The 72,089-nt window shown below is 36.8% G+C and overlaps 5 protein-coding genes and 1 non-coding gene across 6 annotated transcripts in view; 2 read left to right on the top strand and 4 right to left on the bottom strand.

Moving 5' to 3' along the window:
* Nucleotides 1–537, bottom strand: part of LOC104107719 (protein DMP6-like) — a 929-nt gene extending 392 nt beyond the window's left edge. Inside the window, exon 1 of the mRNA XM_018774657.3 lies at nt 1–537. This exon is cut by the window's left edge and continues 392 nt beyond it. Coding sequence (XP_018630173.1) covers nt 1–462 — 462 coding nt within the window. The 5' untranslated portion in view covers nt 463–537.
* A 24,117-nt stretch (nt 538–24,654) lies between these two features.
* On the bottom strand, nt 24,655–26,435 carry LOC138897095 (uncharacterized). The gene is made up of 3 exons (XM_070183051.1): nt 26,223–26,435; nt 25,656–26,180; nt 24,655–25,515 (listed from the first exon to the last, which is right to left on the bottom strand). The coding sequence occupies exons 1-3, from the start codon at nt 26,433–26,435 to the stop codon at nt 24,655–24,657; spliced, it is 1,599 nt and encodes a 532-aa protein (XP_070039152.1).
* A 13,641-nt stretch (nt 26,436–40,076) lies between these two features.
* LOC104102953 (proline-rich receptor-like protein kinase PERK3) lies at nt 40,077–42,398 on the top strand. Its single transcript, XM_070182099.1, has one exon. The coding sequence runs from the start codon at nt 40,249–40,251 to the stop codon at nt 41,266–41,268; it is 1,020 nt and encodes a 339-aa protein (XP_070038200.1). The 5' UTR covers nt 40,077–40,248; the 3' UTR covers nt 41,269–42,398.
* Nucleotides 42,399–56,581: 14,183 nt separating this feature from the next.
* On the bottom strand, nt 56,582–57,468 carry LOC138897094 (uncharacterized). The gene is made up of 2 exons (XM_070183050.1): nt 57,269–57,468; nt 56,582–57,215 (listed from the first exon to the last, which is right to left on the bottom strand). The coding sequence occupies exons 1-2, from the start codon at nt 57,466–57,468 to the stop codon at nt 56,582–56,584; spliced, it is 834 nt and encodes a 277-aa protein (XP_070039151.1).
* A 2,080-nt stretch (nt 57,469–59,548) lies between these two features.
* Nucleotides 59,549–60,247, bottom strand: LOC138897093 (uncharacterized). The gene is made up of 2 exons (XM_070183049.1): nt 60,055–60,247; nt 59,549–59,946 (listed from the first exon to the last, which is right to left on the bottom strand). Exons 1-2 carry the CDS (start codon nt 60,245–60,247, stop codon nt 59,549–59,551), a joined length of 591 nt encoding a protein of 196 aa, XP_070039150.1.
* An 813-nt stretch (nt 60,248–61,060) lies between these two features.
* On the top strand, nt 61,061–61,167 carry LOC117278426 (small nucleolar RNA R71). Its single transcript, XR_004508801.1, has one exon. It is a non-coding gene; the product is annotated as a small nucleolar RNA R71 (small nucleolar RNA).
* Nucleotides 61,168–72,089: the final 10,922 nt, after the last annotated feature.

Here is a 72,089-nt window from a genome sequence, read left to right as displayed (position 1 = left end):
TGCAAAAACCAATATTGACATAAAAGCATGCATAAAATCAATAAATCTCAGCCTGTATTTTCTTGCAATTTGATGTGGAATTTTTGCTGATCCATCAATTATCCACAAACCACGTATCGTCGCGAATCCATAGCAAATTTTCCCCTTCTTGTCTGTAAAACTATCAGTGAAACTTAATATGAAACAAGATAGTCCACATAGTGTTACAAGTGCAACAGTTAAGGATTTGCCAATTTTGTCACATTCACCTTGGTTTGTAAAAATAGGTGACAAAAGTTGAAAAGCAAGAACTGAGCCAGTAGGTAGAAGATTGGCTAAATGGGCTGTACTTTGAAATGTTTGAGTTATTGCTTTTTGTATAAGGTTTTTTTGTACTTCTGGTAAGGCTAAGTTTTCTAGGAGGGGAGATTTCTCTTCATTATCAAGATTTTGTGATGTCTCATTTTCCACCTTAATCTCCATATTCTCAAAGTCTTTACTTACGCTTTGATTTTTTCTCCAACTCTTCTAAGTTTGTGCTGAATGTTTGTTGTGTCAAGATGATTTATAAGTGAAGGAATGATTACTTAACTATAAGTTTTTTGTGCTAAAGTAATAAAACAAACTTTTGTAACAGAAAAATAACTTAATATATCTACAAAAAGAGAGCCTAAAAAGTAACTTGGCACTTCAGCAATTCACCTTACATAATATTCGCTTGGCACCATTTACAATAATTCATTTTTTAGCTCACTGAAAAAATAAATAAATAACTCATGAAATGCAGCATGGTGAAAGACATCGGATATTAGGTTAGCCGGAAAATTACTTCTCTTTTTAGTGGTTTTACGTGGGTATTATCTACAGTGAATTGCTGATGGGTTTATACTGACATGACAATTTTATACAAGTGGCAATTAGTAGCGGAAACGGAATTTTCACTAAGAGAATTCAAAAAATTAAAAAAAGCAAACACGCGAAGAAGTTAAGGGAAATCTACATTAAAAAAATTAAAATTATATGCATAGTTTAATTTTCGGACGAATGGAGTCGAATCACACCCACCTATCTCTGGTCCTCGTAGCAACCAATTTGCTCTTTTGGTGACCCAATATATCATTTTTCATTTTTATTTTTGTGATACGAATAGTTGAGTTAATTTTTCAAAAAAATAAGTAATTATTTTTGTGATTTTAGTGCAAAAAGCTGAAAATTAAATAATCATTCGCGAAATTATCCTCTAAAAGAAAAAGTTAAATTTAGATGAGAAAAAAATGGAGTAGAAGATGGTCCATGATGTCTTGCAAGGAACAAAATACATAAAGCAGCTTTCATCATAATTTTAGATTGGGAATTTTAGTTTCCATATTTGGTGCTTACAGTTATATAAAGTATGTTAAAAGTTAACCCTTTTAATGTGTGAAAGTTTCCTAGACTGTTATTTAATGAACTTAGTTTAGATATACAGTCACGCATCTCTATAACAACATCCCTATATAACAACACTTCACTATAAAAGCCAAGTTTTTCCGCAACCAATTTTCATGTTATGTTATAATATATGTTCTATATAACAACACTTCGCTATAACATTAAAAAATATACGGAACAAACGAAGCTGTTATAGAAATTTGACCGTATGATTACTACTTTAGCTGTTGTTAGCAAATTTAAACTTTTCTGAAATTTGTTATATTTGTTAACTGCAAACAGCGTTTAGGAATGGATTCGTTGTTTTTCTGGAAAGTTTATTGCTTTAGAAAGTAACAAACTTTGCTTTTTCTTGCTCTTCTTATTTTTCCAGCAACAATTTATGGAAATTAAAGATTTTCCCTTTAAAGTCATCTCTTTGTTTGAAAGCATCTTAACACAAGGTACTCGTGATATATAACAGATTTGCTTCTTCGGCCTAGGTCTGATTTAATATAATAGAAAAATTAACCCAAACCGCTTAAACTAAATATAATCAGCGAATGTATAATATATGAATAACTTATGTATTATATGTGTATAATCAATATATAATCTATGTATATGATTAGAATAAGTAAAAATAGTGAATATGGCCGGTTGTTTGTGTAAAGATCCAATATAATATGGCAAAAGAAATCCTAAAATTTTATTGTTTTTTGCTAATTGCTACTTCAGCAGATGATGTATATTGGACTAGAAGGCTTTATTGGGCTAGCCTACTTGAAGGCCCATAGACATGTGGGCTTTGAACATGAGTATGGGCCCATTGAAGTCCTTTTACGACTTCCGAGATTACGCTAGATGGACCTTTTTAGAACCTTCTACATTTTGACCCCGATAAGAAAATTTTGGTTAAATAGCTCCGCTGTCAGAATTTTGAAATTGCTGCCAGAAAATTTTCCATATGAAATATTCTGACGATTGCCATGTCTTGTGGCAGATCTTGGTGATTACGATACGGTTTTTTTTTTTTTTTTTTTTGGCAATTGTCATGTTTTTTTGCAAATCTTGATGATCCTCATATGAAAATTTCTGGCAATTGCCACATCAGCATATAAAAATTTCTTGCAATTGCTATATTTTGTGACAAATTCTTATGACCACCATATGAAAATTTCTGGTGGTTGCCATATTTTTATGGCAAATATCAAAAATTTTGGCCAAGAGCATTTCCCAAAATTCTGGTGGAGGCTAGTTTCTCAAGGCTTTTTTAACCGAGGTGATGAAATCAATAGTGACACCAAAGTGTCCTATTTATGCAGTTTCTCCCTTACGAGTTTATTGGGAAGAAATGACACCATGTAACCACCTTTAGTTTTTCTCTTCACAACACAGCCACACTTCACAAAGTATTTCAAAATTTAGCCATTTCGCTGTTATCTTCTTATATTGCGCTTTTTCTTCTTCTGCAACAATTCTGCTTCTTTGTTCGAACAAACCAATTTACCAATCTCACAATGTCACTTATCTATTCTTCAGTTAGTTCCACAAAGCATTTTTTTTTTTATCGTCCAAGATTATGACATGAAGTTTAACGATGTTTTTTTTTCTTTTTTGTATATTACATAGAGCACCAATTGGAGAATACCAAAGATAAATTAAGGGATTTTTTCCGTCCTATACAATATTTAAAATTTATTTACTAAAATTATCCAAGTTATGTATATTACCCGCCCTAAACATGTTTTTCTTATAATTTATATACAATATATTATTAGTACCTTAAATTAGGGGATTCTTTGCTTGAAAAATGGCGTAACTGAAGAGAACGAAGTTCAAATTGTCTTTCCATCTAAATAAGACTTCTTCCAGTTGTGTGTTACCTATTTTAAGCCATAATTAGCACAACTCTTCTCTCTTTTTGCCATAATTGCCTATTTTAAGAAAAGAATAATATATGACACAACAACATACAAATAAAAATAAATTTTATACAAATTTAATATAAAATTTGATATATCTACAACTACATACATACTAAAAATAAATTTCAAACAACTAATTATACACTATACAACTTATCTACAACTTTCATACATCATTCTTACCCAGTTAAATATAACTACAACATCATACAACTTAAATATAATTTTTATATAAATTTTATACAATATATCTTTTGTATGTATTTTGTATATAATTTGTATATATTTTGTATATGGTGTGTTCTTCTACTTCTTTTTCGAATTTCAATATGAAAATTCAGCCAAATCAAATCTAATCTTCACCAAATACCCTCAAAATCGAGATATAAACTCCATAAAATATGCCCAATCGTTTGCAATAACACCCAATCCAAACAAACAATATTTTTTGAAAAACCGAATTAAAATTCAAAGTTTCAAAACTTTTTAATGGTTGTCAATGGTGGAGAGTCAAACACCTTCAAAATTTATTGATTGACAATTTCAATTTGAACAATACAACCAAATAATTAATATACATCTACTGCTAGCCCGCCATCGGAATACCAACAAGAAAAGGGGAAGCCCGGAAAAGCTCCAAACTCCAGCCATGGCGAAATTCAAATCGACAAAATATTAATTTCGCAATTGTTATAGAAAATTATGAGCTTTAGAAGAAAAAATCTTGTAGAAATTGGTGTAGAAAGAGGGTTGATTTCAAAGAGAGAAAGAAGAAAATCCTTTAGAAAGATTGGGGTTTGTCTGGGTAATTAAGGAATTGTGAGGATTTTTAGGAATTTACTAAATTAAAATGCCACAATCAAGGGATACTAATTTAAAACTAATTTGTATATAATTGATAAATTGTATATAACTATGTAATTAAGTTAAAATTTGATTAGGGAGGATAATTAAGTTTCATATTTGGAGCCGATTATGCTTTTCTTCTTCGCAAAGCGAAGAAAATTGCTATTGCATTGTCTTTCATGGTTATCATAAAATTGCAGTTCGAACTTATAGTGGTCTTATTGGAGTCTGAACTTCAAGAACTGTCCGGAGAAAAAAAAACAAACAAATAACAAAAGTACGTTCTCCAAAGTTTTTTTTCCTAAGTCGCTTAAGAAGACTAAGGTTAAAACTTAAAATAAAAGTTTTTCAAGTTTATTAATATAAAAGCCACACACTTATACTATACATATTGTAATGCCCCATTTCGCTAGTTTTTAAATACATATTGCTTAATAATAACAAGTAGCAACTACAATGATTAAAAAGCAAAAAGAGAAAAAGAAAAAAAGACTTAGTGAGACCGAAGCCAAAGGAAATTAGAGGAGTAAAAGTTTTTGTTCGGGAGAAAGGTTGGTAAAGGTCTTTGTCTGAAAAAGTAAAGAGGGAAAAATGAGGTTTTAGCAAGAAAATCAAAGCAATTTAATTGCTTTAGGAGTTAGGCAACACAGAGAACGTATAAAGCCATAAAAAAAATTCAAGGTTTTGCAATTTGCCATTCTCGAAACCCAGGTATTCAATTCTTCCAAATTTCCTATGGTTATTATCGCTAGGTGAAAATTTAGTCGAAACCCTTAAGTTCTCATTCTATGAAATTATTTTTATACGTAAGTTTAAGTATTCATTGAAATAAATTGATAGAGCTTTTCAGGTTCATATTTTCTAGTCATGGCAGAGAAGTTTTCTTTGAATGCCCATATGATAAAAGTTTATAGTTTAGTTAGTGCCAAAGTTAAGTGAGAGATTCTTCTATATCTAGTATTTAATTGTAGAATACATAATTGATGTTATGGGTCTAGAACCAAGGATTTATAATGAGGTCACTTTATCTTTTTGTAAAATCAGTTTACTTGAATTCATGGCCTCGTCATCTATATGCCTTTGTGGAAGAATGAAAATATTTAGTTGAAAACTTTACTTGAATCAGTGAGGTGAGAGTTTCTAGATTTATAGCTAAGTAACAACAAGTAAAACTTAATAGCTTATGAATTGACATGGTTAAGCCTATTATTGTAGATTTCGCGTTGTCGAATACTCGAAAAACTTGAAAAGACGAATTGCAGCTAAAGTTTTAAAGTGAGTTGAGGTTTACTTTCCTAGTAGGGAATTTCATTATAACCCTTGAGCTCCATATGTTAGCTAAAGCTAAGTCATCTCTTCTCGTGATCCAATGCTCAGTTCACTTATTCTTATTCAGTACGACATTATATGTGACATGAATACATGCTTATGTGTATTACCAATTGTTATGTGCCTTTAATTATAATATTCAGTAGGGAGAAGTGGCCAACCTCCCCCAGTGTGAGTGCCATGATGTTAGGATTACCTACCCCACGCTCGCAGGTGCCAACTGTTTGTTGGGGAGATAGGCCGACACTCCCCCGTACATGTCCCTAGATGCTCACGTACGCATAGTCATTATGTGTAACAATTAACTATGCAAAGTTATATCTTAAAATATATATAACTCAGTTTCTATTTCAGATATCAGTTATGGGCTCAATTTTTACGTTAAGTTTTAGTTTTAGCTTACAGTTTAGCTTGCAGTTTCAGTTTTCAGATTATTACTTGGTTGTAATATTTTTTATGATTTATATGATTTTCCGTATATCCCTTTTCTTTCTTATATTTTCCAGAGGTCTCGCTCCGCTTTTTTAGGAGGTAGCCTATGAGACTTACTGGGTATCCTTTGGTGGTACTTAGCCCGTTTGGGCCTGTTACGTCGTGTGGAAGGTATTGAGGATGCAGGTAATGAGGCACGTGGCTAGAGGAGATATTCTAGATTCAGTTTACAGACTCCGTTCATTCATCCCAGTAGTAGCGGACCCTTTTGAGACTATTATTTATAACTTTTTTATGTTTATTTTATTTTCGGGGGATGCCCCCGTAGGCTATGTATTTTAAATTTTATTTTCAGATTCTAGAGGCTCATGACTTGTTAGTGGGTCAGTACTAAAATATTTTAGGATTTACCCTTTATTTATTATATTTTATCAGTCAGCTTAAAAGCTACAATTTGATTAGAATTAATATATAAGCATGTTAGTTTCTTTGCTATTGAACTTGAAGTTTGATACAAATAGTACAAGGTTCACTCAATGAGTGGTAAGGGTTCACTCAACGAGTGGTAAGGGTTGAATGCCAATCATATCCCACACCAGTTTGGGGGCGTGACAAGTTGGTATCAGAGCAGCCAGGTTTACGGAGTTCTAGGGAGTCATGAGCCGTGTCTAGCAGAGTCTCAAATATGCGTATGTATTGAACCATACTTATATTTGGGAGGCTGCAGGACATGTTAGGAACTGTTTTTTTCTTTATCTCCTTTTACTCTTATATCGTGCGTTAGAGCTAAACGTTTCAGAATTCTAACACTCATTTATCTCTCATTTCAGCACAAACAAGATGGATAGAATAAGATCAACTTCATCCTGTGCTGCTAATAATGTTGAGAAACTAGCTGCTAATCATCAAGAAGCAGCACCAAAGGTGCATGCCGCACTAATAGCACCAACTGCAGTTAGAGGACATGATAGAGGTAGAGGTATAGATCAAAATACTGGTGGTAGAGGTGAAAATGCCAGAGGTAATCAGGCTCGTGGTAGGGCCACAAGACAAGCACAAGCTCCACCTCAGCAGGTTGTTAATGATCGGGTACCACCACATCAACAAGATAATTGAATTGACAGAATTTTGGACTTTCTTGAGTCCCTAGCCCCTCCGACTGGTGGTCGGGCTGCACCTGTTCATGCTCCTCCTGAGGAGCCTCATGATTCAGATGAAGAGGTTATAGGAGATGATTTTCAAGCTCCACTCAAGGTACCACTACCAGTTGTCCCTGCAAATATTGTCCAGTGCAGTTACCAACAGGAAAAATTGATCCACATGCCTTTCTGGGATTAAACCCTCCTACTTATAATGGTACCAATAAACCAAATGAACTAATGTTATTTTTGGAAGAGATAGAGGAAATGTTTATTTATTTAGGTTGTCTTGAAACACAAGCCATAAAGTTGATTGGGTTTCGATTGAAGGGTGCAACAGGACAATGGTGGAGAGGTTACAAAAAGGCCAGAGATTCTACATTACCGCCACTTATATGGCCCCAGTTCAAAGAAGCTTTCAAGGCCGAGTTTTTGCCTAGCAGTCGGATGGATGAGCTCCGAAGTCAGTTCGAACATCTTAAACAGGGTACCATATCAGTGACTGAATATGAGATGGAATTTACAAAATTGGCATAGTATGCACCTAATTTGATACCGACAGAGAGAGAAAAGGTGAGAAGGTTCATTGAAGGTTTGAATCCACATATGGCAAAAGATATAATTTCATATCAGGATGACAAGACTTATCTTCAGGTTGTCAATATCGCTACGCGTAAGGAGGCTTTTGATAAAATCGCCAGGGAAGCTAGAGATAACAACAAGAAGGCTAGAACAACAAGTATTTATAGTGGATTTTTAGTTGGGGGGTAAGAATATGAATCATTCAGCTCACATTCAATCAACGAATCACTCATCTCCTTATCCAGCTCCACTCAAACATGGCCAGCAAAGTAAGGGCCAGGCCCCTCAGGGGCAAAGTTCAACTAGTCAGGGCCAACCTCGGTTCTCCTATCCTATATGTCCTTCGTGCAGCAAAAGACATCCAGGGAAATACCTTTTGGGTCAAAAATGTTGTTTCCACTACCATGATCTGGGTCATATTAAGAGAGGTTGTCCACTACTTGGACAAGCTCCGGGGAAAACTCCAACCAGACATGTAACATCCATGGGTAATTCTATAGATGCACATCCTCAAGTTCGGGCATCTAATACTCAGACTAGGCGTGGTGCCAATAGAGGTGGAGCTCAGGGAGGAGGCGGACCAGCCAGATTCTATGCAGTTCTAGACATGTAGAATGCTGAGGAATCTAATAGAGTTATTACAGGTATTCTCTCGGTTTGTGGTGGCCTTGCTTATATATTAGTTGATCCTTGTTCAACTTTCTACTATGTGTCTCCTTATTTTTGTGTCGAGTTTGGAAAAGCACCAGAAAAATTAAGGGTTCCGTTTGAGGTTTCCACACCTATAGGGGAATCTGTTAAAGTTGAGTATATATTCAGAAACTACATCATCACAGTTCAGGGCCGAGAGACATTAGCCGATTTGAGCTTGTTAGATATGGTAGACTTTGACATCACAACTGGCATGGACTAGTTATCTTCTTGTCATGCTACAGGCCTACAGTTGATTGTCATGTGAAGACGGTTAAATTCTCATTTATTGGGGAAGATCCAATTATAATTAGAGGTGAAGTGGGTACGCTTGTGGGTAAGTTTATTTCTTACCTTAAGGCTTGAAAACTAGTGAGCAGTGGGTGTTTGGCGTATCTACACATGTGCGGGATATGAAAGTTAGCTCCCCAGTGCTTAAATCAGTACCGATTGTGAAAGAGTTTTCAGACGTGTTCCCGGATAATCTCCCAGGGATACCACCAGATAGGGAGATTGAGTTTGGCATAGACACATTGCCAACAACTCAACCAATCTTGTTTCCTCCTTACAGAATGGCTCCATCTGAGCTAAATGAACTCAAGAAGCAGTTACAAGACCTCTTAGATAAGAGTTTTATTCGACCTAGTGTTTCACCCTGGGGTGTGATCCAGTGTTATTTGTGAAGAAAAAAGATGGCTTCCTACGGATGTGTATAGATTACCGCCAACTGAATAAGGTTACTATCAAAAATAAATATCCACTGCCCATGATAGATGACTTATTTGATCAGTTGTTGGGTGCCAGGTATTTCTCGAAAATAGATCTGAGATCGGGGTACCATCAGTTAAAAATCAGAGAAGCAGACATCCCAAAAACAACTTTCACGACTCGGTACAGTCACTCTGAATTTTTAGTGATGTCCTTTGGGTTGACCAATGCACCAGCAACTTTTATGGACTTAATGAACAGAGTTTTCAAGCCTTTCTTAGATACCTTTATCATAGTATTTATCGATGATATTTTGATATATTCCCGTAGCCAGAAAGAGCATGAGAATCACTTGAGAACAGTTCTTCAAATACTCAAGGACCGTCAAGTTTATGCCAAATTTTTCAAATGTGAATTTTGGCTCGATACAGTTACATTTTTAGGACACGTGGTCTCGAAAGAAGGCATTAGAGTAGACCCACCGAAAATAGAAACAGTTAAGAGTTGGCCTAGGCCGACGACCCCTATAGAGATTCGCAGTTTTCTAGGGTTGGCAGGTTACTACCATCGTTTTTAAGAAGGGTTCTCTTCAGTATCTGCCCTGTTGACAAAGTTAACTCAGAAAAATGTGAAGTTCCAATGGTCTGAAGCTTGTGAGAAAAGTTTTCAAGAACTCAAGAACATGTTAACTACAACCCCAATCCTGACTCTACCTACACCTACATGTAAATTTGTGATCTATTGTGATGCTTCCAAAGTAGGATTAGGATGTGTTCTTATGCAGAATGACAAGGTAATTGCTTATGCTTCTAGTCAGTTAAAGAATCATCAGAGAAGTTATCCTACCCACGATCTTGAGCTAGTAGCAGTTATTTTTTGTCTAAAAATAACCTAATTCTCCTATAGGTCGTAATGGCGCCTAACATTGCCGCTAGGCAAGCCAACTCTAAACTAACTCTGTGACCTTTCTTTTAACGATTTAAAATAGTTGATTTTTAAATTATGCACAACTAAGAAATGGAGGTTTTTATATAATAAAAGAAAAATGAGAGATCAAAATTTTAAAAACAGGTGAGATAAGATAAATAACCCAAAAACCATTAAGTGCCTACTAACATAATTTTTCCAAGACCGGGTGTCACAAGTGTTTGAGCTACTAATAGAATATACAAAAGAGGACTACACTGCTGTCTGAAACAAAATAGACAGAAAAATAAAGCAAAAGAAGACTTCGGCTACTACAGAACGGGCTCGAAAGATAGCTCACCGTAAAGTCTCGTAGAGTAATCAAGTGTGCGCGCCGGACTGATATCCAGAAGTACCTGCCTCAGATCATGCACATCAAGTGAAGAAGTGTAGCGTGAGTACATAAACAACATGTACCCATTAAGTATCTAGTCTAACGTCGAAGAAGTAGTGACGAGTAGTCGACTTTGACACTTATTATGGACCAACAATATACATATATACAACTGCTAATTAAACATGGGATATAAAAAAAAAGGAAATGAAAATAAAACCCAAAAACAATAATTTAAATAGCCAATCCTTCCACCGAATAGCAATTACCAAACCAGTTTCTTTCCTTTAATCTTTTAACCTATCAAACCAATAAAGCAATATCAAACATATGGGAGTACTAGTATCATTCGCACGAGTTATGTCGAGGACGTACGGCCCGATCCAAAATGCATATAAATATACTGTGTGCACTACCGATGGTCGAATGGCGCGAACACACAAAACAACCATTAAGTGCCTACTAACATAATTTTTTCAAGACCGGGTGTCACAAGTGTTTGAGCTACTAATAGAATATACAAAAGAGGACTACACTGCTGTCTGACAGAAAAATAAAGCAAAAGAAGACTTCGGCTACTACAGAACGGGCTCAAAAGACAGCTCACCGTAAAGTCTCGCAGTAGTAATCAAGTGTGCGCGCCGGACTGATATCTAGAAGTACTTGCCTCAGATCCTGCACATCAAGTGAAGAAGTGTAGCGTGAGTACATAAACAACATGTACCCATTAAGTATCTAGTCTAACATCGAAGAAGTAGTGACGAGTAGTCGACTTTGACACTTATTATGGACCAACAATATACATATATACAACTGCTAATTAAACATGGGATATAAAAAAAAAGGAAATAACAATAGAACCCAAAAACAAGAATTTAAATAGCCAGTCCTTCCACCGAATAGCAATTACCAAACCAGTTTCTTTGCTTTAATCTTTTAACCTATCAAACCAATGAAGCAATATCAAACATATGGGACTACTAGTATCATTCGCACGAGTTATGCCGAGGACGTACGGCCCGATCCAAAATGCATATAAATATACTGTGTGCACTACCGAGGGTCGAATGGCGCGAACACACAAAACAACAACAAAACTAAAAATCACACCCCAAACCAATTGAATCAAAATATGAACTTCAAGTTCTTCAATTTACTCCTAATGCGACAAAACGTACTTAAACTACTCGGAATGATACCAAATTTTGCGTGCAAGTATTAAATGACATTACAGAACTATTTTCAGTCTCAAAATTCCATTTGGACCTTGATATTACCAAAACCTAATTCAAACCAAATTTAAAGAACTTCAAAAACCTTCAAAGAACCAACTTTCATTATTATGCGCCGAAATGCTCCCGGGGTCATCCAAAACCAGATCCGAACATACGCCCAAGTCCGAAATAATCATACGAACCTATTGAAGCCGTCAAATCTGGATTCCGAGATCGTCTACTCAAAATATTGACCGAAGTCAAACTTAGCCTTTTTAGCCAACCTTAAGGAACCAAATGTTCTGATTTCAACCCGAACCCTTCCAAATCTCGAACTAACCACCCCTGCAAGTCAAAAAATAGTACAAGAACATACGTGAAGTTTTATTTAGGGGAACGAGATTCTAGAAAGCAAAACGACCGGTCGGGTCATTACAGAGAGCAATGTGATATTTATACAGATCACAAAAGTTTGCAGTATATATTCAAGCAGAAAGAGTTGAATCTGAGACAACGCAGGTGGTTGGAGTTGCTTAAAGATTATGATTGTAATATCCTTTACCATCCCGGTAAAGCGAATATGGTTGTTGATGCTCTGAGCAGAAGATCCATGGGGAGTTTGACCAGGTTGTGTGTGGTCGAACATCCAATAGTTAAGGAAGCCCAACAAATAGCTAGCCAAGGGGTTCGTCTCGATGAGAAGTATGATGGAAGGTTGATAGCAAGTATGAGTGCTAAGTCTAATTTAGTAGAGCAAATTAAAGCCAAACAATTTGATGACCCTAGCTTGCTTAAGCTCAAGGAAGATGTCCTCAGTGGCAAGATTAAGAATTTTGCACTTGATGAGAATGGTGTGATGAGACTTGATGGCCGCTTATGCGTGCCTAATGTAGAAGATCTTCGAAGGACAATTATGATAGAATCTCATAGCTCCAGATATTCAATACATCCAGGTTCTACCAAAATGTATTATGATTTGAGGGATGTTTATTGGTGGAATAATATGAAGCGAGATATTGCAGATTATGTATCACGGTGCCTTAACTGTCAGCAAGTAAAATTTGAACACCAGAGGCTAGGTGGCTTAGCTCAAGTCATTGAAATACCAGAATGGAAATGGGAACGAATAAATATGGATTTTGTGGTTGGATTGCCGCGAACTTTTAAGAAACATGACTCCATTTGGGTCATAGTAGACCGACTCACTAAATCAACTCACTTTTGCCAGTCAAAACAACCTACACGGTACCCCAGTATGCATCATTATACATAGGAAATTGTTCGGTTGCATGGTTCTCCCATGTCTAATATTTTCTGACAGGAGTGCAAAGTTTACTGCCCAGTTCTGGCAGAGTTTTCAGGAAGGTCTCGGTACCCGAGTTAATCTGAGTACAACTTTTCACCCTCAAACGGACGGATAGGCCGAGAGGACAATTTAGACTTTGGAAGATATTTTACGAGCCCGTGTTCTTGATTTTAAAGGAAACTGGGATGATCATCTACCTTTGATTGAGTTTGCATATAATAACATTTATCAAGCAAGCATTCAGATGGCCCAATTCGAGGCACTATGTGGGAGGCAATGTTGTTCGCTTGTAGGGTGGTTTAAGATAGGTGAAATCAAACTTATTGGGCCAAACATAGTACAAGATGCCTTGAAAAAGGTAAAACGTATTCAGGAACGACTTAAAACAGCTCAAAGCCGACAAAAGTCATATTGTGATATAAGACGCCATGATCTTGAGTTAAAAGAGGGTGACTATGTATTTTTAAAGGTATCTCCAATGAAGGGTATCATGAGGTTTGGTAGAAAAGGGAAGCTTAGCCCAAGATATATATGGCCTTATCCAATTCTTAAAAGGATTAGGCTTGTGGCGTATCGACTAGCTTTACCTCCATAGTTATCTTATGTGCATCTAGTTTTTCATGTGTCCATGCTGAGACAGTCCTTTCACGACCCGAGTCATGTACTTGATAGACAGGAGATAGAGGTAGATGATACTCTGACAGATGAGGAGGTCCCTGTAGCTATAGTAGACAGGCAGGTTCGTAGACTTCGAACCAAAGACATTGCTTCGGTGAAAGTAAAATGGAGCAACCACTCAGCTGAGGAAGCTACGTGGGAGCCAGAGGAAGTCATGAAGAAAATGTATCCTTATTTGTTCGAGATTTCAGGTACATAATTCAATTTAAGCTTTAAAATATTTAGATTGTCAAGTTATGTGATATTTGTACTTATAATGATGTAAAATAGCTTTGGCGGATATATGGGTATGCCTTGATGTTGTATATTATTGGATTGAGTAGCTAGAGGTGCAAAGTGTTATTGTTCGATTGGTTTTGACAGGTTGAAAATTTTGGGATAACTCCAGTTACAAAGGAAACTCTGTCGAAATTTTTGAAATTTTTTGGAGTGAACCAATTTTTGAGGTCCTAAGAGATAGTGAGAGTGGCATATGGCCTAAGATCTTCCTTTATACTCAAGAATAACTGTGATATGACATTCGAGGACGAATATTTCTAAGGGGAGAGAATATAATGCCCCATTTTGCTAACTTTTAAATACATATTGCTTAATAATAGCAAGCATCAACTACAATGATTAAAAAGCAAAAAGAGAAAAAGAAAAAGAGACTTAGTGGGACCGAAACCTAAGGGAATTAGAGGGGTAAAAGTTTTTTTTTCTATGAGAAGGGTTGATAAAGGTCTTTGTCTGAAAAATTAAAGAGGAAAAAATGAGGTTTTAGCAAGAAAACTAAAGTAATTTAATTGCTTTAGGAGTTAGGCAACACAAAGAACGTAAAAAGCCATAAAACAAATTCAAGGTTTTGCAATTTGCCATTCTCGAAACCCAGGTATTCAATTCTTCAAAATTTCCTATGGTTATTATCGCTAGGTGAAAATTTAGTCTAAACCCTTAAGTTCTCATTCTATGAAATTATTTTTATACGTAAGTTTAAGTATTTATTGAAATAAATTGATAGAGCTTTTCAGGTTCATATTTTCTAGTCATGGCAGAGAAGTTTTCTTTGAATGCCTATATGATAAAAGTTTATCTTTTAGTTAGTGCCAAAGTTAAGTGAGAGATTCTTCCATATCTAGTATTTAATTGTAGAATACATAATTTATGTTATAGGTCTAGAACCAAGGATTTATAATGAGGTCACTTTATCTTTTTGTAAAATCAGTTTACTTGAATTCATGGCCTCGTCATCTATATATCTTTGTGGAAGAATGAAAATATTTAGTTGAAAATTTTACTTGAATAAGTGAAGTGAGAGTTCTAGATTTATAGCTAAGTAACAACAAGTAAGACTTAATAGCTTATGAATTGACATGGTTAAGCCTATTATTGTAGATTTCGCGTTGTCAAATACTCGAAAAACTTGAAGAGACGAATTGCAGCTAAAGTTTTAAGGTGAGTTGAGGTTTACTTTCCTAGTAGAAAAATCCATTATAACCCTTTTGCTCCATATGTTAGCTAAAGCTAAGTCATGTCTTCTCGTGATCCAATGCTCAGTTCACTTATTCTTATTCAATACGACATTATATGTGACATGAATACATGCTTATGTGTATTACCAATTATTATGTGCCTTAATTGTGATATTCAGTAGGGAGAAATGGCCAATCTCCCCAAGCGTGAGTGACATGATGTTAGGGTTACCTACCCCATGCTCGCAGGTGCCAACTGTTTGTTGGAGAGATAGGCTGACACTCCCACATACGTGTTCCCAGATGCTCACGTACGCAGGGCCATTATGCGTAACAATTAACTATGCTCTCTCTCTCTATATATATATAACTCAGTTTTATTTTAGATATCTGTTATGAGCTCAATTTCTATGTTAAGTTTCAGTTTTAGCTTACAGTTTCAGTTTCCATATTATTACTTGGTTGTAATTTTTTATATGGTTTCTATGATTTTCCGTATATCCCTTTTATTTCTTATATTTTCCAGAAGGTCTCGCTCTGCCTTTTTAGGAGGTAGCCTATGAGACTTACTGGGTATGCTTCGGTGGTACTTAACCCGTTTGGGCCTGCTATGACGTGTGGCATGTATTGAGGACACAGGTAACGAGGCACGTGGCTAGAGGAGATATTTCTTGAGTCCCTAGCCCCTCCGACTGGTGGTCGGGCTGCACCTGTTCATGCTCCTCCTCAGGACCCTCATGATTCAGATGAATAGGTTATAGGAGATGATTTTCAAGCTCCACTCAAGGTACCACTACTAGTTGTCCCTGCAAATATTGCCCAGACAGTGCAGTTACCAACAGGAAAAATTGATCCACATGCCATTTTGGGATTAAACCCTCCTACTTATAATGGTACCAATAAACCAAATGAACTAATGTTATTTTTGGAAGAGATAGAGAAAATGTTTATTTATTTAGGTTGTCTTGAAACACAAGCCATAAAGTTGATTGGGTTTCGATTGAAGGGTGCAACAGGACAATGGTGGAGAGGTTACAAAAAGGCCAGAGATTCTACATTACCACCGCTTATATGGCCCCAGTTCAAAGAAGCTTTCAAGGCCGAGTTTTTGCCTAGCAGTCGGATGGATGAGCTCCGAAGTTAGTTCGAACATCTTAAACAGGGTACCATATCAGTGACTGAATATGAGATGGAATTTACAAAATTGGTAGAGTATGCACCTAATTTGATACCGACAGAGAGAGAAAAAGTGAGAAGGTTCATTGAAGGTTTGAATCCACATATGGCAAAAGATATGACTTCACATCAGGATGACAAGACTTATCTTCAGGTTGTCAATATCGCTACGCGTAAGGAGGCTTTTGATAAAATCGCCAGGGAAGCTAGAGATAACAGCAAGAAAGCTTGAACAACAAGTATTTATAGTGAATTTTCAGTTGGGGGTAAGAATATGAATCATTCAGCTCACATTCAATCAACGAATCACTCATCTCCTTATCCAGCTCCACTCAAACATGGCCAGCAAAGTAAGAGTCAGGCCCCTCAGGGGCAAAGTTCAACTAGTTAGGGCCAACCTCGGTTCTCCTATCCTATATGTCCTTCGTGCAGCAAAAGACATCCAGGGAAATGCCTTTTGGGTCAGAAAGGTTGTTTCCACTACCATGATCTGGGTCATATTAAGAGAGGCTGTCCACTGCTTGGACAAGCTCCGGGGAAAGCTCCAACCAGACATGCAACATCCATGGGTAATTCTATAGATGCACATCCTCAAGTTCGGGCATCTAATACTCAGACTAGGCGTGGTGCCAATAGAGGTGGAGCTCAGGGAGGAGGCGGACCAGCCAGATTCTATGCAGTTCTAGACAGGCAGAATGCTGAGGAGTCTAATAGAGTTATTACAGGTATTCTCTCGATTTGTGGTGGCCTTGCTTATGTATTAGTTGATCCTTGTTCAACTTTCTCCTATGTGTCTCCTTATTTTTGTGTCGAGTTTGGAAAAGCACCAGAAAAATTAAGGGTTCCGTTTGAGGTTTCCACACCCATAGAGGAATCTGTTAAAGTTGAGTATATATTCAGAACCTGCATCATCATAGTTCAAGGCCGAGAAACATTAGCCGATTTGAGCTTGTTAGATATGGTAGACTTTGACATCACAACTGGCATGTACTAGTTATCTTCTTATCATGCTACAGTTGATTGTCATGTGAAGACGGTTAAATTCTCATTTATTGGGGAAGATCCAATTATAATTAGAGGTGAAGTGGGTACGCTTGTGGGTAAGTTTATTTCTTACCTTAAGGCTAGAAAACTAGTGAGCAGTGGGTGTTTGGCGTATCTACACATGTGCGGGATATGAAAGTTAGCTCCCCAGTGCTTAAATCAGTACCGATTGTGAAAGAGTTTTCAGACGTGTTCCCGGATAATCTCCCAGGGATACCACCAGATAGGGAGATTGAGTTTGGCATAGACACATTGCCAACAACTCAACCAATCTTGTTTCCTCCTTACAGAATGGCTCCATCTGAGCTAAATGAACTCAAGAAGCAGTTACAAGACCTCTTAGATAAGAGTTTTATTCGACCTAGTGTTTCACCCTGGGGTGTGATCCAGTGTTATTTGTGAAGAAAAAAGATGGCTTCCTACGGATGTGTATAGATTACCGCCAACTGAATAAGGTTACTATCAAAAATAAATATCCACTGCCCATGATAGATGACTTATTTGATCAGTTGTTGGGTGCCAGGTATTTCTCGAAAATAGATCTGAGATCGGAGTACCATCAGTTAAAAATCAGAGAAGCAGACATCCCAAAAACAACTTTCACGACTCGGTACAGTCACTCTGAATTTTTAGTGATGTCCTTTGGGTTGACCAATGCACCAGCAACTTTTATGGACTTAATGAACAGAGTTTTCAAGCCTTTCTTAGATACCTTTATCATAGTATTTATCGATGATATTTTGATATATTCCCGTAGCCAGAAAGAGCATGAGAATCACTTGAGAACAGTTCTTCAAATACTCAAGGACCGTCAAGTTTATGCCAAAATTTTCAAATGTGAATTTTGGCTCGATACAGTTACATTTTTAGGACACGTGGTCTCGAAAGAAGGCATTAGAGTAGACCCACCAAAAATAGAAACAGTTAAGAGTTGGCCTAGGCCGACGACCCCTATAGAGATTCGCAGTTTTCTAGGGTTGGCAGGTTACTACCATCGTTTTTAAGAAGGGTTCTCTTCAGTATCTGCCCTGTTGACAAAGTTAACTCAGAAAAATGTGAAGTTCCAATGGTCTGAAGCTTGTGAGAAAAGTTTTCATAGGATCATGGTCCAGAGAATCTCTCCACTTAACCCTAGGCAATTCTGCCATCGGGAACACCAGGGTTTTATTGTGACAATCTAGAATAGCGTGACATGGTGACAACTATTCCATGCCAAAAATCAAGAACTCAAGAACATGTTAACTACAGCCCCAATCCTGACTCTGCCTACACCTACATGTAAATTTATGATCTATTATGATGCTTCCAAAGTAGGATTAGGATGTGTTCTTATGCAGAATGTCAAGGTAATTGCTTATGCTTCTAGGCAGTTAAAGAATCATGAGAGAAGTTATCCTACCCACGATCTTGAGGTAGCAGCAGTTATTTTTGGTCTAAAAATAACCCAATTCTCCTGTTGGTCGTGATGGCGCCCAACGTTGCCGCTAGGCAAGCCAACTCTAAGCTAACTTTGTGACCTTTCTTTTAACGATTTAAAATAGTTGATTTTTAAATTATGCATAAATAAGAAATGGAGGTTTTTATATAATAAAAGAAAAATGAGAGATCAAAATTTTAAAAACAGGTGAGATAAGATAAATAACCCAAAAACCATTAAGTGCCTACTAACATAAATTTTCCAAGACCGGGTGTCACAAGTGTATGATCTACTAATAGAATATACAAAAGAGGACTACACTGATGTCTAAAAAAAAATAGACAGAAAAATAAAGCAAAAGAAGACTTCGGCTGCTACAGAACGGGCTCGAAAGACAGCTCACCGTAAAGTCTCGCAGTAGTAATCAAGTGTGCGCACCGGACTGATATCCAGAAGTACCTGCCTCAGATCCTGCACATCAAGTGAAGAAGTGTAGCGTGAGTACATAAACAACATGTGCCCATTAAGTATCGAGTTTAACCTCGAAGAAGTAGTGACGAGGGGTCGACTTTGACACTTACTATGGGCCAACAATATACATATATACATCTACTAATTAAACATGGGATATAAAAAAACGAAAATGACAATAGAACCCAAAAACAAGAATTTAAATAGCCAATCCTTCCACCGAATAGCAATTACCAAACCAGTTTATTTCCTTTAATCTTTTAACCTATCAAACCAATGAAGCAATATCAAACATATGGGAGTACCAGTATCATTCGCACGAGTTATGCCGAGGACGTACGACCTGATCCAAAATGCATATAAATATACTGTGTGTACTGCGGAGGGTAGAATGACGCGAACCATAGATGCATCTATTAACCTGTCGAGGCGATCGGCCCGCTCCCATGAGAGTAGTGGAAATTTATCCCGCTCGCGGAATTTACTTGCGACGCGGTTGAACATAGAATTTCTCAAGTTATCATAATATTCCTCAATTCTTTTAAAAATAAGGAATTTAATTAGAACTCTTAAAACTTGCAAGAAATCCTCAATCTCAGCTCTACTCAAAACAATTAATAAGCATAATCAAACAACGGTGCCAACAAAGCATGGTGTAAACCTAAAACTACCCGAACATAAGCATAAATAGTAGCTACGCACGGACTATCGTCACCTCGTATGTATGTAGCCCCCACAATTAGAAGCACATTTCAATTGAGCTCACCTATGGGGTTAATTCCATCTTACAAGGTTAGAAAAGAGACTTACCTCTTCTCAAAGCCCACTTTCCGGTCCAAGATTGTGCTCAAGCCTCCAATTCGGTGCCAAACGACTCGAAACTAGTCAAATATTATATAAAATGATCAATACATGTTCAAAAGTTTATATCTTAACTATCAAAGTGATTTCCCAAGCCTATTTGAAGAATTCCTAAAATTTACCCCCTCCCCAGGCCCACGTGCCCGGATTCCGGAAATTTTTGGAGAAAATTATTACCCATAACATTATGAACTCAAATATATGATTTTTACTAGATTCCATAACAAATTTTGTGGTTAAATCTCCCCTTTATCAAAAACCTAGGTTTTCACCTAAACCCCAAGATTTTCACTAATTTACATGTTATAATCTACCCATAACTATGTATTTAAATCATATTTGATAGGAATTACTTACCTCAATTAGTTGATGAAAACTCCCTCTCTAACCAGCTCCAAAATCGCCCCCAAGAAGTGTAAGAAATGAGCAAAAATGCTTAAACCCCGATTTAAAACACCTACTGCCTTCAACGATTTTTCGCACCTGCGATGCCTTGGCCGCATTTGCGGTACCGCATCTGCGGTATTTAGGCCGCTTCTGCAGAGTTCTCAAGCCTACGAGGGTCACTTCTGCAGAGGGGAGTGCCGCTCCTGCGGTCCCGCTTCTGTGGCAATGGGGTCGCTCCTGTGGAGGGATACGCTCCTACGCTCTTCAAACTCGCACCTGCGCGTTCGCAGGTGCGCACCAATTCTCGCACTTGCGGTCCACTACCACTCATCCCCTGACCGCTTCTGCGACACAACCAACAAACCTGCGGGCTCACACCTGCGGCCGGCCAAGCGCAGGTGCGATCACACCAGAAGCTGAAATCTTCAGCACTTGCTTTCAAGTTCGAACTTGATCCGAGCCTCGTCCGTTTAATGCCCAGGTCCCCCGGGCCCCCACCCGAACGTACCAACAAGTTTGAAATTGTAAAACGGACTCGCTCAAACTCTCAAAACACACAAAATAACAACCAAACTAAGAATCTCACCCCAAACCAATTGAATCAAAATATGAACTTCAAGTTCTTCAATTTACTCCCAAAGCGACGAAACGTTCTTAAACTACTCGGAATGATACCAAATTTTGCGTGCAAGTCTTAAATGACATTATAGAACTATTCCTGATCTCGGAATTCCATTTGGGCCTCTATATCACCAAAACCTAATTCAAACCAAATTTAAAGACTTCGAAAACCTTCAAAAAACCAACTTTCACTATTAGGCACTAAAATGCTCCCAGGTCATCCAAAACCTGATCCGAACATACGCCCAAGTCCGAAATCATCATATGAATCTATTGGAGCCGTCAAATCTCGATTCTGAGGTCGTCTACTCAAAACGTTGACCGAAATCAAACTTGGCCTTTTTAGCCAACCTTAAGGAACCAAATGTTCCGATTTCAACCCGAACCCTTCCAAATCTCGAACTAACCACCCCCGCAAGTCACAAAACAGTACATGAACATGCGGGGAGTTTTATTTAGGGGAACAAGATCCTAGAAAGCAAAACGACCGATCGGGTCATTACATTCTCCACCTCTTAAACAAATGTTCGTCCTCGAACGGGTCTAGAATCATACCTGGAGTGCTGAATAAGTATGGATATCTGCTCCGCATGCCCTCCTTGGACTCCCAAGTTGCCTCCTCGACTGGTTGGCCCCTCCACTGAACCTTTACCGCGAAAATCCTCTTGGACCTTAACTGGCGAACCTGCCTATCAATAATGGCAAGTGGCTCCTCCTCATAACCCAGGCTCTCATCTAACTGAATCGTGCTGAAGTCCAACACGTGTGACAGGTCGGCACGATACTTCTGGAGCATGGACACATGGAAAACTGGATGAACTCCCGATAGACTGGGCAGAAAATCAATCTCGTAAGCAACCTCCCCAACGCGTTCCAACACCTCAAATTGGCCTATAAATCTTGGGCTCAACTTGCCCTTCTTCCCCGAACCTCATGATTCCCTTTATCGGTGAAACCTTCAAGAGGACTTTTTCACCCACCATAAATGATAAATCACACGCCTTCTAATTCACGTAACTGTTACGTCTGGACCGTACTGTGCGAAGTCGCTCCTGAATCAACTTTACCTTTTCCAAGGCATCCTTCACCAAATCAGTACCATATAACTTAGCCTCGCCGGGCTTAAACCACCCAATGGGAGAACGACATCGCCGACCATATAAAGCCTCAAATGGATCCATCTCGATGCTGGACTGATAACTGTTGTTGTAAGCAAACTCGGCCAAGGGCAAAAATCAATCCCACTGTCCTCCAAAGTCAATCACACGTGCTCTGAGCATGTCCTCCAAGATCTGAATTGTCCACTCCGATTGCCCGTCGGTCTGTGAATGAAATGCTGTGCTGAGCTCTACACGGGTCCTCAACTCACTCTGTACTGCTCTCAAAAAATGTGAGGTGAACTGAAGGCCTCTATTTGATATGATGGTAACAGGCACACCATGCAACCGAACTATCTCCTGAATATAAATCTGAGCCAACCTTTTCGGATGTATATGTAGTCATAATTGGAATGAAGTGTGCCGACTTGGTCAATCTGTCAACAATGACCCAAACTGCATCGAACTTCCGCAAGGTCAGCGGCAAACCAACTACGAAATCCATAGTAATGCGCTCCCACTTCCACTTAAATATAGTCATCTGCTGAAGTAGGCCACCTAGCCTCTGGTGCTCATACTTAACCTGCTGCAATTTAGGCATCTAGCTACATACTCGACTATGTCCTTCTTTATCCACCGCCACCAATAGTGCTGCCTCAGGTCACGATACATCTTTGTAGTACCTGGATGAATGGAATACCGAGAGTTGTGTGCCTCCTCTAGAATCCTCTCCCTCAAGCCATCGACGTTGGGAACACATAGACGACCCTGGAGTCGCAGAACTCCATCCTCGCTGATAGTAACCTCCTTGGCACAACCATGTAATACCGTCTCTGAGAACCATCAAGTGCGAATCATTGAACTGTCGGGCCCTAATATGCTCCAATAGTGAAGATTGAGCAACAACACATGTAAAAACTCGGCTGGGCTCTGAAATATCCAACCTCACAAGTCTGATAGCCAAGGACTGAATGTCCAAAGGTAGTGGCCTCTCCTCTGCTGAAATGAATGCCAAACTACCCATACTCTCTGCCTTCCAGCTCAAGGCATCCGCGACCATATTCGCCTTGCTCGAATGATAAAGAATGGTAATATCATAATCCTTCAGTAACTCAAGCCATCTGCGCTACCTCAAATTGAGATCCCTTTGCCTGAACAAATGCTGCAAGCTACGATGATCAGTGTAAACCTCACAGGACACTCCATAAAGATAATGCCTCCAGATCTTAAGAGACATGAACAATTGCGGCCAACTCCAAATCATGCACATGATAATTCTTCTCATGGGGCTTCAGCTGACGTGAAGCATATACAAAAACTCGCCCCTCCTGCATCAATACACAACCCAAACCAACGCGTGAAGCATCGCAATACATAGTATACATCCCCGAGCTGGAACGTAACACTAGAACGGGCGCTGCAGTCAAAGCCGTCTTGAGCTTCTGGAAGCTCGCCTCACAGTCATCGGACCAACGGAATGGAGCACCCTTCTGGGTCAATCTAGTCAAAGGTGTTGCGATAGATGAGAAGCCCTCCACAAACCGACGATAATACCCTGCTAACTCCAAGAAGCTCCTAATATCAGTCGTCGTAGTAGGACGAGCCCAACTCTGAACTACCTCAATCTTCTTGAGATCCACCTTAATACCCTCGTCTGATACAACGTGCCCCAAGAATGCTACAGAATCTAGCCAAAACTCATACTTGGAGAACTTAGCATATAGTTTCTGTTCCCGTAAGGTCTGAAGCAACACTCTCAAATGCTGCTTGTGCTCCTCCATACTGCGCGAGTAGATCAAAATGTCATCAATGAAGACAATGACAAACAAATCAATGTATGGCCTCAACACCCTGTTCATGAAATCTATAAACGACGTTGGGGTGTTAGTCAAGCCGAAGGACATCACTAGAAACTCATAATGGTCATATCTAGTACGAAAGGCAGTTTTCGGAACATCCGAGTCCCGAATCTTCAACTGATGTTACCCCGATCTCAGGTCGATCTTAGTGAACACCCTAGCACCCTGCAACTGGTCAAACAAATCATCAATACACGGTAACGGGTACTTGTTCTTCATGGTAACTTTGTTCAACTGGCGGTAATCAATGCACATCCGCATAGTCCCATCCTTCTTTTTCACAAATAATACGGGTGCACCCCAAGGTGATACAGTTGGTCTGACAAACCCCTTTGCTAGCAACTCCTCAAGGTGTTCCTTCAACTTCTTTAACTCTTTCGGAGCCATACGGTACGGTGGGATAGATATAGGCTGGGTACCTGGAGCCAAATCAGTACAGAAATCGATATCCCGATCTGGTGGCATGCCTGGAAGGTCAGAAGGAAACACATCGAAAAACTCCCGAACTACTGGTACTGAATCAATTGCCGGAGTCTCTGCGGCAGTATCCCGAACATAGGCTAGATAAGCCAAACAACCCTTCTCGACCATATGTCGAGCCTTCAGAAAAGAGATAACCCGACTAGATGCACTGACAGTCGAACCTTTCCACCCCAATCTAGGAAACTCTGGCATGGCTAAGGTAACAGTCTTGTCATGACAATCAAGGATAGCGTGATATGGGGATAATCAGTCCATGCCCAGAATAACCTCGAAGTCGGTCATATCGAGCAACAGGAGATCCATTCTAGTCTCATAACCATAGAATGTGACCACACAAGACACATAAATAAGCAGATAGATCTGATCCACAACAACAGAATCGCCCACAAGAATGGACACATAAACAGGAGTGCCCAAGGACTCCCGAGGAACATCCAGGAAATAAGCAAATAGAGATGACACATATGAATAGGTAGAACCTGGATCAAATAATATCGAAGCATCCCTACCGCAGACGGAAATAGTACCTGTAATCACGGCATCTGAGGCCACTGCATCTAATCTTGCTGGGAAAGCATAGAATCTGGCTGGAGCACCACCTGGATGGCCTCCACCTGCCTGGCCTCCACCTTTAGGATGGCCCCTACCCACCTGCCCTCTGCCTCTGGGCGGCCGTATGGCTGGTGTGGCTGGTGGTGCTGTAATCATAGGTTGATGACCCTGCTGCACTGCCCTGCCCCGAAGTCTGGGACAAAATCTCTTCATGTGGCCAGGATCTCCGCACTCATAATAACCTCTCGTCACAATAAATTGCTTCCCTGAGGTCTGACCCTGGTGGCCTAAATACCCGCTAGAAGAACCCTGGATAGCTGGTGGGCGGTAGAAACTCTCTGGCATGGCACTGAAATAGGGTCGAACTGGAGCATCCCGAGGAGGCGGCGGTACTGGATATGTAGGCCCGCTTGACTGGCCTCTCCCAAACTGACCTCTACCCCCAGATGGGGCACCACTGAATCCCCCTGAATGACGGAACCGCTTGTCCCGCAGCATCTGCTCTCGATCCCTTTGACGATAACCCTTAATCCTCCGATATATCTCCACAACCAGCTGGTAAGAGGTCCCCATCTCGACCTCTCAGGCCATAGTGGACCAATACCGGAGTGCAACCCCGCAACAAACCTCCATAATCTCTCTGTCTCAGTAGGTAGTATCATCAATGCATGGCGAGACAACTCAGAGAATCTCACCTCATAATCAGTCACCGACATCTGGTCATGCCGGAGCTGCTCAAACTGAGATCGCAACTCTTCCCTTCGGGAGGGTGGAATATACCTGTCCAAGAAACTGCGTATAAACTGATCCCAAGTCATGGGAGGAGAACCTACTGGTCTGCCGAGAAGATGTGACTGCCACCATCTACGGGCCCTTCCCTCCAACTGGAAAGTAGTGAAATCTACCCCATGGGACTTTAATATACTCATATTGTACAGTCTGTCCCTGCACCTATCAATGAAGTCCTGGGGGTCCTCATGTTGCTCATCTCCGAAGACAGGAGGGTGAAGCCTGGTCCATTTATCCAATAGCTTCTGCGGCTCACAGGCCGCAGCTGGTCTAGGCCCAGGTACAGCTGCTGCAACTGGCTGGGCTCCGCCCACGGGTAGTGCACCAGAGGTCTGATATATGGCCGCTGCATGTCCCGGAGCCTGGGCAGTATGGGCATGTTCTCCCCCTCCTGCCTGAGATGTGGCTGGGTCTGCTGGAAATAAACCAACCTAGGTCATAGTATCCATGAACCGTAGCATACGGCCCATTACCTCCTGAAAGCCCGGTGTTGACATGAAATCGGCCGGAGATGTCTCTGCTGCGACCTCTATTGGATCCGCTGGTGGTACGCTTGGGGCAACTCTGGGACGTCCTTGTCCCCTACCTCGGGCGGGTGCCATCCCCCGGCCTCTGTCTCGGCCTCTAGCAACAGGGGGAGCAACCCCTCTCGGGTCAGGAACGTCTGTCGTGCGCGTTTTCACCATCTGTGAGAGAATCAGAGGAAGAAACTTAGTACACCATCAACTGCATGATAGGAGATGAATAAAGAGTAGTTTTCTAATACCCTATAGCCTCTCGAAGATAAGTACGGACGTCTCCGCACCGATCCGCAAGACTCTATTAGGCCTACCCATAACTTGTGAGACCTACGTGAACCTAGTGCTCTGATACTATGCTGTCACGACCCAATTCTCCTGTAGGTCGTAATGGCGCCCAACGTTGCGGCTAGGCAAGACAACTCTAAACTAACTCTCTGACCTTTCTTTTAACGATTTAAAATAGTTGATTTTTAAATTATGCACAACTAAGAAATGGAGGTTTTTATATAATAAAAGAAAAATGAGAGATCAAAATTTTAAAAACAGGTGAGATAAGATAAATAACCCAAAAACCATTAAGTGCCTACTGACATAATTTTTTCAAGACCGGGTGTCACAAGTGTTTGAGCTACTAATAGAATATACAAAAGAGGACTACACTGCTGTCTGACAGAAAAATAAAGCAAAAGAAGACTTCGGCTACTACAGAACGGGCTCGAAAGACAGCTCACCGTAAAGTCTCGCAGTAGTAATCAAGTGTGCGCGCCGGACTGATATCTAGAAGTACCTGCCTCAGATCCTGCACATCAAGTGAAGAAGTGTAGCGTGAGTACATAAACAACATGTACCCATTAAGTATCTAGTCTAATGTCGAAGAAGTAGTGACGAGTAGTCGACTTTGACACTTATTATGGACCAACAATATACATATATACAACTGCTAATTAAACATGGGATATAAAAAAAAGGAAATGACAATAGAACCCAAAAACAAGAATTTAAATAGCCAATCCTTCCACCGAATAGCAATTACCAAACCAGTTTCTTTCCTTTAATCTTTTAACCTATCAAACCAATGAAGCAATATCAAACATATGGGAGTACTAGTATCATTCGCACGAGTTATGCCGAGGACGTACGGCCCGATCCAAAATGCATATAAATATACTGTGTGCACTACCGAGGGTCGAATGGCGCGAACACACAAAACAACAACAAAACTAAAAATCACACCCCAAACCAATTGAATCAAAATATGAACTTCAAGTTCTTCAATTTACTCCTAACGCGACGAAACGTATTTAAACTACTCGGAATGATACCAAATTTTGCGTGCAAGTATTAAATGACATTACAGAACTATTTTCGGTCTCAGAATTCCATTTGGCCTCGATATTACCAAAACCTAATTCAAACCAAATTTAAAGAACTTCAAAAACCTTCAAAGAACCAACTTTCACTATTATGCGCCGAAATGCTCCCGGGGTCATCCAAAACCAGATCCGAACATACGCCCAAGTAAGGCTGGCAAGTGGGCCGGTCCAGGCCCGGGACCGGCCCAGGACCGCGGGCCAAACAGGCCAAACGGTTAAACGGGCCAGGACCGTTTGGTCCGGTTTTAGCGGGCCTGGTCCGGTCTCGTGGGCCGGTCCTATGATTTGGGCCTGTCAGGCCCGGGACCGTTTGGCCCGCCAGGGCCCGGGACCGGACCGGGATCGGCCCGGTCCCTTAGCGGGCCCAACGACTATTTTTTAAAAAAAAATAGCCGTTGAGCTGTAAAAAATAGCCGTTGGCTATTTATGAAATAGCCATTTAACCCCTCAACTTTATTTTAATCCCAAACTTTTTATAATTACACTTTTTTCCTATTTTCAACTATAAATACCCCATCATTATTTAATTTTTTCTTACAAAATCATCAATCTATCACAATCTCTCTCTAATTTACATCTATAATTGCTACTATTGCTTACTTTATTGTTATAATTTGTGAAACAATTGTGAAGTTGGTGAATTGAAGTCTTCAACGATAATCAATTTCCAACAAGTTGTTCGTTAATTCGGTAAACTCGTTCCAACTCTTAAGTTTTAATATTATAATTTTGTTTGTTTTATTTACTTTGCTTGATTAATTAAGATGGCTTATTCCTTAAAAAATATGTTTAGTAAAAATAAGGAAAAATCGAAGAGTGGTGAATCTAGTGGCCAATATGTTCCTCCTCCACTTCCCCCGGCTCTCCGACCCAAACATGTTACCCGTCCTACACCTCCTATTCTTGATAGCGATAATAGTTTATTATAATTTACCGAGAGTCAATTTTGCCATAATATTGCATCCGGTGAATAATTAAACCATGAATATATGAATGCTCTTTATGGTAATCCAACTATTGATGAAAATGATGATGAAGAAATAGATTTTGATGAAACGCAACCGGATGATGATACACCCACTAGTCCTGCTCCCGAAGTTAACCCAACTAATAATAATCTAGATGATCCCCCCGTCTGACCCTCCTATTAGTGCCCCTACTTTTTCTAGACAACCTCATAAACGGGCAGAAACATCTCTTGTTTGGCATTTTTTTAATCAACTAAGAGAAAAAAAAATAGGGCTAAGTGTAAAACTTGTGGCAAAGAGTTAGTTTTTCAATATGTTGGAAGTCGGGGGAGGGGGGACGGAAAGTTTGACTAGACACATATTGCTACACCCTCATGATAAAGCTAGATATTTTCGTATGAAAGCTTTGGTTGAGAGGACAAGTGCACCTAGTCAGGCTGACCTTAGTACCGGGTCAAATCAATTTCAACCGAAAATTAACACTGTTACCGGTAGTATTTTATATTATGATCCAAAAAAAGATCGGGAAGAATTGGCAAAAATGGTCACTGTTATGTGCTTACCCTATAGTTTTCCTTCTAACCCCCACTTTGTGCATTATATTAAAAAAATTTATAATCCTACTTATAAAGGTTTTCCTCGCACAACCGTAAAGAGTGATATTTATAAATATAAACATGAATATGAACAATATTTGCGCTATTTATTTACTCATATAAATTGTCGTCTTGCTATTACAACTGATATTGGTAGAAGTGGTAATGACTGTGATTACCTTACTGTTACCAGTCATTGGATTGATGAGCATTGGATAATGCAAAAATGCATTATTGCTTATAGAATAATTAATTCACGTCACACAGGGCAGTTTATTTCTAGCACGATTGCGGATATTTGTAGATATTTTTTGCATTAGTGATAAAATAATGTCAGTTTCAATGGATAATGCTACTAGTAACACAAATGATGTAGCCTTGCTTACCACTATACTAAGTCCTATATTTAGTAACATTTTTCACATTAGATGTATTTGTCATATTTACCATTTAATTGTGGGTGATGGTATGCGAATTTTAAATGTTGAAATTGAAAAGGTTAAAATGGCTCTTAATTGACTTTTTTATTCAAACCGTAGAAGTAGACTTAGAGAATATTTTAAAAGATGCGATGAATTTGGCCTAAGAGAAAGAAAGGTTCCTAAACCTTGTCCAACTAGATGGAATTACATGTATGAAAGTTTAGTTGTTGCATATGAATATAGAAACCCCATAAACTCAACGTTTAATGCTCATGTAAGTGATGATGATGAGCACCTTACAAATGCGGATTGGGCTAATGTTAAAATGCTTGTAGATTTTTTTAAAAAATTCCATATTGCTACAAATGAATTTTCTGGGCAATATTATCCTACTATTTCTAACTGTTTAGTTTATATTGCAGAACTTGCAAATTTGTTTGATCATTTTTCAGAGGGTGGGGAAATTTATCAACTTGCTATTGATTCCATGAGAAAAAAGTTTAAAAAATATTTTTTCCCTATTCCCCCTATTTATGGTATTGCTGCGTTGTTAAATCCTACTATGAAATTAGGAGGTCCTCAATTTTGGTATAAAACTGTTTATAATGGTATAGCACTTGAAGATGAGGAGTTGTCTAAACTTCCGAATGCAATAGCCTCAATTAAAATAAATGTTCAAACTATTTATAATGCTTATCAAGTTGCATTAGATCATGCTAGACCAAATGTTCCAACTCCTTCTTCTTCTAGTTCTCAATCATCTAAAAGAACTGCGGGAGTAAGAGCACTTAGTGCTTGGGCAGGGTTCAGGGGTTCTCAAGGTTCTAGTACTAGTGATTTTTCACAACTAAATGAGCTTGAAGTTTATTTGTCACAGGGAATTGAGGAAGTGAATCCCGACGGTTCCTTTAATATTTTGGAATGGTGGAAGGACAAAGAAAAATACTTTCCGATTCTTTCAAGGATGGCCCGAGATATTTTAACTATTCAAACTTCAACAATGGCATCAGAGAGCGCTTTCAGTCAAGCAAGACTTCAACTCGGTGATTATAGAGCGTCTATGAGGGAGAGCTTGGAAAAATCAGTACTTTTCAGAGATTAGATCCATTCGGAAAGAAGAAATTTTGAACTTGCTGAATCACAACCAGAGGTAGACGAAGCTTGCGAAGAAATGCTAGTTGAACTTGCGGAGGATGATGCTTCGCCTGGAAGCGGTGATGAGCAAGCTTCATTTCCGCCACCACCAACGGAAATTCCTCCGGACCTTGAAGGATTTATGAAATTTGTAAGAGATACCATGTAAATTAATATGTAACTTGTATTTTGGCACATCATGATTAGTTTCTTTTTTTCCTCAATGGTGGTATTAGCACCTTGTTGTGCTCATTCCATAGGAGGGAGGAAGACTAAGAAAGATATTGCCATGATTTTTAATGCTATAATAAAAATATAACGCATTGATTTGAATATCTCTTTATAATATTTTTGTCTTTTTATATATCTTAAGCTATACATATAGTATAATATAGCTTAAGATATATAAGCTATATTCGATATACATATATATATAAGATATATATATAAGCTTATATTTATACTATACTATAGTCTATACTATATATACATCTCATAAGATATATAAGCTATATTCGATATACATATATATATAAGCCTATATATATACTATCGAATACGGCTTATATACTATACTATATTATAGTATAGTGTATATATATATATATACTATATATACAACTTAAGATATATAAACTATATTCGATATACTATATATGCATCTTAAGATATACTATATATACTATACTATATATACATCTTAAGATATACTATATATACTATACTATATATACATCTTAAGATATATATACATCTTAAGATATACTATATATATTATACTATACTATATATAGATATACTATATATACATAGTATACTAGATATACTAGATATATATATAGTAGATATACATGTATATATAGTATATCTTAAGATGTATATATAGTATATAAATCGAATATAGCTTATATATAGTAAGATGTATATATATTATAGTATAGTATAGTATATATATAAGCTTATATATATATATATATATATATGTATATCGAATATATCGAATATAGCTTATATATCTTAAGTTGTATATATAGTATATACTATACTATACTATAATATATATACATCTTACTATATATATTATATATATCTTAAGATATATATTATCGAATATGACTTATATACTATAGTATAGTATAGTATAGTGTATATATACTATATATACATCTTAAGATATACTATATATACTATACTATATATACATCTTAAGATATATATACATCTTAAGATATACTATATATACTATACTATACTATATATACATCTTAAGATATACTATATATACATAGTATACTAGATATACTAGATATATATATAGTAGATATACATATATATATAGTATATCTTATGTATATAAATCGAATATAGCTTATATATAGTAAGATGTATATATATTATAGTATATTATAGTATATATATAAGCTTATATATATATGTATATCGAATATATCGAATATAGCTTATATATCTTAAGTTGTATATATAGTATATACTATACTATACTATACTATAATATATATACATCTTACTATATATATTATATATATCTTAAGATGTATACTATCGAATATGACTTATATACTATGTATATATAGTATAGTATGTGTATATATAAGATGTATATATAGTATAGTGTGTGTGTGTATATATATATATATATATATATATATCTTAAGATGTATATATAGTATATCTTAAGATGTATACTATCGAATATGACTTATATACTATGTATATATAGTATAGTGTGTGTGTGTGTATATATATATATATATATATATATATATATATATATATATCTTAAGATGTATATATAGTATAGTATAGTATATATTATATACTATGTATATATAGTATAGTATAGTATATCGAATATACTATGTATATATAGTGTAGTGTGTATATAACTATATATATACTATAATATACTATATATATACTATAATATATATACATAGTTTATAAGTCATATTCGATAGTATACATCTTAAGATATACTATATATACATCTTACTATATATATATAGCTTATATATCTTAAGATGTATATATATCTTAAGATCTACTATATCTTAAGATCTACTATACTATACTATATATATATAGTATATCTTAAGATGTATATATAGTATATTTTAAGATGTATACTATGTATATAATATAGTATATATATATTTTAAGATGTATATATGGTATATAAATCGAATATAGGTTATATATCTTTATTACTATTTTTTTTCTCTAACTTCTATAAAAAAAAAAATTAAAAATACAAAGTTTTTGTTGGGCCCGTTTGGGCCCGTTTAGGCACGGCCCACTTAACCCGGGACCGTTAGTTCGTGGTCCCGGTCCCGAGCCGGTTCTAGCAATAAGCCCGCGAAGTCCGGGACCGTTTAGGACCGGACCGCATAGGACCGGCCCACTTAGGACCGGGCCCGCGAAGCCCACTTAGGACCGGGCTCGGCCCACTTGCCACCCTTACGCCCAAGTCCGAAATAATCATACGAACCTATTGAAGCCGTCAAATCTCGATTTCGAGATCGTCTACTCAAAACGTTGACCGAAGTCAAACTTGGTCTTTTTAGCCAACCTTAAGGAACCAAATATTCCGATTTCAACCCGAACCCTTCCAAATCTCGAACTAACCACCCCCTCAAGTCACAAAATAGTACAAGAACATACGTTAAGTTTTATTTAGGGGAACGAGGTTCTAGAAAGTAAAACGACCGGTCGGGTCGTTACAGAGAGCAATGTGACATTTATACAGATCACAAAAGTTTGCAGTATATATTCAAGCAGAAAGAGTTGAATCTGAGACAGCGCAGGTGGTTGGAGTTGCTTAAAGATTATGATTGTAATATCCTTTACCATCCCGGTAAAGCGAATGTGGTTGTTGATGCTCTGAGCAGAAGATCCATGGGGAGTTTGACCAGGTTGTGTGTGGTCGAACATCTAATAGTTAAGGAAGCCCAACAAATAGCTAGCCAAGGGGTTCGTCTCGATGAGAAGTATGATGGAAGGTTGATAGCAAGTATGGGTGCTAAGTCTAATTTAGTAGAGCAAGTTAAAGCCAAACAATTTGATGACCCTAGCTTGCTTAAGCTCAAGGAAGGTGTCCTCAGTGGCAAGATTAAGAATTTTGCACTTGATGAGAATGGTGTGATGAGACTTGATGGCCGCTTATGCGTGCCTAATGTAGAAGATCTTCGAAGGGCAATTATGGTAGAAGCTCATAGCTCCAGATATTCAATACATCCAGGTTCTACCAAAATGTATTATGATTTGAGGGATGTTTATTGGTGGAATAATATGAAGCGAGATATTGCAGATTATGTATCACGGTGCCTTAACTGTCAGCAAGTAAAAGCTGAACACCAGAGGCTAGGTGGCTTAGCTCAAGTCATTGAAATACCAGAATGGAAATGGGAACGAATAAATATGGATTTTGTGGTTGGCTTGCCGCGAACTTTTAAGAAACATGACTCCATTTGGGTCATAGTAGACCGACTCACTAAGTCAACTCACTTTTGCCAGTCAAAACAACTTACACGGTACCCCAGTATGCATCATTATACATAAAGGAGATTGTTCGGTTGCATGGTTCTCCCATGTCTAATATTTTCTAACAGGAGTGCACAGTTTACTGCCCAGTTCTGGCAGAGTTTTCAGGAAGGTCTCGGTACCAGAGTTAATCTGAGTATAACTTTTCACCCTCAAACGGACGGATAGGCCGAGAGGACAATTTAGACTTTGGAAGATATTTTACGAGCCCGTGTTCTTGATTTTAAAGGAAACTGGGATGATCATCTACCTTTGATTGAGTTTGCATATAATAACATTTATCAAGCAAGCATTCAGATGGCCTAATTCGAGGCCCTATGCGGGAGGCGATGTTGTTCGCTTGTAGGGTGGTTTGAGATAGGTGAAACGAAACTTACTGGGCCAAACATAGTACAAGATGCCTTGAAAAAGGTAAAACTTATTCAGGAACGACTTAAAACAGCTCAAAGCCGACAAAAGTCATATTATGATATAAGACGCCGTGATCTTGAGTTCAAAGAGGGTGACTATGTATTTTTAAAGGTGTCTCCAATGAAGGGTATCATGAGGTTTGGTATAAAGGGAAGCTTAGCCCAAGATATATATGGCCTTATCCAATTCTTAAAAGGATTAGGCTTGTGGCGTATCGACTAGCTTTACCTCCATAGTTATCTTCTGTGCATCTAGTTTTTCATATGTCCATGCTGAGACAGTCCTTTCACGACCCGAGTCATATACTTGATAGACAGGAGATAGAGGTAGATGATACTCTGACATATGAGGAGGTCCCTGTAGCTATAGTAGACAGGCAGGTTCGTAGACTTCGAACCAAAGACATTGCTTCGGTGAAAGTAAAATGGAGCAACCACTCAGCTGTGGAGCCAGAGGAAGTCATGAAGAAAAAGTATCCTTATTTGTTCGAGATTTCAGGTACATAATTCAATTTAAACTTTAAAATATTTAGATTGTCAAGTTATGTGATATTTGTACTTATAATGATGTAAAATGGCTTTGGCGGATATATGGGTATGCCTTGATGTTGTATATTATTGGATTGAGTAGCTAGAGGTGCAAAGTATTATTGTTCGATTGGTTTTGACAGGTTGAAAATTTTGGGATAACTCCAGTTACAAAGAAAACTCTGCCGAAATTTTTAAAACTTTTTGGAGTGAACCAATTTTTGAGGTCCTAAGAGATAGTGAGAGTGGCATATGGCCTAAGATCTTCCTTTATACTCAAGAATAACTGTGATACGACATTCGAGGACGAATATTTCTAAGGGGAGAGAATGTAATGCCCCATTTTGCTAGCTTTTAAATACATATTGCTTAATAATAGCAAGCAGCAACTACAATGATTAAAAAGCAAAAAGAGAAAAAGAAAAAGTGACTTAGTGGGACCGAAGCCTAAGGGAATTAGAGGGGTAAAAGTTTTTTTTTCGTGAGAAGGGTTGGTAAAGGTCTTTGTCTGAAAAATTAAAGAGAAAAAAATGAGGTTTTAGCAAGAAAACCAAAGCAATTTAATTGCTTTAGGAGTTAGGCAACACAAAGAACGTAAAAATCCATAAAAAATATTCAAGGTTTTGCAATTTGCCATTCTCGAAACCCAGGTATTCAATTCTTCCAAATTTCCTATGGTTATTATCGCTAGGTGAAAATTTAGTCGAAACCCTTAAGTTCTCATTCTATGAAATTATTTTTATACATAAGTTTAAGTATTCATTGAAATAAATTAATAGAGCTTTTCAGGTTCATATTTTCTAGTCATGGCAGAGAAGTTTTCTTTGAATGCCTATATGATAAAAGTTTATCTTTTAGTTAGTGTCAAAGTTAAGTGAGAGATTCTTCCATATCTAGTATTTAATTGTAGAATACATAATTGATGTTATAGGTCTAGAACCAAGGATTTATAATGAGGTCACTTTATCTTTTTGTAAAATCAGTTTACTTGAATTCATGGCCTCGTCATCTATATATCTTTGTGGAAGAATGAAATTATTTAGTTGAAAATTTTACTTGAATCAGTGAGGTGAGAGTTCTAGATTTATAGCTATGTAACAATAAGTAAAACTTAATAGCTTATGAATTGACATGGTTAAACCTATTATTGTAGATTTCGCGTTGTCAAATACTCAAAAAACTTGAAGAGACGAATTGCAGCTAAAGTTTTAAGGTGAGTTGATGTTTACTTTCCTAGTAGGGAATTCCATTATAACCCTTTTGCTCCATATGTTAGCTAAAGCTAAGTCATGTCTTCTCGTGATCCAATGCTCAGTTCACTTATTCTTATTCAGTATGACATTATATGTGATATGAATACATGCTTATGTGTATTACCAATTGTTATGTGCCTTAGTTGTGATATTCAGTAGGGAGAAATGGCCAATCTCCCTAAGTGTGAGTGACATGATGTCAGGGTTACCTACCCCATACTCGCAGGTGCCAACTGTTTGTTGGAGAGATAGGCCGACACTCCCACGTACGTGTTCCCAGATGCTCACGTACGCAGGGCCATTATGTGTAATATTTAACTATGCTATATATATATATATATATATATATATATATATATATATATATATGCATGTATTTCAGATATCAGTTATGAGCTCAATTTCTACGTTAAGTTTCAGTTTTAGCTTACATTTTCAGTTTTCATATTATTACTTGGTTGTAAATTTTTATATAGTTTATATGATTTTCCGTATATCCCTTTTCTTTCTTATATTTTTCAGAAGGTCTCGCTCCGCCTTTTTAGGAGGTAGCCTATGAAACTTACTGGGTATCCTTCGGTGGTACTTAGCCCGTTTGGGCCTGCTACGTCGTGTGGCATATATTGAGGACGCAGGTAACGAGGCACTGGCTAGAAGAGATATTCTAGATTCAGTTTACAAACTCCGTTGATTCATTCCAGCGGTAGCGGACCCTTTTCAGACTATTATTTATAACTTTTTTTTTTTGTTTATTTTATTTTCGGGGGATGCCCCCGTAGGCTATGTATTTTAAATTTTATTTTTCAGATTCTAGAGGCTCATGACTTGTTAGTGGGTCAGTATTTATTATATTTTATAAGTCAGCTTATGAATTGCAATTTGATTAGAATTAATATTTAAGCATGTTAGTTTCTTTGCTATTGAACTTGAAGTTTGATACAAATAGTACATGGTTGACTCAACGAGTGGTAAGGGTTGAGTGTCAATTACGTCCCACCCCAGTTTGGGAACGTGACACATATCTTATTTTTAATCCAATAATTAATCAAACATCTACAAAAATATATATCCACTAAATAATCTCGTTATTATTTAATTTTTGTATGATAAACTCAAGACTATAATCTAATGAATATATATTTGAATAAATGCCAAAACGTCGGTAGTGGAAAAACATATTAATAGATTAATAACCTAGAACTTTAATTTAGTAATAACATAGATTTATTGTGATATTAACACTTCTAGCTATGCCGTGCGGATATCAAACAAGAATCTACTGTTTTCGTCCTTTTTTCACCCAACAAAAGGAAGCAGACAAAGACAAATCCTATTTATTTAGAAAGAAAAATAGTGTATAATGCATATAAAAGCAATGAATGAAAAAAAGTGAGCTTAGAAATGTACATAAATATCAAATGAAGACATCCACCAAAATATGTTTCAAGACTCGGTAAGTTAAAATTAAGGAAAAGTGCTGCTTTTAGCAATAATTTTCTTTTACTTATTTAATAGAAGTAATTATGTAATTATATTTAATCTCGACGCAGCCTTTATGGATGAATATAATATAAGTATTGATTTACTATTTATTCAACTATGCTATGTGTATTCTACTTTCGAAGGTAGTAGCAGGGCGGATCCAGCTTTTTAGTATTGAGTTCATCTGAATCCAATATTTTCGACGAAAAACATAAATTTATATATAAAAATTTACTAAAATTATAATAAATAGTAGTTATAAATCCATAACTTTAAAAATATAATAGGTTTTCCCTAACTTTTAATCCATCAAGTTTGGTGTATTAAGTAAACCATTTTTTTCCCATATGAACTTTTGCGTTAGATCAGGTTGGTTGAATGGAAGCTGGGTTTGGTGTAACTAAATATTCTTATTCTTATTACTTTAGACTCGAGAACAAAAAAAGAAATCGAGGAATTGGCCCAGAAAGATAATAGGTTAGGAAGCAAGGAGTTGTCACGATAGACAAATAAATAAATAAATAAATATATAAATAAATGAATAAATGAAGGACTAGAGGAATTAAATATTGTCTAAACTTTATTTTGCTAAATATTCTCAATGGCAAACAGAGACACAAGAATTTTGAATTTATGAATTTTAGATTTTAGAAAAAAATATTTTATTTAGTTCTGAATAAATTATTTAATTTATATATATTAAATAAATTTTTAACTTAAATATATAATCTGGACTAAAGATACCGAGTTATGTTGAACCCTAATTCATAAGTAAATAGTTATGGGCGTGATGGCAAATCTAACACGGCTAGGATGGTCGTAGAATATAGAGCTTGGTTCAAATATATATATATATATATATATATAGATAGATAAGTATATATTTCAAAACTTATTATCTTAATTTAAAACTCACAATGTTTTATTTTTAATTCCGCAAATAAGTACTCCATTCGCAAAATCATGTTTGGAAAGGAACCCTGTTTCTAATCATGTCTACTTTTGCTTCCACCAAACGTTCAAGTGGTCTAAAGCGACAAAACTGTCTGTTCCCAAATTACAATACATTTTATTTTTATTACAAATAGACACATACAATATTCTGTATATTTTAACATCTTGCTACCTGATTATTGGACGGCTGCTTTTTTCCTCTAGCAAAATAGCATATGTAGATCCAATTTCAAAGAAACTAGAAAAAAAAAGGGTAACCTCTAAATTATGACTTTTAGCTAAGAGGAGATAAAATTGATCTTTTATTAATGATTTTAGATTAAATAGAAGCTTCTCAAATTTTGTTACCCTATTGAATATTCTTAGTTAGACGGGTCGATATCGTGAAATTGCTTCACACCTGGCCATATCGAGGGAATGAAAATGAACTTGTCCCTAGTTCTACTCTTTTCAAATATTAACATTTGAACTTTTAAGGTATATAATAGGAATATATTAAAGTTACATAAAATACAATACTTGTCATGATTTTACAAAATGTTTATAAGACAAACACCACCAAGGATTATGATAAGGTAGATGAGATACCTTTTTCCTTAATCGAAAATTTTAGAGTTCAAATCCTAAAATGGAGAAACTTTTGATAGAAAACTACCGTTTTTGTAGGCCCTAAGCGACTCGAATTCAAATTAACCAGGCTAATGAATTTGAATACCAAATGTATAAAGAAAAAAGGGCAAAGATAATTTTTCGTATTTTTGCACCCAAAAATCCTGACCAAAGCTGGTCGGTTTCGTAAAAAAATAAAAAATAAAATAGCCGGTTTTTTGACCGACGTCGGTTGACCGCGATCAATTTTGATCGAATTTTTAGTAGTGATATATACACAAAAAAATATACTATTTCTGACTATTATTTTAAAAGCAGCTGTTATTTTCCAAAAAAAAATCATTTCTATATGACAAGTTCATAGACTTGTTTTAGCAATGGGAAATTTTACCGAACCCCCAATTTTTGTCAACTGACAGTTAGCAGCCAACCCTGAACTAACGCAACTATACCAAATTAATGCTAATAAGACTTTCCAACTTTTCCTTTCCCAATTTCCATCAACCTTATTTTTCAAAGAGTACACACTAAGATCCAATAAAAAAACACACCTCTTTTCTCACTCTTTCTACGTCATATATATAACAAATAGTCCTCAGTCTTTACAGGCCATAGCCAAACTTTTCTACTAAACTCTCTCTTCTTAAAACCACAACATCAAAATTTATAGACATAAAAAATCCTAGACATGAACCGTGGAGAAATCATAATTATTTATAATGTTATTTTGGTTATACTCTCAATTATTATCACAATTCTTGTTATCCTACTCTTCATATGTTGCAAGAAAAAACCAATCAAAGCAGAAGAAACTCTCCCCACAAAACAAAGTGCATCCTCTTATTCATTAATGGATATTCATACAGCTACAGATGGATTCAACTATCGTAGAATCATCGGTCAAGGCCGAATAGGAAGCGTTTACGCCGCCATATTACCAAACGGAGAACAAGTAGCAGTGAAAAGAATACATCCAAGGCTAGTTTTAAGCAATGCTGGCTTAGGTTTTTCGTCGATAATGAAATGGCTTTCTTTAGTTGATCATCCGAATATCGTGCCAATTTTAGGGTTTTCGGAAGCTCCTGGTGAAAGAATTGTTGTTATGGAATTTGAAGGTATGTTAAGTTTGGATTTTTATTTACATCAAAATTATGATGGTGCAGCTCTATTGGATTGGAGTTGTAGGTTAAGAATTGCTGCAGGTGTTGCTAAGGGTATAGAATATTTGCATGAAGTTATGGCACCTAATATAATACATGGTTGTATTAAACCATCAAATATATTAATAGATGTTAAGTTTTGTGCTAGGATTTGTGATTATGGTTTGTACTTTTTTTTGAGAAATAATTATGAAAGGAAATTAGGGTTAATGGGATATGTTGATGAGGAATATTGGATTGAAAAAAAAGGTGGTTCAAAGGAAAGTGATGTGTATGGATTAGGTGTGGTTTTGTTGGAGTTGTTGAGTGGAAGGAGAAATAGTGATAATCAAGAAAATTTGCTTGTGAAATGGGCATTGCCTTTGATTAAAGAAATGAAGTTTAGTGAATTTTTGGACCCAAGACTTGTTATACCAAGTGATACGAGACCTCTTGTTAGATTGGCTAAAGTTGCTTTAGCTTGTGTTGGGAATTCAAGAAAAAGTAGACCTTCAATTGTTCAAGTTGCTGCTATTTTGACTAGCTTAGAAGTTGGATTAAGCTCCTGAGTCAGTGTAAAAAATATAATATATATTGTCAATTCAGAGGCGGACCCAGTATTTGAAGATCGGGGTGCACTTTTGAATTCAGCCAAAATCTGCTTTGTATATAAGGTGTCAATTACTAATATATCACTATATTCTAAAGACATATATATATACACATCAAATTTTTATCGAACTTTACGGGTACCGGTGACCCCTCTCGGTATAGGTACGCCTCTTATTGTCACGCTTACATAGTGGCGTTTGGTTGAAATGTCTGAATTTTTGAATTTCCACACTTAATTTTTAAATTTTGCAAAAAAAAAAAGGAGTGTTTATTTGGTTGAAAATTGAAATGTCTGAGTTTTTGAAAACCTTTTTAGCTTTTGCGAAAAGAATTGAAAAAGAGTTCCGAATTTAATTTTCTACCAAACACTATTAGAGAAACTATTTTTCAGTTTTGCAAAATATTGCGACGAAAAAACCACACTGAAAAAGTTTTTTAAACAAACTGAAATAATTATTGAAAGACTTGAAAAACTAAATTTCAAAATTTTAGATTTCGTTTAATCGCTCTTTGCAAGAAACTCAAAAACTAATTTTGCACTCTTACTAAACTCCAAACTTCAAACAAAGGCCAGCAAATATTAAATCAAGTCAAAGCAATAGCCAATCTACAGAGGACTTGTGGTTTTGGCAATTAATTGGAAATGTTGGTGGACTTTGACTTTGAAAACTGTAAATTGTAACGTTTGCTGTGCTTGAATTTTATGGAAGGGGAGAAATCAAATTAATTGGGGATATGATTTACCGACCACATTGTGGTATAACGATAAATACTTTTTTATTCTTAATTAAATATTCGAATTCGAGCTTTGAATATAAAATTATATTTGTTAGAGAGCGTTTTATACTTTCCGGCGAATTCGAATTTAATTAACCCAGTACAAAAGAAGAATTGGGGGTATGCTTTTGGGCGGCTGTTTGTCAAAAAGACGGTGTCTAATTGATTTGTAGTTATTTTGCTTGTGGACAAGGAATCCTTCTTTAATTGTTAGGGGGCCTTTCTTTTTTTCTTTATTTGAGTGATCTTTTTTGTTGTCTTCTGTACATTATAATGTAGCAACGCTTTTTAGCTTGTCATTTCTTAATCAGTTTTTTTTGTCATTTCTTAATCATTTGTTTTTTATTTTGGATGAATCAATAGATATGCAAAAATTGGGTGATGTTTTTAATATTAGACTACACTTTTAGCCATAAATTCGGTAATCTTGTCGCCTACCTTTGAAGCATTTCAATCCTCAAATATAATAAATATTACTATATGTCCTATGTATATAAATTATTGAAGAGGGAAGGCTAGATTACAACATATATAGTTACTTTGGTTTATAAATGTGCTTTGCTAGTGTCCGCTTCAGGATTATGTGTTCACCGGAATTTCCATCTACTAGCTCTTTTTACAAAAAAAAAAAAAAAATAATAATAAAAAAATCATTTCTTATGAGGTAAATTATTTAGTTATTAAAACTAATTTACGTGACTGATAATTGCAATTATTTTCATGTTACAATACTAAAAGTGAAAAGCCTTTCTTTTTGTCATTTTTTGAATAATTATTGAAGGGGCCCTTGATACAGAAGGGAAATTATTTTTTAGAAATAGCCAGATTTACAATTGATAATTGGAAAATAGCTATAATTTTAAAAATAATCGAAATTTAGTCACTTTTTCATGTAAAGATACAGTTTGAACAAAAACACCCTTAAAAATCCGAAAAAATTAAGTTCGAATTTTTTACACATGAGATTCTAACATAATGTGCTGGAGTTCCAACATAATATGCTGAAAATTTATACGTAGGAACTCCATAATCTAGCATATTATGCTTGAATTTTTCATATGATGGAGTCCAACATAATATGCTGGAAGTTTATACGCATGAGCTCCATAATCTAACATATTATGCTGGAACTTTTTATGTTTCAGCAAAATAATAGTTATTTTTTAATAACTTTGTAAACACTAGCTATTTTTTAATTACTAGTTCGAAAACTGGTTAGCCCGTATTATTTTCATGATTCAGAATGCTCGAACCCGGAACATCTATAGGCTTCTTCCGAAAGCCCATATATTATGCAGCTTGTCGGATATTACATCGTATGCGTGGGTTTCTTTTCCTTTTTCTTCTCTTTTTATTCTTAAGAAAAATCTATTGCATGGTTTGGGGAGGGAGGATAATGAGAATTAAACACACACCTCTTAAGTGCAAGATTATAATGTAAAGATTATTTTGCACGATGATCAATAATGAAAGGATTGTTACGCAGTGATTAATATTGAAAAGTTTATCATATATGAATTATTTACTTTAATAAGATATTTTCATATATTTAAATCGTGTAATCTCCTCATTGCTAATACACGAACTGTTATTTTACATTCTTCTGCATCATGAGATTCTCTTCGGAAGTATTGGTGCTCAACAGCTTTTTTCCATTTGGGCTTTCTAAATTAAAGTGCTACTGCTAACAATTTGTCAGGGGCTTGTAATGTTGATGTGTGTGATCTGGATAAATGGTAAAAAGGACTAATAAGTTTTCGGACTGGTAATACAAATATAGCCAACGTTTGTAAAGTCATTGAAAAATAGTCACTATTTTGCTGTAACACGGACCGGTCCAGCATAATATACTGGAGATTGGTTCACCTGTATATGAACTTCCAGCATATTATGCTGAAACTCTAACACGCGAAAAGTTCCAGCATAATATACTGGAGATTAGAGCACATGTGTATGAACTTCCAGCATATTATGCTGAACCGGTATATTATACTGGAACTCCAGTATATTATGCTGGAGTTCCAGTATATTATACTAGAATATTTTCCGGATTTTGAACAGTGTTTTCGTTCAGATTTATCTTTACATGAAAAGTGACTAAATTTCGATTACTTTTGAAATTGTAGCTATTTTTCAATTATCACATGTAAATTTAGCTATTTTTAAATTTCTCCCGGATAAATTGGATATGCCATATAATTAATGACTTTTAGCTTAGGCCTTTTGGGCGAGGGTTCATATAATAGCCGACAAATATATATCTTTTGTATATTAATGTATAATAGACATATATTATACATAATAAATATTTTTTTTTTATATATTTGACTAGCGAAAGTAATTACTTTTAGCCGATTGGCCAAAATGTGTAACTTACCAATTATCTTCCGATCTAATGAGTCCAGTATTTCATTCACCCAATCATAATCCACTTCAAAAAGGGCTATCTAAACTTTTGAGAATGGAGAAGGGTTATGAGCAATTGTATAGCTAATAGATGTTCGCAAACAATTTCTATTTTAGCCATTTAAACGTTATATTCGAATATGGTCATTTTATCCAGATATTACTAGGCTTTTTTTCTTTTTCTTTTTCTTTTTCTATTTTTTCTTAATTATATCGGGTAAGGGGAGGATAGAGGGGAGTGGGATACTATATGCTATTAATGAGGCTTTCATGTTTTCTCTTATACTTCAGTGTCTTAATTTATCTGAATCTATTACTATTTGCAGAGTCAATTAAAATTTACTTTGCTTCTTACGTTCAAAGGGGGTCTGATAAAATAAAGCTAAGAAAAATTTGGACTGTGTAAAATGATGAACAATTATATCTATTACATGACAAAAAAGGTACAGTTGTTTTGTTTAGTTGTCAAATCAAGTACGAAAACTTTTCTACAAGAAAATGCAAGGAAGAAAGAAAAGATATATAGTCCAGAACGTCAATTCTGAACTACAGCGAAGAAAAAACCAAAAAGAGAGACTTATGTACAAGAGTAGTATATGAAATGAAATGATCAAAGCGTTGCCTTCTTTGCCAGGTAGGGAAACGACTTTGACACCATCCTATGTAACAAACGGGATATTACATTGGAACCAACTGATTATATTAATTCATTAAATAGAATTACAATAACTAAATAGAACAGTAGAAAGCAACACTAAAGGAAATAGAGAGTAGATGAGAAGAGAAATTGTAATCTAAAGCTAAGAAGAAAGAGTATGAAAGACAGATTCTAGGAGATGAGAAGAACTGAACCGAAGTTTCAACATAATTCGGATAATCCTTTTTTCTAACCTCGTAATCCTTTTTATCCACTTGCTAACTGGGCCCGGAGGGAAACTTTCATAAGTATCACATTTTAAAAGAATATATACAAAATTCTAGCACTATTAAGTATATTTCAATGGTGGCAGTGTATTATTTACATAAGTAGTAGAAACCTAAAAAAATAAGTTGGCATCCCTTTAATGTTCAAGAATATCGCAATTTCCTATCCCAAAAATCTCTCCAAAAAATTAGGACTTCAATTTTATCTCCTTAATTCTTGCCATCATCTATCTCCTAATCATATTCATTGCAAACACATCATTCCCCTCCCCCCATAAATCATTTTTAATTTCTCCCATATTCTTTTCCAAATCAACCTCTTATTTAATAGTACAATACATATTAAGTATATTATACATATATATCTGTCTATTATATGTACTCCCATATCTTCCATTTCACACCCAAATTCGACACCCAAGTAGTATACCTACCAAGTAAATTTTAATCAAGTATAAAATTCATACCTTTTTTATACCTAAACAAATTAAATAAACAAAAAATATACCATGTATTTTGAAGATGAAGTACATACTATTTTTATGCCTAGACACAATTAAAATACATGGCATATTTTGTTTATTTAATTGTATTTAGGTATAAATTTTTTTTACGTATTTTATCTTCAAAGTACACGGTATATTCTATTTATTTGATTGTGTTTAGGTATACAAATTTTATGCAGTTTGTCTTCAAATATGTGGTATATTCTATTTATTTAATTGTGCTTGGTATAAAAATGGTATGTATGTTCTCTTAAACTTAATTAACATTTATTTATGTTAGGTATAAAAATAGTAATAATATATATATATATATATATATATATATATATATATATATATATATATATATATATATTATTTTTTTTTTTACATTATATTTTATTATGTTTGCATAGACATAGAGAAGTCCAAAAATTATTTTATGTCAAATATACACAAAGTAAATTCAGATTTCATCAAAAAATACTTAAATTATACCTTGAAATATATATAATACATGCATCGAATATGTGCACTTTTTATAGGCCATATATACAAACTTATATAAAATACAAATATAAAATGTATATATGAAGAGAAGAAGCAGAGTGAAGGAGAGAAAAAAATCAAATAACAAAAACAATGGGTTAAAATGTTCGGTGGGATTTGAATAGATCTTGCATAGATTAACAAACGGTACAAACAACCCCCTCCCCACCCCCCACCCCACTCCCCAAAAAAGAAAAACCCAACGTGAGAGAAAGAAAAGTTAGCTATTAAATTCTTCATTTAATGGTATCACTTAATTCCTTATCACATAATTTTGAAATATATAAAATTTGTAAAAAAAAATCTGCCATTTATGAAATAAAGAAGGAGTGATGCTATTAATAAAAATAATATTAAATAAAGGATCAGACAGGTAAAAATCTCCACATATAATATAATTCTGCAATATTTTATCCGGCCCAGTAATCTCAATTGCCCCAATCTCATTTATCTCTTCTAGCCAATAGGTCCTTACGGAGTCAACTTGGTTCACAACAATACTCCCGCCCTAAAAAGAACCTAGTCCTCAAGGTTCCAACAAGAAAATCTCGTTGGGCAATTTAGAGTATTATAAACACATGGGCTACGATAAGCAAAAACTTTTAGGAACAATATCATAATTTGGTTGATAGCTTGGAGTTTAGACTTGGGCTCATCTTTATTGCTTAGCTTCAGAAGAACAATAAATGTATTATAGATAACATGGTAAAGAAGTGTAACAATTTGAGATGTGTCAAAAGAGCAAAGCACCTAATGGTGTCAAGGTTCCATAAGTCATTTGTCTGAGCTTAGCAACATTATTTGTTGTCCCTGGAACTTTCTCAGCAATGTTAGGGACATTTGCTATACTTTTCAATAGCAACTCACAGCTAGCAGTATCTGTGATGCAATTTTTGTTATATTTCTGTATTGTTTTAATAATTAATTAAACTTTCTGAAAAAAATAAAACAGAAAGTTAGTAATACTTGTTTAACAAAATAGATTCTGGAAAACAAAAAACAGTATAGGAATAAATCGAGCCCACTGAATATACAGTGTGTCCTTAAGAAAATTATTCCCCTCAAGTATCCGAGGTGCTGGAATATATCCTCCCAAGTAGGGGTGTACAAAACCGAATCGAAACCGAAAATCGAACCAAAACCGAAGCTTAATGGCTTATTGGTATCGGGTTAACGGTTTAACGGATGGGAAACAGATTAAAATTTTTTTATTAACGACTTATCGGTTTGGGGGCGGATTATTCAATTTTCTTAACGGATAATCCGTTAACCCGTTAAGAATATATATATATATATATATATATATATAAAATTTGTTTTTATCCATATATATATTAAATATCAAAAACTCTTCCACTTCTTCCAGCTATTTGCTTAGCTTATTCTCCCACCCTACTATAAGTTTGTTTAAGCTGTTGTCTATGGTTCACCTCTGCTTTTATTTTTTTAAAACTAATGCCTGATGTCTATGTTTAATAGAAGAACAACAGTGTTGTTGCCACAACTTTTATCCCACAATATTGACGATAGTACTGTCTTGAATTATGTTCTAGGGAAATAGCGCATCTGCGTTTCCTGTAAATTGTTTACTACTTATAATCCATCCCTATTTCTATGCATAATTGGCTTTTGCTCGGTGTTATTTGTATGGTTAATGATATAGCGTGAAATGCCTGGTTGAGAGTTTAAGTTAGAAATTTGAAGTTGTTGTTTGAACTTTGAAGCTGCATAAATTCAAGCTCTGTTAGGCGTTAGCTGCTGGCCAAATATTTCTGTGTATTCTGCTCACTTATGGATTAATCATTTTGAAATATGTATCTTGGACTCACTTTCCTATTCTGAATTTGTATGCTAGGCGTTAACAGACATATGTATGTCTGGACTCATGTAATATAGTCTGCTTTGGGATTTAATGGTAGGCGTTAACATACATGTATGTCTGGACTCATATGTAGTCTGCTTTGGGATGTAATCTAGCCTACAATGTGTTCTACTTTTTTCACTCTACAACACATGACACACTACATCATTCTTATGTAGGAGTTAGCAGACATGTTTGTCGGGACTCAATGTGTAATTTCCTATTATGAATTTGTATGCTAGGCGGTCAACAAACAATTAATGCACGCAATATAGATTTAATTAGGCCGATAAACCGCCCGATAAGAGCTAAACCGATATCAATCCGCCCGATATCTTATCGGGTGGCTAGCGGATTAATACATTTAAAAGCCGATAACCGTTAAGCCAAACCATTAAGAGTAATTAACCGCCCAATCCGCCCGATAAGCAGCCCTACTCCCAGGATAGAACGATTTAACTCACTAGTGTATTGGTACCAAAAACTCTGATGAACTGCGAACCACTCAATGGTCGTAAAACACACTGAAAAATATTGTGCAGAAGAAGAAGAAGAAGAAGCTCAGAAAATTTCGTAAGGAAAGATTTTGGGATTCAAACTCTATTTCTAGAGTTGCTGGCAATGTTTCTGAAAAAGTTTGCAACCTTTCAGAAACAACCATGGCTGTTGGAAAAGAAAAATATATTTAAAATAATCCGGGAAAGAAAACGGGCCTGACAGAACCGGGTCGCGGGTCATGGGTTATTCCGGATTAAATTTTTCGTTAATTATTTATTAATTAAATAATTAAAAGAAATTTTGTCCAAAAAGAATCTGAAACCGTAGCCGAAGTCGAGCGACGACGACGACGACACGAGGCTTGCCTTTTTCTTAACTGTTTAAGAGCTAGAAGAAGAGCAATTATATATATACCCATCAAAAGCCTTTTCTTCCTCCGATATGGGATAATGTCCCTTTCCCAAGGGAAACTCAAATATTTCATTTTTCCTCCATTTCTCATTCACCCTCTTTAAGCTACACAAGCTTAAAATCCCAACAATTTTTACTCCCTCTTTCTTCGATATCAATTCTTGATGAAAGGGAAATAATAATTGTGTTAGCTTTCACCATTGAAAGTGATGCCCAAATGAGATCCTTTGTGGTACCAGTAGAGTTATTTCCTTCTTTATCAAATGAAAATGTCACATGATAGGTCAAAATGTAGGTAATAGTGCCAGATATTTGGATGCCAAAGATTCTATCAAGAGTACTTTTAGAATGATACAAACCATACTCCTTAACATGCTCAGACCCACCGAAGCTAAGGTTATCCATCTTAAAGCACTGATGCACAGTTTTAGCAGCTCGCTTCCCATCAAATCTCGCCATTGCAACAGTAATCAACCAATTGCAACCATGTTCTATTTGATTTACAGTAAAAAAATTCAGCCTTATCACATTGAGTTCAGTCATAACCTGCCCTACGATCACACACTTGTTCAAGAGGATAACATAAACTAATGCATCACCTAAGCCATGATGTAATCTATGGTGTGCAGCCAACTCTACCATTTCAATGACATCATAAAATGTGTAACCAATAGGGTGTAGCCAACATGGCATCAAGTGCAGTTATTGCAGGCTGCATTTTACTATAGAAGTTTGCAGCGAGAAGACGAGCAGTTATTTTGGAACCATACCTACCAATTACGACAAGCCCATCGAAGTTGAGTTTCTTCGCTATTTCAACAGAATGCACAACTTGTGATAGGAACTCCAATAGTAAGGCCGAGAAAATTGATTTTCGAAGTGGACATGTCGGCCGAGGTGGAACAGTCTGTATATCCATTTTTCTTCTGGACATTTCATTAAATAGCTTTCCTCCTTACATAGTACCATCAAGGCCAAACACACCAGAATATAGTGCAATAGGAAACCAGTGCAATGTATCTAAATGCATATTCAAGTACTCGAACATAATGGATAGAGGAACAGACTCACCGGGATCAAATGGGAAGTGTATGAATATATGCTTGTGCATCAATCGGGTTCCATCCAAAATCAAGGTGTCACTTCGTTTCCAAGGTGAGTCAACCACTTCATTGTCAATCAATGATTGCCCTGCTTTTTGAGAAAATATATCAAACAACTTATGCACCTTGTTTACCAAAACATTAACGCTTGCTTCTGTGAGCTGCAGTTGCTTGCTTATGGAGAAAGAAGCAATCAACGTACTTGAGTGGATTTGATAAATTTAGGTTGGCATCTGATCACGCCCAGCTACGCCTTATAAAAAGGACTAAGCGGTCGCTGCAAAAATAATCCGGTTCAAGAGTCCGGAGTCGAATCCCACAGAGAACTAACCTATTTCCTACAACTTTTTAGTATCGCTAATGATAAGCTCAAACAACTTTCAGAGTTCAAGAATTGACTTATGAATTAACAAAAATTACTTAACTAAGGAAAATAGATAATAAAAACTATCAGTTAGCAAGAATGGAGTTGAATTCAAGGATAAAAGGATCTAGGGTTTACGATCATTAATTGTCGGATTAATTCCTGACATGTTAGCTATAATCTCGCCGTAACACTCTCTAAAGATGATGAGTCCTTGTTTATCGTAATTATCTCTCGATCAATTACGATAATTTACTATAAGTATTCTCTCGAACTACTCTAGGTGACAATTTGTACAACTTATAAATATCACACCAAAGCTTCGTTATCTCTAATCCCTCTTTTAAATTCAAGTAATTAATATCTTAACTTAGTCGAAAGTGACGTTGTTCAACAACAATCTAATCAAGTGTTCTTTCTCAAGCAACACAAGATAACTAGACATGATTAATCAAGGGCCCTTCAATTAATCAAAAGAAACATATAGTTGAACAATTAAAGAGTAATAACAGATCAATTATATCAAAACACAATCAAGACTTCATCCAACAATTGGTTCCATCAACCCTAGATGACGGGTTTAGCTACTCATAGCTATACAAATAATCATAGTAATAACTAGAAGCATTAAACTACAAGTAAAAGGAAAGTAGAGAGAAAAAACTCGAGTGATCAGCACTTCCAAAGTGTTTTGTAGCCTCTTGCCTCTCTAATGATGTCTAACCCTTCAAAAACTAACTTTTAGGGGTATTTATAGGGTAAGGGACGAATTTACATGTCCAATACTAATGAGGACTTAAACGTTTTTTCGGATGGCATTGATGGCGCCTTGCACTGCCTGTAGCACTGTCGTTTCGGCGCTAGGCACTGCCTGTAGCATTGTCGTTTCGGTGCAAGGCACTGTTTATTCGGTGCAAGGCACTGTATGTGGCACTGAATTTTTGTTGCCTTGCACGTCTTCTTTTATTGCTCCATTTTGTAGCCGTGAGGTACCATTTCATGGAACTTTTCTCCAATTCATGTCTAAGCATTCCTACACAAGAAATAAGCTCTATTAAGTGTAATTATCGCACAAATTAGCATCCAAACAACAAGCAAATAGGGTAAATAACGTCAAAATATATGAAATTATCGCACGACATCAACACTCCACACTTAAATGTTGCTCGCCCTCGAGTCAACCAACTAAACACTTCCTCATCACGGACCCAACAAGCCACACATTTACAACACATTACACATATGACCATGGTTGATGGCAACAATTAAGCTCTAGCATATGCTTTCAAAATACACTTCACATACTTATGCTCAATTTCAAACCATCCAATACAGGAACAACATGATTATAACAACCCTAGCCTCGAAAACTAACTCAATGTCACAGTGCACCCGAGGCTTGAATACTTAATCTAACAAAGAGATCTAATAATGTTACCTATCCTTTGTGAAACCATGTGCCCTCACAATAAAACAAAGAGTAAGCAGTCCATACATCCAAATCACATGATCGCATATAGTTTAAGGACTCACACATATGAATAAAAAAAATCACTCTCTCTCTCTCTCTCTCTCTCTCTCAAAGAAGTCACATGCACGCAAAAGGTACCATAGGCTTTCCCATTATGTAAATCTCTACTAATGTAGGCCCGCTCGGTCTGAAATCAACTAGGATTTGTTATGGTTGTAATGTGGACTAAGGGACGGGTAGGATATATTTGGAATATAGTGACTAACCCTCCTAATCACTTTAACACATCACGTATTCAATTTTTAAGCGCAATTCCTTTAATCCACTTCAATCATCACAAGATAGTTCACCCGAAAATATTATTCCTTCTTCTTCACACACTACTTCATATCACAACCACTAGCAAAAATAAGAAACCTTTATTTATTCAATTATTCTTCTCTTTCTTCTTTTTTATTTTTGTTATTTTTGCTTTGCCGCTAGTGGAGTTTTTTATTAAACTATAAGTGCACATTTCCTCCTTCTATTGGTTCCACTCAAAAGCTACCCCAAGTTTCCTCATTACTTCTTTCTAGCGCTCTCTTCACAATTCAAGTGCTTTAAGAGGTATAAGGATCAAAATAATTTAATTAAGAATAAAAGGGGATAAGCTTGTAATGCAGGTTCTAAAAGAAAGGCGTATAGGCTCAAAATGGTAAACTAGGGATGATTTTATTTGTGATAAGCAACAAAAGTCGAAAGATCAAATAATGCCTAACATCACTTCTCAAACCGAGCAACACCTAGGATTTCAACTCAATTCACATTTTGGGTAAGTTCTAGACTCAATTGCAATGATATAGACTATGCAAAGAACTCACTTCACACATGGCACATGACTCACTACGGACGGTTTTATTCAGACTCTCAATCAAATAAGTATTCACAAAGCCACGAGATATAATAAGCATAAAGCACAAAGTGAACACCAGTCAAGCAAACGAGACATAAGAGTCATAAAAAATGTTATTCCTTTTTACCAAGGCATCATCATATATTTAAAATCCAGGAAAAGTGAAACACATGCCAGAATCTAAGTATGCAACTACCAAACAAGTCAAAAGGTGTACATCACTTAAGCTCTTCTCCTTTATTTCCTACATACTACTCTAAAATTTTAAAAAAAAATTAAAATAAATAAATCTACTACCCGGTTCAAGTAACATCCCATGAAAAAGAACCGAGATACAAAAAAAACCACGGGGGATTATTACTACCTAAGAAAAATAAAAAAATAAAAAATATGTTTTTATATTTTTTCGTTTTCTAATTTTTTTTTTAGACTTTAATCCCTCAAGAAAACTGTCTAGGAGATGCATCGTCGGGAAAAGTCCATTTTTTCTGTTTTTCTTATCAAAAATAAAATAAATAAATAAAAACAACCAAAAAAAGAACAAGAAAAAGAAAATAAAAACTACTACACTACTCAATACTATTCTAGAGTATCCTAAAATAATAAAACAAGAATCTAACAATAAAGAAAATAAGAAGCTAGAATTTTAAAAATATAAGAAGCTAGAAATTAAAAATATAAGAAGCTAATATGGTTACTAATCTATTCCTACTATGCACAATGAGAGTTACCCACCCCACACTTAAAATATGCAGTGTCCCAATGTATAATTAAAGTAGAAAGGGTGAATAAGAACTCCCTGATCAATCCTCGAGACGATGGCCCTCATCGAAGAAGGCCCAATTAGCTTCATCTCAATCATCAACATCATCACCTAGCTCCTCACCAGTGGCATCAACTGCTGGAACAACCTGCTCCTCGTCACCCTGTACCGAATGCTCTAGAGTGTTGATATCTTCTTCTGGTGGCACCCTCTGATCCGCATCTAAACCAACCAATTGTTGTGCCGAAGTGTTGAGCGGGAACCGCTTAATCAACTGAGTCCTCTCCGCTGAAGTAGCAGGCCTACCCCCAATCCTCAACTGCAAATCCATCATCCCATACAAATGAGCCAGTATGCTCTCATCACGAGCCCTACGCTCTGTTGTAGTCAATGTCGTGCTATCTTCCTCATCTGGCTCACGGATAATAGTAATGTCGGTAGCTCGAGATGTTGGTGGAAGCAACATGTCAAACTGGGGCTCCTCATCTACCTCCTCTTTACGCAAGTATTGCGTAAGCAAATTCACAAAGAATATCCTAGTAAGCTTGCCCTTTCTAGATAGTGCCATCTGACTACGTATCAACTGGACCACATTCACCAGCCACCCTTTCATCAAGAAATACACTAGACATACTCTTTCTCGGACAACAGCAAAATCATGCTCACACGGAAGTAGTCTCATGTTCATCAAGCGCAACCACACTTTAGCAATTTTTATAAACTTCACTTTAGGCAAAGAAGTATGGTTGTTGTATCTCTTGTCATGTGTCCACACCGCATTCTAATTAACACCACATAGTGTGTGCCTAATATCTCTGTAAGTAGGCCGGTCAATAAAGCCACACAACGGACTACATGGGACATTAGGGGCATCCAAAAATCTACATAATGCAATCGCCGAAATATCAATCAACCTCCCACGAATAGGTACCAATTTCTCCTTATCCTCAATGTTCCACCCAGTATAGAATTCGCGCACTAAGCTAAAGTTTTCTTCTCCAGGATTTTTAAATACAAAACCCAAGCCTAGTTCATGTACTTTTTCCCAAATCTGAGGGTAATGGGACTTCAATTTGTTCTCATCAACTGCAAAATCAGGGAGATATGAGTTTGGGAGACACTTCCTATAAAATGCTCTCTCGGATGGGGGCACACTCTTGATACCATACTCACGAGTAGCTCTCTCTTGAGGTTGTTTCCCGGTAGAAGCAGAAGCCACTTGCTTTCCTTTACCACTGTGACTACCAGACGTAGCCTCAACTCTGGTCCTTTTCTTTGGCGGTGGGCCTGACGAGGTAGCCTTAGCCTTTGGTGGTGCCTTGGCCTTAGCTGGTGCCTTAGAACTAGCTGTTGGATGACCCATATTGCACGTACATGTCAACCATACCAATTGTCAATGTAAGAAAACAACAACTATCACAAAAATAGGTCGGAGTGACCCCACACTTAAAGCTCTAAGATATTCTAATTACTTTAAACCATAGGTTACTCAGACTTCCCCTTCATCAAGTAAGTGTATTAGCATCGAAATTTCGGCACTACACATAGCCCGTATGTCATTGCAAACACACTTTATCAATCCACCCCAACTCCGTAGAGTCACCCCACACTTAGGTTTATATATAACCATGCACATCTAACACAAAACACTCAATCCCAGAGACTCAAGCTCTAATTGGGATTAAAATCGCCAATGAGGCAATTTACCGAACACCTTGTATGCATTATTTGTATGTGAGTTTCTTTGTGGGTGAAGGATTGCTCCGCCCTCCCAAATCGGCTTGGGAATCGAGTGTGAAACACTTGTTACAACAATCACAAGATATCCTATGGGGTATTTGGGGTTGGGAAACTTTTAGCACAATTACACCATTGTTGCACCTTGTAAAACATATTACCCATCAACTAGAAGTTACAAGAAAAAGAGAGCATATAAGAGTGAGAAAGAGAGAAAAAAAACATACATGTGTTGCATGAGAGAGAGAGAGAGTCGAGGCAGTGGGGTGGGATGATGGCAGTGCGTGTGTGTGTTGTAGGAAGGGACGGTACAATGGGGTTGGGAAGAAGGACTTTAGGTATTAAAGATTTATGTTAGGTTTTGAAGAGGACGGTCAGTGGGGTGTGTGTTTGGTGTTAATGTTATATTATTTTAATTGGTTTGGGTGGTTTAACAAAAAAGATACAAAAGAGTTGAATTACTTACCTGGGCTTGGCGCGAGGCAGTGTGGGCAGCGACAATTGAGTGTTGTGAGGCGCCATAAAGGCGTTGTCCTTAGCGCGTTGGACAGCGTGAGGCACCGTGGGAGGCACTGAAAATTCAGCGCGGGGCGGGGTCTGGGGTGTCGAAAGGTCACTGCCTCGCTAGGTAACGTGAGGCATTCAAAATTTACCATTTGGACTTCGCCTCGCGATGGCTCGATATTTTCTTGTTTGTTTTGCAACTTTTTAGCTTGTTTAGGGAACCCAAGCACATCTTCCTTCCACGTAGCTCCACAACCTATCAAAATACTTCATACTCACTTGTTAGTCCGCCTCAATATTAAACAAAAACAAAAACAAAAACTAAACTAACTCTACGTTATGAATTGAGTTGCCTCCCAATGAGCGCCTTAGTTAACATCATGGCATGACGAATACAACATGACCATGGGTTATCTCCCAGGAAGCGCCTGATTTAACGTCGCGGTACGCCGCAAGCTTTTAGGATTACACTTCACTCACATATTGGGGTTCTTCCAAGTACATCACATCTTTCTCCTTTTTTTCTTAAATTATTCCAAGGTAGTATTTCAACCTTTGCCCATTCACTTTAAACCTATTCGTCCCATCTTCAGACTCAATCTCTACCGCTCCACTTGGGAACACCTGCACAACTCTAAATGGTCCCGACCATCTTGATTTTAGCTTACCCAGAAATAATCTCAGTCTCGAGTTGTATAACAACACTAGATCTTCGGGTTTGAAGTTCCTATCTAAAATGTGCTTATCATGCATCATCTTCATCCTTTCTTTGTACAATCTACTCTTGAATGCTTGGAAACGGAATTCCTCGAGTTCATGTAACGCTGTAACTCTACTTGTGCCTGCTGTTTCCATATCCAAATTCAACTGCCACAACGCCCATAAGGCTTTATGCTCTAGCTTTACCGGAAGATGGCATGATTTTTCAAACACCAACTTATACGGAGACATACCAATTGGAGTTTTAAATGATGTGCGGTAAGCCCATAATGCATCATCCAACTTCCTTTCCCAATCAGTCCGAGTCGCATTCACCGTCTTGGTCAGGACACTTTTGATTTCCCTGTTGGACACTTTCACTTTCCCGCTCGTTTGCGGGTGGTAAGGTGTGGCAACCTTATGGCGAACTCCATACTTTTCTAACAGCTTTGTGAACGCTCTATTGCAAAATGGGTTCCACCATCACTGATTATAGCTCTCGAAGTGCCAAACCGTATGAAAATATTTTTTCTTAGAAATCCTATCACTCCCTTGGCATCATTTGTTGGAAGAGTCACCGCTTCAACCCATTTGAAGACATAGTCAACTGCTACCAATATGTACTTGTTACCATACGAGCTGACGAATGGTCCCATAAAATCAATCCCCCACACGTCAAATACTTCCACCTCTTGAATTGTAGTCATCGGCATCTCGTGATGGCGAGATATGTTGCCTGTCCTTTGGCACTCATCACAACTTTTCACCCAATCATGGGCATCCTTGAATAAAGTCGGCCACTACAAACCTGACTCCAACACCTTCGCAGCTGTCTGAATTCCTCTAAAGTGCCCACCATATGGTGAAGCATGTCAAGCCTGCAAAACAGAAGATTGATCTTTCTCGGGGATACACCTCCGGATCATGTTATCCAAACATATTTTAAAAAGTAAAGGTTCATCCCAGTAATAAGACCGACAATCACGAAAGAACTTTTTCTTTTGAATCGAAGAGAGTTCATAAGGTACAATACCGCTTGCCAAATAATTAGCAATATCAGCATACCATGGCGTCTCCTCCATTGCCACTACTAGTAATTGTTCATCTGGGAATGTCTCTGTTATATTTTCAACCTCTACTTTCTTTTCAGCTCCCTCCAACCTTGAAAGGTGGTCTGTCACTTGGTTCTCCGTTCCTTTCCTATCGCGGATCTCCAAATCGAATTCTTGTAGCAAAAGAACCCAACAGATCAAGCGTGGCTTTGACTCCTTCTTTTCTATCAAGTACCTAAGTGTTGCATGGTCAGTATAGACAATCACTTTTGAACCAATCAAATAAGACCTGAATTTGTCGAATGCAAATACCATATCCAACATCTCTTTCTCAATTACGGTATAATTGAGTTGTGCACCGATTAGCATTCTACTTGCATAGTAAATTGGGTACTCCATTTTGTCCTTTCGCTGCCCCAGAACTGCTCCTATAGCATAGTCACTTGGATCACACATGAGCTCAAATGATTTCTCCCAGTCGGGTGAAACAGTGATTGGTGCATTCACCAATCTCTTCTTCAGCTCCTCAAATGCTAACTTGTAATCATCAAAAAACACAAAGGGGTGATCTTTTTCAAGCAGTTTACATAAGAGGTTAGCAATTTTAGAGAAATCCTTTATAAATCGCCTGTAGAACGAAGTGGGCGGTGGCAAATTCTCAATCACGTCAACCTTAGAATGGTCAACCTCAATACCTTTACTTGACACTCGATGTCCCAAAACTATACCTTCTTATACCATAAAATTGCACTTCTCCCAGTTCAGCACCAGGTTTGTCTCCACACACCTTTTCAACACTATTCTCAAATTGTGAATACAATCTTCGAATGAATTCCCCACCACTGAAAAATCATCTATAAAGACTTCCATAATATCTTTAACCATATCAGTGAAAATGGCTAACATACACCTCTAAAAGGTGGCCGGTGCATTGCATAGGCCAAACGGCATTCTCCGAAAGGCAAAGATGCCATACGGATAAGTAAATGACGTTTTCTCTCTATCCTCAGGGGCTATTGTGATCTGATTTCACCCCGAATATCCATCCAAAAAGCAGAAGTGAGACCACCCTGCTAATCTATCCAATATTTGGTCAATGAATGGCAGGGGAAAGTGGTCTTTCCGGGTGGCAGTGTTCAGTTTTCTGTAATTCATGCAAATTCGCCAACCCGTGACTGTACGAGTAGAGATCAACTCATTATTCTCATTTTGTACAACAATCATACCACCTTTCTTCGGAACACATTGGACTGGACTTATCCAGACGCTATCCGTGATCGAAAAAATGATGCCCGCATCCAACCACTTAATCACTTCCTTCTTCACCACTTCCTTCATGTTCGGGTTCAACCTTTTTTGATGTTCCCTGGAAGGTTTGTGCCCCTCTTCCAAGAGAATCTTATAGATGCAAAAGGCCGGGCTGATACCCTTTATATCTGCCATGGTCTATCCAATAGCAGTCTTACATTCCTGTAACACCTGTAGGAGTTGTTCTACATGAACAACTAACATACCAGATGAGATAATAACAGGTAAAGTAGAGTTAGACCCTAAGAAAGCATACCTGAGGTGGGCTAGAAGTGGTTTCAGGTCCAACTGTGGTGGCTCCTCTATTGATGGCTTCGCAGGTGGTGTTTCTCTTTCTTCTAAATGTAGTGGCTCGAACTGGGGGTTCCCTTTTCCAGAAACCTTGACCTTCGAGAGTCATGACCCACTCTGCCAACTCTTCATCATCCACATCTTACAAATTCACCAAGCAAGTTTCTAACGGGTCTCTGACATTAAGGATCTCATCCTCCTCTTTTAGTATTACATCAACCGCCTCCACTAGCGAACAATTTGCAAACTCACTGGGCCTCCTCATAGATTGTTGAACATTAAATATTATTTCTTTATTATTCAACCTCATTTTCAACCCTACAACCTCACAATCGATCAATTCTCTCCCAGTGGCTAAGAATGGTCTCCCCAAAATTATTGGTATTTCTTCGTCAACTTGACAGTTAAGAATAACGAAATTGGCAGGAAATATAAACTTTCCCACTTCGACGAGCACATCATCCAGAATTCCTGTTGGCCTTTTCACTGTGCGAACAACCAGTTGCAGCAACATTGAGGTCGGTCTAGCTCTGCCAATGCCTAACTTTGTATAGATTACCAAGGGCATCAGGTTGATACTGGCTCAAAAGTAACATAATGCTTTAGCAAAAGCATAACTTCCAATTGTGCATGGGATATTGAAACTACCGGGATCAGACAATTTTTGAGCCATAGGTCTTGTCACTATTGCACTACAAGTTTGAGTTAGAGTTACAGTAGACAGGTCCTGGAAGTCAAATTTTCGAGACATTAGATCCTTCATCATTTTCGCATAGCCTGGTATTTTTCTCAAAGCATCCATCAGCGGAATATTCAATTGAATTTGTCTGAGCATTTCCATGAGTTTCCTGTATTGATCATCTTTCTTTTGCTTTGCTAAACTTTGAGGGAATGGTGCAGGAATTAGCTTCTGCCCACTGCTTGGTGTCTTTTCTTGATTAGGATCTTTTCCACCACCTGTTCTGGGAGTTGTTCAATTTCCTTCTCTTTGCCTTTGTCAACTTGTGCTTGTTCAATTACAACCTCTGTGAGCTCTGTTGACTCCTCGATCTCTAATGGCACTGGAGTAATTGGCACTGTGTCTCTACTAGATTGAGCAACTTCTTTCTCTCTGTCTAAATCCCTTCCATTCCTGAGACTTACTGCCATTAACTGATTTGGGTTCTGCTCATTTGGATTGATGTTTGTGTCTGCAGGCAACATTCCTTGTGGGCGATTGTTCAAAGCCATAGATAACTGGCCTAATTGAGTTTCAATGCCTTTAATAGCCGAATCATGTGCGGCTAACTTTTCTTGCATCCTTCCATTTGTCCCAATAATTTGTTGCATAGGCCTCCATTTGTTGTGTCAATAATGTGCACCTGATTCGTACCCATCTCATCAATTTTCTTTGTCAACAAGCTCATCTGGGTCATGAGAGTGGCTATGTTTTCTGCATTTGTATTGTTTGGGTCAAGAGCAACAGAATGTACTATTGGAGTGAGTGTTGTATCTCTCGTCATCCAGCCTGAATTTTGAGCCATCTTGTTAAGAAGAATCTTATACTCTGTGAATGATTTGCTCAAGAATGCACCCCCCGACTGAAGCATCTACATTGGCCTTCAGACTGTCAGCCAAACCCATATAGAATCTCTGTCCTAGCATCTGATCCGGGATGCCATGGTGTGGACACTTCACCAACATACCCTTAAACCTCTCCTAAGTTTCCTGCAAAGTTTCAGTTGGTTTCTGCCTGAACTGCAATATCTCATCAATTTGCCTTACAGTCTTGTTGGGTGGATAGAACTTGTTTAATAATTGCTTGACTAGTTCCTCCCAAGTAGCAATGGAGTTTATTGGGAGCGAATTCAGCCAAGTTTGAGCCTCCCCAGTCACTGAAAATGGAAACAGTAACAATCTGATTGCTTTGGGTGTCACATTCGGCTGTCTTTGAGTGACATAAATTGATAGAAAATTCTTCAGATGTTGTTGTGGGTCTTCGATGTATAACCCAGAGAACAACCCTTTATTCTGCAGCATGTTGTTGGTAATTTGAAATGTCTCCGCTTGTATCGGAGGGACTGCAATTGCAGTTGCCAGATTATCAGTTGTTGGTTGCGCACAATCATACAGAGCAGCTTTCGGCACAAGAGGTGCTACCACTCCGATGTTTGGGTCAACTTGACTATTTCTATCGTTCCCATTGATGTTCTCGATGACACTCATTTCAATTTCGATTTGTTCGTTCTGTTTAGTTGTTTGATCTTCTTGTTTGCCCGATTCAATGTCCTGAATGCTTTCTCGAGATATGAGAGACCTTCAAATGTTCACTAGTTCTCAAGGAGCTTCTAGGCATGCACCTGAGGCACAAAAGAATTCAAACATGAGAATTTCAATGGAAATATTTTTAATACCACGGAAAATTCATCTTAACTAAAAATCCTAGCAATGCTTTCAAGTTGTAATAAATAACATTGTTAGTTCCCCGACAACGGTGCCAAAATTTGATCACGCCCAACTACGCCTTATAAAAAAGACTAAGCGGTCGCTGCAAAAATAATCCGGTTCAAGAGTCCGGAGTCGAATCCCACAGGGAACTAACCTATTTGCTACAACTTTTTTAGTATCGCTAATGATAAGCTCAGACAACTTTCAAAGTTCAAGAATTGATTTATGAATTAACAAAAATTACTTAACTAAGGAGAATAGACAATAAAAACTATCAATTAGCAAGAATAGAGTTGAATTCAAGGATAAAAGGATCTAGTGTTTACGATTTCCCCAATTATCGGATTATTTCCTGACACGTTAGCTATAATCTCGCTGTAACACTATCTAAAGATGATGAGTCCTTGTTTACCGTAATTATCTCTCGATCAATTACGATAATATACTAGAAGTATTCTCTCGAACTACTCTAGTTGACAATTTATACAACTCATAAATATCACACCAAAGCTTCGTTATCTCTAATCCCTCTTTTAAATTCAAGTAATTAATCTCTTAACTTACTCAAAAGTGGCGTTGTTCAAAAATAATCTAATCCAGTGTTCTTTCTAAAGCAACACAAGATAACTAGACACGATTAATCAAGGGACCTTCAATTAATCACAAAAAACATATAGTTGAATAATTAAAGAGTAATAACGGCTCAATTATATCAAAACACAATCAAGACTTCATATAATAATTGGTTCCATTAACCTTAGATGACGGGTTTAGCTACTCATAATTGTATAAATAATCATAGTAATATCTAGAAGTATTAAACTACAAGTAAAAGGAAAGGGGAGAGAAAAAAACTCGAGTGATCAGTGCTTCCAAAGTGTTCTGTAGCCTCTTGCCTCTCTAATGATATCTAACCCTTCAAAAATTAACTTTTAGGGGTATTTATATTGTAACGGCCGAATTTACATGTCCAATACTAATGAGCACTTAAATTTCTTTTCGGATGGCATTGATGGAGCCTTGCACTGCCTGTAGCACTGTCGTTTTGGTGCAAGGCACTGTCTGTAGCACTATCGTTTCGGTGCAAGGCACTGTCTGTAACACTAAATTTTTGTTGTCTTGCACGTCTTCTTTTATTACTCCATTTTGTAGCCCTGAGGTACCATTTCATGCAACCTTTCTCCAATTCATATCCAAGCATTCCTACACATCAAATAAGCTCGATTAAGCGCAATTGACGCACAAATTAGCATCCAAACAACAAGAAAGTAGGGTAAATAACGTCAAAATATATGGAATTATCGCACAACATCAACATCGCTGGACTGCTTCATCTCTTTGGAGATTTTCTTCCCCAACTGCAATAACACGAGGCCGGGAATCCTCATCGTTGTCATCCAAATCCGAATTGTCCATCTTCTATTTTGCTCGAGTTAGCAAAACTTCAGTGCCTTCATCAATTATGACTTGTACTGCTGCATCTTCGTCATCAACCTCTGGTTTAGTAGCATCAGTTGTTGGTATCATTGTTTTATCATCTACAACACTAGTTTCCCTATCAGACTATTTTTCAAACACCTTGTGGGCAGAGTTCTGATTGTTGAAGTCTCAGTGTGGATTCCAGTATTAAGGCGAGGGCGATTTGGCCATGGCACTCCATGGTGGAATAGTTGCAGCTCATGTTGGACAATAGTCCATTGTGGTAAGCTTCTGGAGAAAGGCTAAACGACTATTAGGTGCTTCACGACTCCGTGTTCGATAATGAATAAACAATTTTTTCACGAAATGATCCCAATCCGTGAGCTGTTTGTTTTGATATAACCAACAATACCAATCCAAAGCCTCTCCATCCAAATATAAAGAAGCCAATGAAAATTGATGATCTGGAAAAATATTATAGCGTGTGAAATACTACTCTACCTGAAATACCCACGTCGCAGGATCATCACTGCTGAATTTGGGTATTTTCACAGACAGAGCTTCCATGGACGAACACAACCCGAAGCGAGACTGATAAGCAGTCAGAGCCATTTTCCCCACCACATCTTGTAACATACACCAAATCTGAGCGATATCCTTTGAAAAGGAATCCGTCACTTCCTTCACAGATGCATCAATCAGAGCCTTGAGTTTGAGTTTTTGGTCCTCCATTGAAGACGTCTGGATAAAAGCACCAATATAACAAACTGGATATTACACTCGAACTAACTGATTATATTAACTAACTAAACAGAATTACAATAACCAAATATCAATAGAACAGTAGAAAGCAACACTAAAGGAAATGGAGAGTAGATGAGAAGAGAAATTGCAACCTAAAGCTAAGAAGAAAGGGGATGAGAGACAATTCAGCAGAGGAGATGAGAAGAACAGACTGAGTCAATTGACCCAGTCTCATTTATCTCTTCTAGCCTATAGGCCCTTATGGAGTCAACTTGGTTCACCACATCCTACCATAAGCGAATTCAAAATTTTAACTTAATAGGTTTGACCTTTAAGATTTATAGCATTGATCATGAACTAATAATACTTTTAAATTTATGGATTCAAATTTAATAATTATCAAAAAAATTGTGAGTTTTACTTAAAAAAATCACATCCATGCGTTAAGGTAAAACACTAAAACCAAAACTTCCTCGTTAAGCTCTTGTATTACGTTGCTTCCCTGATAAGCTAATTCGTTTCGTTATTTGTACTAGTATATAACGACACCAATTTGAATAGACAACTTACAAAAAATATCCTAAACATGTCGGCTGGTACAAGGTTTTATAATGTGAAAACCAAGAATTTTAATTTGTATTATCTAGTCTCCCTCTCTTAATCCAACAATTGCCAGCATACGTAATAAATTCAAAACGAGTATGGTCTTATTTTTTGTAAAGTACATTTTTTTTTTAAACGGTTCGAGCCAAAATAATGATCATTTCTCTTGATTATGTAGGATGGTGTGCAATATATAGAAGAGTTAACAAGGGTATAATTATTAATATACCTATAAGATTATTTCATTTTTGACGGAATGTTGCACGTTGAACTTCAGCACTTTGTTTTAGGAAATAAAACTAATTGGTTTGACATGAGTTTTTCTGATCACGGTAATGATTCGGGGTGAAGGGAGCCTTAGAGCAACTATAAAGTGATCTCCGTGTGACTTAAAGGTCACGGATTTGAGCCGTGGAAGAAGTCACTAATGCTTGCATTAGGGTAGGCTATCTACATCGTACTCCTGGGCTACGGCCTTTCCTGGACCCTGCGTGAACGTGAGATGCCTTGTGCACCCTTTTTTTTTTAGTGAGTGAACATATGAGAGATAAGTAGTATATGTATAAATCACTTATATTTTATCTTAATTACAGTATTTATTATCACTTACACTATAAATTTACGTAGTTTTAGAAATACCAAGTAGAGGTATGTTTTAAATAAGGTAGGGGTATGGTTCGGATGAGAATTCCACTCGAAGAAAACAACGAGTAGAAAAATACAGAGTAGGTTGTAATTCACCGTTTGTTACTTTCACATTTGTTGGTACGTTTATATACACACCAAACCTCTTCCTGTATAGCTTTAATAGCACTCTAGTTTGACACTACAGCTAAAGCCAGGGGCGAATGTAGCCTTTTGGCTACGGGTTCAACGAAACTCATAACTTTCGGTACTGAGTATGAATTTATATGTAAAAACCTACTAAAATTTCAACAAATATTAGAATTGATCTCATAATTTTAACAGTATAATGAGTGCAATACTAAACATCTTAAAAGCTAAACCCATTAAATTTAAAATCCTGAATTCGACTTTGGCTAAAGCCCTCTCCTCTTACTTGTGTGGATCGTGGGCTAAAAAGGGTGAAACGTCCTAAAAGAATCGGTCTTTGCCACTTCTCTACTCTAACCTTCTCTTCTTATTACTACTTGATTGGCTGAATTGACTAGTGACATGGTTCAATTTTCTCTCTCTAGAAAACCCACAATGGCTAGTTAACACTCGCCAGTTTCCTTCACGCTCTGTCGTATGGACCCGCTGGACGGATTCATTCCGACGCGTCTAGATGGGCAAACGACAACTCACCACATGGAGAATCCTCCTCTAGAAGGAATCGATGGGAAACTTTCATATGCTACCAAAGTCACCACTCTTCCAAGCTCATCTTTGACGGCAATCTATCATGAACGGGAATCGGTAATAACTACTCACACTACCCACAAAGGGATGCCGACGATGCTCTTTAAAGCATCTCACTTCTATGGTGTTATGGCAGTTGAATGCAAATTCACTATCGTTGGCAGATTCTTAAGACCAAGACCCCAAATCGATCGAATTAGGTCAAAATTTAAAGAACTGATTTCTCTTAAAGGATCAGCTAATATTGGGGTCTTCAACAATAATGAGGAAGATTTTAACATAGTATGGTATAGAAAAGTTATTGAAATTGAGGGCCAGCAGACGTGGTTACAGAAGTGGTCGCCGGACTTTAAACCTGAAGAAGACTTGCCAGTTGCTCTGGTATAGGTCCTGCTACCTGGTCTTCCTTTTCATATGCACGCTTGGCATTATGTAAAACAAGTGGTTATCTCTATTGGCACCCTTCTAGAAATGGATCTGGCTACTAGGGGAAGGACTAGACCGAGTATGGCTAAGGTTAGAATTAAAATCGATTTGCTTAAGCCTCAACCTGAAAGTGTTTCTATGGGCTGCATTCATGATGACTTACCTCAGACAGGATTTGTACAAAAGTTGGAATATGAGGGCATACCTAAGTATTGTAGGTTCTGCAAGAAACATGGTCACAACATAATCAATTGTCATACTCTAGAAAGGAAGAAGGCAGAAGAAGAAACAAAACAGGGAAAGAATAAGATGGAAAAAGAAAAGGCTGAGGAGAAAGAAGAGGGGAACAAGCAAAAAACAAATGAAGACAATGGACAGAAAAATACATAACAAAACTTGACGAACCAGAGCAACAACAGTGAAACAATGGGAAACAATTCTAATAGTAACAATCAAATTGTCTTGGAACAATGAAGAACAAAGTGTGCAACAGCAAAACCAAACCATCAATGCAAGGACTTATAAAAAGAAGAAGGTGGGCAAGCAAAAGAGGCTCCCTAAAAACAATCCAAAGTGGTATTCAAACCCATCATCCAGCAACCAGCAGGTAAAAAGAAAGAGGGACAAAAGTAATTTGGCAAGGGTTATCGAGCAACATCGTGAACAAGAGATTGAAAAGGAAACAAGCAGGGAACCTTAAGAATGACTCCAAATGAAGATAAATATGATAATGGTCGGCGGGAAAATACTATTAAAAGCATGTATTCAGAGAAGGATGCAGCCTACAATTCTACTGAGGTCATCCAAGACTCTACCAATAACCAGGAAAATGAGACAAATGTAGAGGGGCAGAGGCAATGTAACACGGCCCATGTAAGTTCAGAGGAGTTCTCAAGTATACCATCTGAGATTAAGGCCATGCCAGGGCTTGACTTGGTGGTTGATCTTGATGAAAAACAGGTATAAACAGCGGAAGCAAATACCCAAGATCACTTGTATGAAATATAGACAACACACAAGCATAGATTCAATCAGAAATAAAATTGATACTTATCTCTTAAAGCGTGACCGCGATCGCATAAATACCTTCAAGCATGAGCAAAAACCGTCCACGAGATCATCCTCTAGTCCCACGGTCTTCTACTGTGTTACCCAAATAATATCCGGTAATTGCAATTTCGCTTGGGAGACATTTCTAGGAAAAAAGGGCTGCAATTCGGCCACCGTGTCTTCTTATTCTTCTAGGTAGAAAACTTTATGTATTTATAGCACAAATTTTAAGGGTTAAAACCCTTTTCCAAAACCTGTTAGGTTTTCCTTTCCACCAGAAAAAGGATTCCTTTATTTTCTATTATTTAGGCACTACAGGGACTACAGAATTTAACTAACAAGGCTTCCAATTATGGAATTAATTTTTAATTTTCGAAATTAATATTCACCATAATTAATTATGAATTATTTCACTAAACATTCGTAATTGCACTCCTTATTCAATTTTAAAATTCATCCATTAAATCTTATTTAACTCCCCATGTTAAGATTCAGATACTAATCAATTAAATTAAATTACTGACGATTTAATTTATTGATTATTTTCTTTAGACTTTCGCTTAACTTTTTTCATGTGTCAAATACAAAATTCACCGGCCGAGTTTACACATGAAAACTTATAAGCTTTCATAAAAGTGTATCATCGATCTCTAAACGAGACATGGATTCCATCAACTAACTATTACTTCGCCAATGTACATTACTATTATTCAATTTACCAGGTATATTGACCCACGAAAGAATCTCGCCTTTTAATAAATCAAAATAATAATAATGTACACAGCTAATAATAATTATATCAAGATTAAGAGTATAAGTACATTTAATGGCTAGAGAGTTTATTTTATTAAGTCAGTATAAAATACTTATCTCTACTTGGTCCGTTCAATACATACAAAATGTACTAGCACAAGAAGTTGGAATTAAACCATTCCCATAATCAAGATAAATTTTATTTAATCTTGTGCTACAATCATCCATGATGGTTTGTCCAATTTCATCATTAGATTGTGAACTCAAACTTTATACTTATAAGAACTGATGATTTAATCTTTCGTGTATAAGCTAAACTCTATACACTAAATCATCTACTATATAAGCAAAGGACACAGACTAATATATAATCTATTTAAAACTTTATTAAAACTGAATAAATAATTATTTCATAATAAATACCATATCTAAACGAAACCCATAGTTAATAGTATATATCCCAACAATCTCCCACTTAGACTTTTAACCATGACAATTGTTAGAATATACTATATCCAAACGCATATAATAGTATATGCCCCAACAATCTCCCACTTAGACTCATAACCATGCATCCACAACTTTCTCTGGCATTCTTTTACATGAATATTAAAAGTATTCACCAAATAAGGTTTTGTTAAAGAATCTTGCCAAGTTATTTTTGATGCAATCTTTGTCCAGTAGTTCTTTGTCGTCACTATCTAGTTTGGTATTAAATTCTTCAGGGATCCTGTTACCGAAACTATCCCAAGAGTGTACACCGAACTATGATTTTCCTTAGTATTCTCCCTCTATGACAAAGTACTACTAATATTACCTTCATTACCTTACGGTATTGAAATATTAGCTACTTCTTACTATAGTATTCACTGTTCAAACATCACTCCTACTCGATAAAGGCATATTATGTCTATTAACGTTCTCCCACTGCTTAAATGCAATGGAACATCAATTCCAACGTGTGGGTTTTGATGTTCTTGAACCAGTTCCTCTAAAAATAGTTAACTTCTAGGGACATGGTTTATTAAACAGTCCTTATCTAGAAAAATGCAGTTGTTTTAAAAATTGCCTTATTTTCTTTAGGACAATAAAATAAAACTCCATTCGTTTTCTTGGATATTCAATAAACATGCATCTATCCATTCTTAATTCCAAGTTACATATTCGCTGTAATGACCTAACCGGCCATTTTAATTTTTAGAACCCCATTCCTTAAAATAAAATTTTTCGTATGTGATTTTAATGATTTATGACTTACGGGGATGGTTGGTTCGGGATTTGAAAGTGTTTGGGTTGAAATCGGAACACTTGGTTCCTTAAGTTGGTTTTAAAAGGCCAAGTTTGACTTCGGTCAACATTTTGAGAAAATGACCCCGGAATAGAATTTTGACGATTTTAACAGCTCTGTATGGTGATTTTGGACTTAGGAGCGTGTTCGGAATTTTATTTGGAAGTCTGTAGTTAAATTAGGCTTGAAATGGATTAAATAGGAATTTAAAGTTTGGAAGTTTGACCGGGGAGTTAACTTTTTGATATCGGGGTCCGAATCCAGTTTCGAAAATTTTTATAGCTCCGTTATGTCATTTATGACTTGTGTGCAAAATTTGAGATCAATCGGACTTGATTTGATAGGTTTCGACATCAAATGTAGGTTTCATTAAGCTTGAATTGGAGCATGATTAATGATTTTAGCGTCGTTTTATATGATTTTAGATTTCAAATATATTCGTATGATGTTTTAAGACTTGTTGGTATATTTGGTTGAGGTCCCGAGGGCCTCGGGTGAGTTTCGGATGGTTAACGGATCAAAAGTTGGACTTAAAAAGCTGCTGCAATTTTTCCTCTTATATTGGACATTCTGGGCTGTGATCGAGCTCAGATATCAAGCCCAAAAATCGAGCCCAGGATTGACGAGGCTCGGGCTCGAGCTTGTGTATCGAAGACACGATCGAAGGTCCAGCTCGAGGGCCAGGATCAAGACCCAAGATCGAGGGTCACGATCGAAGGCACAGGCTCGATGCCATGATCGAGGCCATGACCGAGTCCCAGGCTCGAGGCCATGACCGAGTCCCAGGCCCGAGGCCATGATCGAGGCCATGACCAAAGCCCAGGCTCGAGGGCGACGATCGAGGCCCAATTCCGAAGGCTACCTAGGCAGTTTATAAAAGAAGGCATTCGTCCCATTTGCCATTTTTGACGAACTTGAGCTTGAGCAGAGGCAACTTTTGACAGATTTTCAAGGGAAAAATATTGGGGTAAGTGATTCTAACTCGGATTTAGTCTACATATACAAGTATATCATTATTTTGACCATAAATTTGTGTTTTGAGATTGAAATTTGAGAAATTTTAGAAATCTCATAGAAACGAATTTTTGAGATTTCAGTATCGATTCGGAGTCAGATTTGAGTGAAACTTGTATGGTTGGACTCGTAATTGAATGAGTTGTCGGGTTTCGTAACTTTTGCCAGATTCTAAGACGTGGGTTCTACGGACGAATTTTTAATTAATTTTGGGATTTTTATTGAAAATGTAGTATTTTCTTATAGAATTGATTACTATAAATTTTAGTGATTGTATCGAATTATTTTTGATTAGATTCGAGCCAATCAAAGTCGGATAATCGAGGAAAAGGCCTACTAGTGGATTAAATTGGAGCAAGACGAGGTAAGTCTCTTGTCTAATCTTGTGAGGGAAAAATCACCCCATAGGTGATTAAATTAAATAATTGTTGCTAATTGTGGGAGTTACGTACGCACGAGGTGACGAGAGTCTATGCGTAGCTACTATTAATGCTAAAGTCCGGGTAGTTTAGGACTCAAAAGCATGAATTACTTGTGTAAATGGCAGTCTTTACTTAATGAAATTATTAGATAAAAATATTAAAGGAGGAAAATCTCATATGCTTGAATTTCTGTTTAAATTAATTAATTGTTAAGAGAAATTATTCTTCCTCCTGAATTTATCTTATAATAAATATACTCTCATTCTGGAGGTACATAAGAAAATGTCCTCATTTCTTGTGGAGCGGGCTGAACGCCTCGGCAGGATAGATGCATCTATGGATCGTGCCGCACGTCCCTCGACAGTGCACACGAAACTCTGGATCGGGTCGTACGACCTCGACAGAAATAATGCTTGATAATAATAATAATTACACGATTTTTGGATAATTGAATTGTAGCTTGTAAAGCTATTTGATAAATTGAAAATTTATTGAAATTGAATTACAGCTTGTAAAGCTATTTGATAAATTGGGAGTTTTATTGAAATTGAAGGATTTAATTAATAGATTGAAAATTGTTGCATTTAAAGAATTTTTATTATTTCTGCTAATTGAATAAATTATTGTTAACTCTGTGAATCATGCTGATTTGAATAATTATAATTTATTCCATTTATTATTGTTGACCCTTAGTGAGTGTCAAAGTCGACCATCTCGTCTCTACCACTTCGAGATTAGGCTTGATACTTACTGGGTACATGTTGTTTACGTACTCATGCTACACTTGTTGCACTTTTTGTGTAGGATCTGAGACATATACTAGTGGAAGACCTATCATCGCACATCCTCGTTATCTAGGGGCATAGTGGTAAGCTGCCTTTCTGAACCGTCCTGCAGCTACCAGTTCCTCTTCTTGTATTTTTTAATTCTGTCTATTTTTATTTCAGACAGTATTTGGAATTTTGTATAATCTACTAGATGATCATATACTTGTGACACCAGGTCTTGGCACACACACATTGGTAGAATTGATGTCTTATTATTTTTCTTAGATTTAAATTTTATTGATATATGTTTAATTTATTAGTTGGCTTGCCTAGCTATAGTGTTGGGTGCCATCACGACCTATAGGCGAAATTGGGTCGTGACAACATGGTATCAGAGCACTAGGTTCA

Source organism: Nicotiana tomentosiformis, chromosome 8, assembly GCF_000390325.3.
Source record: "Nicotiana tomentosiformis chromosome 8, ASM39032v3, whole genome shotgun sequence".
Taxonomy (NCBI): domain Eukaryota; kingdom Viridiplantae; phylum Streptophyta; class Magnoliopsida; order Solanales; family Solanaceae; genus Nicotiana; species Nicotiana tomentosiformis.
This window is presented reverse-complemented; position numbering and strand designations above follow the sequence as displayed.

Coding starts and splice junctions, on each gene's coding strand:
- LOC138897093 (XM_070183049.1), bottom strand. CDS start 60,247: ATGGAAATGCTCAGACAAATTCAATTGAATATTCCGCTGATGGATGCT. Junction 59,947..60,054: donor TCAAAAATTGTCTGATCCCG/GTAGTTTCAATA, acceptor ATACAAAGTTAG/GCATTGGCAGAGCTAGACCG.
- LOC138897094 (XM_070183050.1), bottom strand. CDS start 57,468: ATGCCGATGACTACAATTCAAGAGGTGGAAGTATTTGACGTGTGGGGG. Junction 57,216..57,268: donor AGAAAAAATATTTTCATACG/GTTTGGCACTTC, acceptor ATTTTGCAATAG/AGCGTTCACAAAGCTGTTAG.
- LOC138897095 (XM_070183051.1), bottom strand. CDS start 26,435: ATGGTGAAAACGCGCACGACAGACGTTCCTGACCCGAGAGGGGTTGCT. Junction 26,181..26,222: donor CAACACCGGGCTTTCAGGAG/GTAATGGGCCGT, acceptor ACTATGACCTAG/GTTGGTTTATTTCCAGCAGA. Junction 25,516..25,655: donor TGTCGGTGACTGATTATGAG/GTGAGATTCTCT, acceptor ACCTCTTACCAG/CTGGTTGTGGAGATATATCG.
- LOC104102953 (XM_070182099.1), top strand. CDS start 40,249: ATGAACCGTGGAGAAATCATAATTATTTATAATGTTATTTTGGTTATA.